General features: G+C 50.9%; 1 protein-coding gene across 1 annotated transcript; it reads left to right on the forward strand.

The window, feature by feature from the left end:
* The first annotated feature begins 13,427 nt into the window (after nt 1–13,427).
* On the forward strand, nt 13,428–48,429 carry QSOX1 (quiescin sulfhydryl oxidase 1). Its single transcript, XM_040446484.1, has 12 exons — nt 13,428–14,010; nt 20,723–20,823; nt 28,971–29,016; nt 29,575–29,677; nt 32,188–32,278; nt 34,290–34,435; nt 36,040–36,174; nt 38,225–38,354; nt 39,930–40,052; nt 40,850–40,997; nt 44,454–44,633; nt 46,549–48,429. Exons 1-12 carry the CDS (start codon nt 13,443–13,445, stop codon nt 47,286–47,288), a joined length of 2,511 nt encoding a protein of 836 aa, XP_040302418.1. The 5' UTR covers nt 13,428–13,442; the 3' UTR covers nt 47,289–48,429.
* Nucleotides 48,430–70,389: the final 21,960 nt, after the last annotated feature.

The following is a 70,389-nucleotide window of genomic DNA, read 5'->3' on the forward strand; positions in this document are numbered from 1 at the left end:
TCAGGTCTTGATTTCAAGGTCGTGAGTTCAAGCCCCACATTGGGCTCTGCACTAGATGTGAAGCCTACTTAAAAAAATAATAATAAAATGAAATAAAAAAATAAAAATAAATTAAAAAATAAAATTAAGAAGACTCATTGACAGCAGAGCTCCACTCTAAGAAATTATAAAATTCTTCATGCTAAAGGAAAACAATACCAGATTGACATTCAGATCTTCTAGAAGGAATGAGGTGCTTTGGAAGTGTAACTATCTAGACAAATAGAAAAGTCTATTTTTTCCTCTTAATTTCTTTAACATATGTATGACTATTTGAAGCATAGAAATATTTTCTTGGGGGTTTTATAATATAAGTAGATATAATTAATACCCATGACAATACAACAAGAAGCAGGAGATAGCACACGTTTCCTGTAAAGGGCAAGAGAGTAAATATCATGGATTTGAGGGCCATAGGATCTCTGTCACAAGTACTCAACTCTGCACTGTAGTGTGAAAGCAGCTGCAGATAAACATAAGCGAATGGGTGTGGCTATGTTCCCATAAAACTTTATGTACAAAATAGGCAGCAGGCTGGATCTGGCTCACTAACTACAGGTTTGTCAACTCCTGTGAAGGAAAATGACAGTAGGATGGTAAAAAGACTTATGCAGTGGCAAAGTTTCTGCATTTAAATGAAGTGGTACAATATTAATCCTAAGTGAACAGTGAAAAGTCAAGTGTTTCTCAACAGTGGCAATTCTGACCTTTCTGGACAAGCGCCCAACTCTTGACCTCAGTTTAGGTCTTGATCTCAGGGTCATGAGTTCAAGCCCTACGTTGGCCTCCCTGCTGCGCATGGAGCCTACTTAAAAAAATAAAGACTACAAAAAAATAATAAAAGGAAGATGAAAGACCTGTACCACCAAAACTGTAAAATATTGATGAAAGAAACTGAAGAAGACACAAATGGAAAGATATTCCATGCTCATCACTGAAAGAACCAATATTGTTAAAATGTCCACACAACCCAAAGCAAAATATAGAATTAATGCAATCCCTATCAAAATATCAACATTTTGGGGGTACCTGAGTGGCTCAGTTGGATAAGTGTCTGACTCTTGGTTTTGATTCAGGTCATGATCTTACGGTTTTGAGTTTGAGCTCCTTATCGGGTTCTGTGCTGGCAGCACAGAGCTTGCTGGGGATTCTCTCTCTCCCTTTCTCTTTGCCCCTCCCCCCGTCTCTATCTCTGTCTGTCTCTCTCTCAAAATAAATAAATAAACTTAAAAAAAGAAAAGATATTAAAAATATATCAACATTTCTCACAGAATGAGACCAAATAATACTAAAATTTTTATGTAGCCACAAAAGACCACAAGTAGCAAAAGCAATCTTGAGAAAGAACAAAGCCGGAGGCATCACAATTCCAGATTTCAAGATATACTACAAAAATGTAGTAATCAAAGCAGTATGCTATTGGCACAGAAAATCGACACGTAGGTCAACAGAATAGGATAGAGAGCCCAGAAATAAACCCATGCATGTATGGTCAATTAATCTATGACAAAGGAGGCAAGAATATACAATAAGGAAAACACAGTCTGTTCAACAAACAGTGTTGGGAAAACTGGACAGCTACGTGCAAAAGAATGAAACTTCAGTACTTTCTCGCACCATATACAAAAATAAAACAGAGTAAGGACCTAAATGTGAGACCTGAAACCATAAAACTCCTAAAAGGCATAAATTTCCTTGAGATCAGCCACAGAAACATTGTCCTAGATATGTTTCCTCAGGCAAGGGAAACAAAAACAAAATTAAACTGTTGGGACTACACCAAAATAAAAAGCCTTTGTACAGTGAAGGAAACCATCGACAAACAACAAGGCAACCTACTAAATGGGAGAAGATATTTGCAAATGATATATCCGATAAGGGGTTAATAACCAAAATACATAAAGAACTTCTACAACTCAACACCAAAAACCCAAACAACTCAGTTAGAAAATGGACAGGGACCCGAATAGACATTTTTTTCCAAAGAAGACATTTAAATGACCGACATACACATGAAAAGATGTTCAATATCACTCATCAGGGAAATGCAAATCAAAATCTCAAGAAGATATTACCTCACACCTGTCAGAATGGCTAAAATAAAAAAGACAAAAAATAACAAATGTTGGTGAGGATGTGGAGAAAAAGGAACCCCGTGCACTGTTGATGGGAATGTAAATTGGGGCCGCTGCTGTGGAAAACAATATGGAGGTTCCTTAAAAAAAATAAAAAATAGAATTACCATATGATCCAGTAATTCTGTTTCTGGGTATATACCCAAAGAAAACGAAAACACTAACTTGAAAAGGTATGTGCACCCCTATATTTACTGCAGCATTATTTACAGTAGCCAAGAGATGGCAGCAACCCAAGTGTCCACTGACTGATGAATGGATAAAGAAGATATGGTGTGCATACACAATGGAGTATTACTCAGCCCTAAAAAGAATGAGATCTTACTATTTGCAACAGTATGGATGGCCCTACAGGATATAATGCTAAGTGAAGAAACCAGAGAAAGACAAATACCGTATCATTTCACTCATATGTGGAATTTAAGAAATAAAACAAATGAACAAAGGGAAGAAAACCCCGAATCAACCAAAAAGCACTCTCAACTATAGAGAACAAACCGATAGTCACCAGAGGGGAGGTGGGGGGCGGGGAGGATGGGTGAAATAGGTGAAGGGGATCAAGAGAACACTTATCATGATGAGCTCTGAGTAACTACAGAATTGTTCGATCAAGTATTGTACAATTGAAACGAATAGAACACTGTGTGTTAACTATGCTGTATTTAAAATTAAAAAAGAAAACCGCATCAGTGAGCACAGGCTTGTGGCATGGTCAGTGAGGGGCAGAGCAGCAGGGGTGGGAGATGGGGTCTGAGCCGCAGGTAGCGCCTTTAGGCCGAGGTACAGATGTGGATTTCCTAAGTGGATGGGAAGTCACCGGAAGGTGTCAAGCAGGGAATGAGGCACTGTGGTCCAGAGGACAGTCTGGGAAGAAGTCTAAAACTGCCTCTCTGCCTCTGTCCAGGGTGTTTGCGGACAGCAAGGCCATCGTAAAGTAAGAATGCATAAAATAACATCCGGATGCTGATATGGTCACCTGAGAACATACGAACACTCCATATTTCATTTGGGCAATTCACACAACACGCTCTGAGAGCTTCCTGTGGGTGAGGCAAATTCTTGCAAGATATTCTTTCTTCTTTACATAAGTTTCTCCCCATTTCTGCACCCAAATGGCTTGAGCCAAGTTTATCTGGACGCCTGAAAATCCCTCGTACATTCATGACACATCTCGACATAGGTATTGTGACTTCCAGGTGTACTCAGACCTCAGCCTTCCCGACTATTTTTAAAAACAACGATTAGTTGAGCCCTACTGTCCCAGGCACTGTGTTAGACCCTCACATTCTCCCAGTGGATCCTTACACTTACACCTCCTCCTTGTGGTGGCCATCTGCACCTTCTGCCTTGGTCCGCACAGCCCCATCTGACCTCTTTCCCAGATGGCAGTAGTCCTTTTTCTCTGGAAAACTCCTTTCTTACTCCAGACATGTAGTTCTGGTTGGGGCTGCCAATACTGTGCTCACCCCACTACCTATAGGAATGGATACACTGCCTGGGATGAGCCAGTGGTGATACCCCATCTCCCTGATCACAGGGATTGATCAGGGAATGAACACATAACCCAAGCCTGGCCAGAGTTTTTCTCCAGTATTTCTCAAACTAGGGTCAGGAGAGAAGTTTGGTCTTTTCCTCCTGACCTCAAAGATGAAAGCATATGACTATGGTTCTAGACTTTTGGAAGCAGCCAGGCTTAGAGACTAAAGCCAATGTGGAGACTAGAAGTGCAGAGAGAAAGATGGAACCATGGTTTCTTCAAGGCCAGATAGGCCTTTGCCCTATTCTCGAATTGGTCCCTCCTGGCAATCGATTCCCCTTTCCTGCTTTAGCCAGTTCAGTTAAGGATTTCATCCAGTGTAACCAAGAGTCTTCTGAAGGTGTTCTTTGTTCAGACAAATCCCAGAATCTCAGGCAGCCCCTGCAGCTGACCAAGAGTCTCAGATCTTGTTCCTGTTGAGTTCTGACATGCTTTTGAAATTCTCTTGCTTCCTTTATAGCTATCTCCACCACAATGGCTAGAGCTCACAGCCCTGGCTTCAGCTCATAGCACTGCTAAGATAGGCTGGAATTTTCAAAGACTTGAGTAAAATTCTGAGAGGTCACAGCAAGCAAATGAATAACATGAGGTAATAAATGCACAAAACAGACATGATTACAGAGCAGTCTGCAGCTAGCTTGCTTCAGGGCCTGCAGACCTATTCTATTGCATGAGCTATATCGAGATTGCTTCATTCTAACCCTCATGATGTGGCAAAAGGTTTTAGCAATCTAGCCTGGGATCCCTGCTTCCTGGTCTGATTACACATAGAGCGTTGCTTAAAACATTAGCTAATTTACAAAATTAAAATGTGGCAAACCAAATTGACTTATAGATGGGATGCAATCCCAATAAAAATCCCAGCAGGTTTTTTAAAATTTTAGAATTGACAAGCTGATCCTAAAATTCCTATAGAAATGTAAAGAACTAGAATACCCAAAATAATTTTGGAAAAAAAAAGAGACACAAAATCAGAGGACTTCTCCCAATTAAAGAATTCCTCAAAAAGTTAAGCATATGTAAACAAATGTAAAAGCTAAAACTATAAAACTTCTAGAAGAAATCCAGAAGAAAACATAAGAAAATCTTTGTGACTCTGAGGTAGGCAAAGACTTCTTAGGACATAAAAAGTACAAGCCTTAAGAGAAAAAAAAAAAACACGATAAATTAGACTTCATGAAAATGAAAAACTTCTCAAGAGACACCATCAAGAAAATGAATAGGTGAGCTTTTGGCTGAGAGAAAATGTGTGTAAAACATATATCTGCAAGGATTTGCATCTAGCAAATATATATATCTATATATATCTATATATATCTATATATATCTATATATATATATATATCTATATCTATCTATCTATATATATATATACAGAACACTTACGACTCAGTAATAAGTCAACTCAATCTTCAAAAAGGTCCACAACACTTCAATAGTTCATACACACAAAAAGATTTAAGAAGAACCACGAAAAGATGTCCAACCATTAGTTACCAGAGAAATGCAAACTAAAACAAAATGGGATGCCACTACCCACCTACCAGAATAGCTACCATCAAAAAAATACGGATACCACCAAATATTGGCAAGGATGTGGTGCAAGCTGGACTCTCATACGTTGTTGGTGGGAATGTAAAATGGCACAACCACTTTGAGAAAAGGTCCGGAAACTCCCAATACTACATACAGTAATCCGGCCCTCACTTCTGCAGGGGATTTGTTCCAAGATCCTCAGTGGATGCCAAAACCACTGTACTCTGTATATGCTATGTTTTTCCTATGCATACACACCTATGATAAAGTTTAATTTAGAAATCAGGCACAGTAAGAGATGAACAACAATAATGTTAAACAGAACAATTATAAGACTATACTATAATAAAAGTTAGGTCTCTCTCTCTTCAAATCTCTTACTGCGCTGTACTACTCACCCTTCTTCCTGTGATGATATGAGGTGATAAAACGCCTACGTGATGAGCTGAAGGGAGGGGAATGACCTGGGCCTTGTGATGTAGCGTTAGGCTACCACTGACCTTCTGACCATCAGTCAGAAGGAGGATCGTCTGTTTCTGGTTCCTCTTGATTGCAGGTAACTGAAACCATGGAGAGGAAAGCTGCGGATGGGGGCTGGTGGGACTACTGTGTAGACCAATCCGAGGACACAGAAATTCCTCTCCCCGTGTGGAGGTTTCTTGGGCTAAGAGGCTGAGTCTCCTCTGAGATCCGCCAGCCGTGGGAGGGCATCTTCTCATCCATCTGGTCAGCTTACTAGAGAGGGCCTGTAGTTGGGAGACAGTTTTAATTCGAAGGTGAAGTACAAGGAATAATTTGTGGGCGTCTGAGCCACATTCTGCAATCAGCTTTATCCGTAAGAAAGCAGAGAAATTTGAATCTCTGCTTGTTCCTTACTCAAGAGGGGACCCAGCAGCATTACTCACGGACACAGACCCTCAGCCCCCACCCCACACCCCTTTGCTTGGCAGCGTGCTCGGCCCACAGTAAGCTCGCAATGATTGCCAACAGAGACATTATTACTATTAGCTTTCTGCTGAGATCTGTGCATCTTATGCCCTTCTGTGCAGCTCACCAGGGCTGCTTTCTCCAAGCCCCAAATTCCAGATGGGAAAATGTCTTTCTGCAGGGGGGTAATTGGCACCAGAAATGCCCTCACTCTGCTGGCGAGACCAGGCCTCTATGCCCAAGTGTGGCCTTACCTTTACACATTCAACAGCAAGTCGATCACATAAATTCTTTTTGTGGTTTTTTATGGGCCACCCAAATTCCCAAATTATTTTAGGGACCAAAATAGGGTGCCAACGGGGCACCTGGGTGGCTCGGCTGGTTGGGTGTCTGACTTCAGCTCAGGTCATGATCTCCCCATTTCATGGGTTCGAGCCCCACGTCAGGGTCTGTGCTGACAACTCGGAGCCTGGAGCCTGCTTCAGATTCTGTGTCTCCCTCTCTCTCTCTCTCTCTCTCTCTCTCTCTGCCTCTACCACGCTGGTGCCCTGTCTCTCTCAAAAGTAAAAAAAAAAAAAACAAAAAAACCCAAAACAAACCAAAACATTAAAAAAATTAAAAACAACAACAAAAAAAAACCAGGGTGCCAACTTTAAATTTTTCCATTAAGGATACATTTTTTTATTTTTTTTTTTAGTTATCCATCCGCTATCATCATTTCATTTTATTTAAAAAAATTTTTAATGTTTTTATTTATTTTTGAAAGAGACAGAGCACAAGTGGGGGTGGGGGTGGACAGAGAGAGAGCGAGACACAGAATCCCAAGCAGGCTCCAGGTTCTAAGCTGTCAGCACAGAGCCCAATTGGGGCTTGAACTCATGAACCATGAGATCATGACCTGAGCCGAAGTCAGACACTTAATCCACTGAGCCCGCCAGGCACCCCTCATCATTTCATTAAAAAAAAATAAATTGTATCTTTTCGAGCAGTTTTAGGTTCACAGAAGAATTCAGCAGAACTTCCAGCGAGTTCTCACATACCCCCTGTCACCGTGCATACCTCCCCCACCCCCACCAACATCCTGCTCCCGAGTGACACATGTGTTAAGACCTATGAAACTCCTAGGCACATCATTATCACCCTAAGTCTACGGATTGCTAGGGTTTTCTCTTGGTGTTGGGCATTCTGTGGTTTTTGACAAATGTAAAAGGACATGTATCTACCACTACAATATCTCACAGAATAGTTTTACTGCCCTAACAATACTCTGTGCTTGTCCATTCATCCCTTATTCATTTCATTAAAAAAAAAAAAAGCATTTAGGAAATTGAAAATTGGATAGGTATTTCAAAATAGAAATTTTTACCCCCTTGGACTGGTGAAACTAGTCTGAGGTGCGGTGGAACCACAGCTGAATAAGAAAATCACAACAGTTGGGGGCGCCAGGGGGGCTCAGTCGGTTAAGTGTCTCTCGATTTCAGATCAGGTCACGGTTTGTGAGATTGAGCCCTGCATCAGGCTCTGTGCTGGGTGTGGAGCCTGCTTGGGATTCTTTCTCCATCTCTGTCTCTAAAAAAAGAAAAGGAAAGGAAAAGGAAAGAAAAAATACAATCACCACAGCATTCATAGACAAGAACTCCAAAACTCGAGTAGCCTCTGTATCCATTTTACAGATGAGGAAACTGAAGCTCAGAGAGGTGGAGGCAGTTGCCAAGGACTAAAAGCTAAGTATCTTCACTCCAAAGACCAGGTGCTCATCTGCCATACCCAGCGTCTTCTAAAAGAGCTTCCAAACTAGTAGCTTTGAGGTAGAAGGAAGGTGTCCCCACAGCCTCAGGTGACTGCTGTCTTCCAACCTGTGCCTGCTCTTCCCACCCCTCCCTCCATGTGCACATACGTATTTGTCCTCTCTTCAGGCAAATTCTGTGAAGCCTTTTGTTATAAGCAAAGTTTAATTCTGCCCCTTCTCAGGACTAGTGTTATACTTTGTAGTTATTTGTATTTATCTATTATACGAGAACTACAGGACTCACCCTTAAGTCACAGCAGAAGATATTTTAAATTAGGACACCTACTCCAGAAACCTAAATTTCCCCCCAAATAAATCCCACAGTATCAACAAGTTGGCAAAGTCTCCAGAAGCCTTGGAGGGGGAAGACTGGGCACTCAGGGTGTGGTCTTCTTGCTTTTGACCTCAGGCCTCATTTGACAACTTGCAGGTCCCCAAAATGTTTCATTCCTGACATTAGTCAGAGAGCCCAAACAAGGTCTTGAGTGTATAGACTTTTATCTTCATTCTACTTTAAATAGTTTCCTTCTGGGGGTGGGGGGGTGGGGGAGGGAAGGGCAGTGTGTGTGGAAAGGGTGGGGGTGCCTGTGCCTTCTGAATTGCCACCAAGTGACCTAGGGACTGGGGAAGCTCTACACGAACACTGGGTTTGGCCCCAGATATCCCATTCATACACGTCCCCGTCTCAATACTCCCACAGTCATGTTGGACAGCCCAACAAAAATGGAGTCTGCCATTACCAGGCTGTTGAGGAAGGTCATCAAAAAGACATGACTGTCGACCGCCCCATGAGCTGGCCCCCGGGCACTCAGAGGTTCCTCATCCCCTCCCCTGTCCTTGGAATGTGGGCTCTCCTTCCTTTCCCGCTCCGAAGTGCTCCTCCAAGGACACAGTCTTGAGATAGCGATGTGGTGTGAAGAACACCAAAATGGTTTATGTGACTGAACCAGTTAGAGGCCTCTTAAGATTTGGCAGGCGAGCGCAGGAATCCATTAGTCGTGCTGCCGCCCAAGACAAGCCTCACATGTAAGTTCCCTTTACTTAATAGAAATGCCAGCTGTCAACCTGGAGTGGCCTACCTCTTGCTTCGGTCTCTCCCTGCCCTCCAAGTACAGGGTTTCAGATTACTCCAGGGAAACTCCCAGGAGGGTTATGAACCCATACTTGCCGTGTGGTCTCAAGCGAATCCCTTCACTTTTCTGAGCCTCTGTCTTCTCTACAGATGAGAATAAGGCAGCCAGACCAAGTGTGAACAGTGTGAATGAGGAGCCCAGAAGGAACTGCTTAGCAGCCCTCTTCCAATGGCTCTCTCTCTCCAGTGGTCAGATGGATGTCTGGCCCTCCCCTCCCGCCCAAAAGACTCACAGAAGGATGGTCAGGGATGTTTGTGTTTTCTATTCTCATTTCTAAGGCCTCAAAGACCCGCGTTTAGGGACCCTGTTCTAGGGTATTCTCTACTAGTAGTATTTACTCTCCACCCTCTTCCAACCTGCCTTTTGTCTTGGAAATCAACCTCTACAGACGATAGCCAGGGCCACCCCCCTCCCCCCCTTCTAGCTTTGATTGGGTTTGGCCAATGGGAGGCACTGTTAGAGGACTAGAAGAGAAAGAGGTAGTAGAGGTGAGACTCTCCCCCACACTTCCCTGTGTTCCTGGCAGTGGTGGCATTTTGCAATTACAGCTGTGGTTGGGTGGCCCCTCTTCCTTGACCCCAGCTCCCACAGGTTTTCCTCACAAAGTTCCTTCACCTTACCTCCCCCAGTGGAGGGGCACTAAAAAGATTTCTTGCTGTTGTTAGTCACGAAGGACCTCACAGCTCGTCAGTTCCCTTCACCCACCTCTGTAGACAGTCCTTCCATTAATGAACCCTTCGAATGTGCTTTCTCTTTCCTGCCGTACCTACCTGACACAGAATCTTATACCTCTCTCTCCGCTTTCAGAATTGGTATTCTAACCAGCCCTGGCTATTGAAAAGTTCATCTGTAAGACCAAGAGGCGAGTCTTGAAGGGACAAAGCAAAGGTCCCTGCTAGGCAGTTGCCTTCTAGCTAGCTGCACACACCCTTTCTCATGCTTGGTGCAAATGAGTGAGTGGGAAGTCATCTAATGGTCTGCTACCGGGTGACATGTTTTACCGAACACAATCCTGTTGCTCACCATAATTATCTGTATTTGTATGTAAGCTGCATTCCTCTGACCATCTGTCTTATTTTGGTTGACAGACTCCCAAATTCCCTCTCTTTTATTCATGCATAATACATGAATGATTCACAAGTGGGAAAGTCAACAGGGCTCCTTCTACCTCAGTCTCCTCATCTGTATAAATGGGATAATAATACTATCAACCTCATAGAATTGGTGTGAGGATTAAATGAGTAACGTCCTTAAGTGTTTAGAACAGCAGGTGCAAAGTATTATCTAATACTATTATTATACTCTCTCATCTGGTTCCTTTGGCTCACTTTCCTACAGCTTGTATGTAGGAAGGGGAGCAGGGGACCTGGGTAGGAATTCCTAAGTCCCCCCACTTTCAGTGTTTTCCTCCTCTTTCCCCTCCCCCCTCCATACCCCACTCCTGAGTAGATCTCCTTCTTTGCCATCTTTTTATCCCAGGAAGCTTCTGGAAGGGCAGCCAGGACAAGTTGATTCTTATGTTTTCTGCTTTCAATTCTAGACCAGTGGTTTTCAGAGGGTGGTCCGGAGAGCCCCAGGGCTCCCAAGAAGCCCCACAGACCACAGAAAGTGGTTATCACTCTAGGTCACACCCTTTAGCTTGCTTTTTTGTCTGTTCAAGTTTCCTTTCAAGATTCTGTTTGAACACAGGCTTCCAAGACGTGAAAAAGTTGGAAATCCCTATTCTGAGATATTGAAGCCCTAGATATGACAGCTCTCACTCCTAACTTCTTTGACCCCATTGCCAAGCAACTTTCTCTACTTCATTCAAATAGTTTGGGTTCTTTTCCATTTCTGATGCTCTGAAACGGATACGTGAACAAGCAAATCTTTGTGTATTCATCTGCGGTGTCTCTCACAGGTGCTCAGCATGTTCAGCAGACATTGTCTCCTTAATTCTCAGGCCTCTGGGGGAAGATAACTACAGCACTGTTTAACAATAGACACACTTAAAGGCACTTGACTTTTACTGGCACCCAATCCAACCACTGGAATACTTCCAACCCCAGGAATCAAAAGACTATTAGGACTCTATCCTGATGACCCTGGGTCACAACTGGTCCTAATGGCTGCTCGGAGTGAGGGAAGTGGGGTAGCAAAAGCTGTTCAGGGACCGGCAGGCAGGGAGGAGCGCTTAGCATCTGGAATTGGCTGTGGGAGTTTGGGGAGGTACTAACACTCCAAGCGGTCAACATATAATTTCTTTATGCAGTTCAAGACTCTGGGCATTGAGACTATGACTACAGGAAAGGAGCAAACACCCTAACATCCAGATCTCTGCCTGGAATGCTCTTATCCCAGATTGCCACAAGGTCCCTCTCATACTTCATTTGGCTCAAATGTTACCTCATTAAGGCTGTCTTAAGACTGGGGCAGGAGGTGCCTGGGTGGCTCAGTTAAGCTTCCAACTTCAGCTCAGCTCATGATCTCACAGCTCGTGAGTTCAAGCCCTGCATAGGGCTCTCTACTGTCAGCGTGGAGCTGGCTTTGGATCCTCTGTCTCCCCCTCTCTCTGCCCCACTCTCACTGTCAAAAATAAGTAAACATAAAAAAAAAAAAAAAAAAAAAAGACTGGGACAAGAAAAGCCCCTACCTAGGTTCTGAGCTTTCTGGCCCACTTCTTTTTCTTTCTTTCTTTTTAAATGTTTATTTATTTTTCAGAGAGAGAGAGACAGAGACAGAGACAGAGCAAAAGCAGGGGAGGGGCAGAGAAAGAGACAGAAACACAGAATCTGAAGCAGGCTCCAGGCTCTGAGCTGTCAGCACAGAGCCTGATGCAGGGCTCAAACCCACAAGCCAGGAGATCATGACATGAGCTGAAGTCTGACACTCAACCAACTGAGCCACCCAGGCACCCCTCCCTGGCCTCTTCTAACCACACGCCTTTCCACAGAGCAAGAAGTCCATGCGCCTTGGGGATGTGCCCACCCAAAGCTTCTGCTCGTCACTCCTTCTTAGACAATATTGTGCGTACCTGAGACCCTAGAATTCTCTGTCCCAATAGCACAAGGCCAGCTTCTAGAGACTGTGTTGGCTTTCCGTCCTTTGGAGGAGCCAAGGAACAGCTATTTGTAGGAGGTGTGGATGTGCAGACCCAGATATGATAGTGTGGGTACATGGCCCCTTGAAGTATGGGACAGAGCTGGAGTGCAAAGGGTAGGAGGAGGAAGAGTAGGAGGAAGATTGAGGTCCAGGGACCGGTTACCACCTAAGGCACCCCATTCTAGTGCACATCTTGGAGGAGTCCAAGAATTCTAAACTTAAATTTGGCCTTCCAGATTATGATGAAGGTATACTTGTCACAATGAAAGGATATGAATTTTACATACCAGTTTAACTTGGTTTGTATGTTTTCAGTACATACACATACGGTATGTGGGCCTCCATTTGTGCCGTTGACCATGGCCCTGTAAATATTAGGGGTAGGCCCATCCCCGACCATGCTGTCTAAAATAAAATAGCACTTCCTCTGTCACTCTATTTCTACCCTAGTTCTTCATAGCATTTGTCACCATCACATCTACATTTACTTGTGTATCATCTCTCTATCCCTATCCTCACTAGAATGTAAGCCCATGACTGCAGAATCTCAGTTTTGTTTACTGTCTTATTCTTAGTACCTAGAGCAGTGTCTGGCACAAAGAAACCACTCAATAAATGTTAAATGAATAATGAGTCCAGTCCCAGATGGCTCACAGATGAGTGAGCTAGCCCACAAACACAAAGGAAAAAGATGATGTGTGACAACCCTCCCAGGAGCTCTCTCTCCCTGTAAAATAACTCAGTCTAGGGGCTACAAATGCGACCAGGGAAATAAATTAACCATTAACACCTTAGTACACACAGACACAAAATTAGTTAGAGCGTTACTTTTGAGAGGGACACTTGAGTACAGAGGGCTTCTAGTAGGCTGGGGAATTAGATGTGGGGGTCCACTGGAGGAATCCCCTCATGACCTTACCAGGGTGGCCAGACCTGTGTGCTGAGGATACACTGATTCCACCGCAATGGCCACGCCAACCCAGCCCAGCTTAGTGTGGAGACGGGGGCTTCTCATCCATGACTAGAAAGCCCTCAAATACGGTTTCCCTTGGATGGTCACAGACCTCAGGGGTGTGGGCACATCTCATCCTTGTGGGGTCATGATGATCACAGACTCAGAGACCTCCCTCTTCTCTCTCACCTGTTTCTAACTCATGTCTTATTGCGTGGAGGGATCCCCAGAACTTTTTTGGTACAGCGTAAATCGATCCAATCTATGCCAATTTACTCCTTTTCCGTTAGATACGAGGCTCGTGAGAAGCCAAATGACCTCCTCGAGTCCCCAACAGCGACCGGAACACCGGTCGGGGCCTCTGCAGGGCAAACGCCCCTCTCATGGAGGGCTGGAGTCGGGGGCTCCAGGGCCGCGGTTGCGCTCCCCGCCCCCTGCCGCCGAACACTCTAGCGCTGACTCCGAGGCCTCGGCGGACCACGGGGCGGGGAAAGAGGCGGGGCCGGGCCGAGGGGGCGGAGCCCCGTGGCTCCTCCCCCCGACGGACGCCGGAGGAGCGGCGGAGCGGCCGGGCGCCGACTCGTCCGAAACTGGTGCGCAGTGGTGGGCGCCGCCTCGGAGGATGGGCTGGTGCGGCCGCCGCTCAGGGCCGCCGCCGTCGCTGGTACTGCTGCTGCTTCTGGCGGTGGCCGGCGCCGGCGCGGCCCCGCGCTCCGCGCTCTACTCGTCCTCCGACCCGCTGACGCTGCTGCAGGCGGATACGGTACGCGGCGCCGTGCTGGGCTCCCGCAGCGCCTGGGCCGTGGAGTTCTTCGCCTCCTGGTGCGGCCACTGCATCGCCTTCGCCCCGACGTGGAAGGCGCTGGCCAACGACGTCAAAGGTGAGAGGCGGGCCGGAGGGCCTCTCGCGCCATCCCCCACCCCGGCCGACCCCCTCCACCTGTCGGGCCGAGAGCCTCTCCCACCGCCCCATCGCCTCGCCCACCTCTCTCTCTCGGCCGCTTTGCACTTCTCCCCGGTTTCCAGCCCTCGACTCCATTTTTGGCTCCCGCGCCTCCTCTCTCCCCTTGGCAGGTGTGCCGAGCTTCTCTCCCCTCCCGGCGGCCTGGGCCCTCGCACCTGCTCTGCTTTTCTGCCCGTCTTCTACCGGCTTACTGCCCCCATCCCTGCGCCGGGGTCCTTTGTTCCTCCGATTGCTAGGCTGACACCTTACCGCCTCTTCTACAGTCGCCTGTGGCAGTCCCCTTCCTCTCGCCCAGGGACCCGTCTCACCTTCCTACGGAGTTCTTCCGCTGCTGTGGGATCGGTACTAAGGACAAAAGGAACTGACATTCCGTCTTGCCGCCCCAACAACCCCTTGGCTAGTTGACCCAGCTGCTACTTAGACTTCTTTTTTTAGCTCTACTTTGGAGACAGCGTTTTCCTGCCTGGGTTCCAGGCCTCTCCTGACCTGCTGCCTCCAGTTAATTAGCTTCTGGGCCACATCCTTCTCTCTCTTCCCCTTGGCCATGAATCCTTCCACACCCTTTTGCTTTAACCAAAGGAACCCAGAGGCCCCACTGAAGACAGCCTCTCCGTATGTGTTTGGCCCTTGCTCCACGTTCTTGTTCTCTGGCCTGACCATATTTCCTTGATTCTAAGAGTCCCTCAATTGTGATACACACCATTCATTTACTGACAGCCTGAGGGGTAGAGAGATAACAAGACCACTAAATGTATAACAGATTTAAAGGCGTGCTCTGTTGCAGAAATGGCAAATTTTTTAAAAACTTAAGACTAGAACTGAAAAAATATGGTCATAATAGTAATTAATATGTACTGAGTGCTTACTGTATGTCTGACACCTCCCTGGGTAAGTACATAACATGCACTATCTCGATTTCCTTTCCACAGTTTAAAGATCTCTGTGGGTTCACACGTCTGCCTCACCCAGGTAGTAGGTGTTTGGTGGGTGGGGTGGTAGTGATTGGCTTCTGATTTGCTGCCTCCGAATGGAGCTACTTCCTGATTGTGGTGCTAGGGCCCTCGCAGGGCCCCGGACTGGAAATGGTCACTGACTGAGGGCATCTTGGGGAATAGGCCTCTTTCTAGAAAGAGAACTGGAACTGTTGTTTCCTCGTTGTGCTGTTGGTATTTCTTGATAAACTCAGCCATTCGTGGCGGAACAGTGCATTTGTAGGTGTTGGTTTTCAAACCGAGGCCACCACTCACCTTGAGCAGCTTGTGTAGTGGCGACTGAAGTGGCGAGCTGGAAAGATGCATACACCTGTTAGCCATATGGTCCCAGAATGTTATTTTTGACAAAACCGATAAACTGTTTTACCTCCAGTGTACATGTGGACGCGTGTCTGCATGCCTCTCTGGTCCCATCACCGGAATGAGCCATTTCTCAGCAGCTCTTCACACCGTTTTGGTGATGTCAACACATCTGGTCAGGGCAGAAGGGAGGAAGAAGAAGGTTGAACATGCAGCCGGAACACCTCAGGGGACATTGAGGGCCTGAAAATCATAAAAATCCCCAGATCAGTTTCCATCTTGAGGCCGTGAGAGGTCTTTAATGGCTGCAGATGAACCCAACCTAGAAGATTCTTCTATCTTAACGTTGGAGGGAAGGGTTAGCTTCCAGCTGACTCATATGTTTGGCCTCTTGCGACCCAGGGTTTTCCAATGAATTGCATAGTCAGACACTGACCCAGCTTACTCCTGGATGAGGGTTGCCACTTCCAAAAGGGGTCTTTCCCTAGTGCACAGAGGGACAGCCTCCCCCTAAAAAACACCAATCATAACTTAATCTGAGGAAGGAAAATGAAAGCCTTGAAGTCTGAGGAGATGAATCAGTCAGTGGGAAGTGGGAAATTGAGGTGGGAACCAGAGGTCTCTCATGAGCCACGGGGATGGGTCAGCCCCCTTAACAAGATCCTGTGGGAGGATAGCAGTGGCCGAATCTGGTGTCAGCCTGCAGTGATAGAGAATGCCCCTACTCCAGTCCAAGGGGGAGGCGCTGCTGGGAAGCCAGGGCTATTCTCACATCACCTCTGTATTCCCGAGGTTCCTTGAGAAAATGGTTGTGGGCCAGCAGAAGACTCAGACACCATCATGGGCCTGTGGGAGTGTGGCCCCTGCCTTCTGCCAATGGGATGAGTATCTGGGGTAGAAGCAGTGAGAGTGTGGAAGGCCATGGGGGGAGAGAAAAAATTTGCAACCCGGCCCAGCTGGCCTCAGGCATTTCATCTGACTGGCTCGGGCTCATTTGTTCAGTGACTTGTAGGATAGGTTCTCTGGGGCAGTCATTGCCACGGACTAGCACACTGGCTTCGAAAGATCTGGCTCATCCCTTTCTATTCAGGAGCAGCTCTTATTGTGTCACCATATGTTTGGGAAATTGATTGCATTCATTTTAAGTCTTCATTACTCTTCACTGGCTAATCAATGAGTAAATATTTGTTGAGTGACCTCTGTGTGCAAAGCATTGTTTACATTGCAGTTTGGGTTTGGGAAGTGAGCTACACACAGCAGGAGAATTGGCCACAGTAAGAAGCTGTGTTTGAAAAGGGACAAAGGAGTGGCTCAGCCATTTCTTGTAGGAATTGAGGGAAGGGGGAAGTCACAGGAGGCTAATCTGGTCACCAAAGGCCATCGTTTAAGCAGTTTACATACTTGCCTTATGCCAGGCACTTTGCTAAGGGCCACTATTACATATAATCTTTATGAGAAAATATTGGAGCAGTCGATTGTATTTTGTTTTTAACAGATTGAGTAACTTGCCCAAGATAGTACAGATGCTGGAGGAGGTTCGTGAGCCCATATCTCTCTCTCTCTCGAGCCCAGGCAGGTGGAGAAGTGGGTGAAGGAGGGAGGGTACAGGTGGGAAAATGGCCTCTGCAAAGCCATGGAGATGACATTTATAAGGCATGGATGTTTGAGTGACGCTGAACAGCATTGGTTTGCCTCTTTTTTTTTTTTTCTCCCCATGGTGTAGACCACCTCTCTTACTTGTACCCCTGTGATGCCTTAGTGCAGAGTCTGGCACAGGGTAGGAGCCTGCTGAACACTCATCCAGGCTGATGGCATGAGCCTCATAGGATTCCAAGTGAGAATGTTGTGATTGGGCCTTCTGCTGGTGCTGTGGCTCTTCTGGACTTAGACCTGGAGTGTCAGCCAGGTGTGAGCGCTAGGGAAGGCATTTGGTCTATCCCATGACCTCACTGCCCAGAAGTCTGCAACAAGGAGGCAGGGGTGTGGTGGAGACAGCATGGCACTGGCTAACTCCTTGTCAGGAGGACTCCTGGAGAGTTGGATAGGGGTCCAGTTCTGACCACTCGACTTGACTGGCTCTTGGTGGTTTGGGTGGGTCTGGCCTCTGCCTTAATAGTGGCTTGCTTAACACGCAAAGGACTAACGGCCATTTTTCTTGGCGAGAGTTTGCCATTAAGCGCTTGAACAGCTATTGGAGCTGGAAAGGAGAGGAGAGACCATGCTACCTGGCCCCCATTTGACCCGGGAGGCCCAGAAAGAAAACATGTGCGGCTCTTGGTGCTTTGGCCACTTACAGCCACAATCAAGACATGTGGCTCTGGGTCCATGCCCCTTCCTGGACTGGTGAGTGGGGGTGGGGATACTGCCTAGCACTCCAGAAGGAGCCCATGACCCCCCTTACTATGGGTGTCTCTTCACTCACCACCTCAGAGACCATAGCTGTCCTAGTTATGCTTGTGTCCCCATCCTTCCCTTCTACATTTGCTCATTTACTCTGTTAATAGAGAAATTACTTCGCCAGGGCAGTAATTGCACTAGGAAACTTTTTTCTCCCCAGGAGCGGGGCTGGTCTGATAACTGCTAATGTTAGGTGTTAGGCCTGCAGATTGCAGTGTTTAAGTCACCTGACACTTTAAAAAGCCTCCCTCGCCCAGTTCTCTTCCTCTTTGACAGGAGTGCACTTTACTTAAATGCAGCTTTGCATTACCAGTGGAGCACCCAGATAACAGCACCCTGTTCCTTGGACTGTTACTAGAATGATGAGTGTATCAAACCAGATCTTTATATGTCATTATGGCTCATTAAGGTATTGACATTGATATTCCTGAGAGACCTTCCTTAGCTGACACTCTCGGCACCTGACTGGCCTCAGCCTACCCCTCCACTTCCCCCTGTGGCTGAAGAGGTGCGGGTTCCATTTCATGGGGGAAAGAGAATCAAGGTATAAGAGAAGGAGTCAAAGGCCTGCTCAGGAGCAAGGGGCTGAGAACTCCCAGGCATCACCTTTCCCCCCCTGTCTCCACTACTAACACCCCCCTCCACCCCACTCCCTGGGTTTTCTGGTTGCCAAGCCAACAGAGCAGCTCTCTGTTCTGTTTTGGGCCCTCTTGAGACCAGAAGAGAAGCTCAAATCCTGGGTTCAGATCCCAGATCTACCATTGATTCATGTGTGCCTTGGGCACAGTTCTCTGATCTTTGTCTCACAGTGGTAGTTGCACATTAACTAGATAAATTAGGCACACAATGATCTCTTCATAAACTCTGTACATGTGATATCATCATCTAAGAGGAGAGTCTATGAAAGCGACTGAATGTTTGAGTTAAAGAATTTATGCTATTTGAAGACAGCATTGTGTTTACGTTCTCTCAAGGTTGTGATCAGAGCCAAGAGCAAAACCAGAAGGGTGATATCCTCACCCTGGTGAGGTGGAAAGGGAAGGGAAGTGGGTTTGAGTTGGGTAGCCTTTGGACAACTTGGAGGCCTCAGTTGCTTGCCTCATTTGTAAAGTGGGGGGAGTGATGCTCCCCTCCAGTGGCCGTGGTGGAGACAGGGTGTGTCGTAGGCACTCACTGAGCACCAGCTTTCTGTTCTCTCCCCTCCCTGTGCCTTCAGTCTTCGGGTCCCAGGGGCAGTGGACACTGACTCTGGTCCAATGGATGGTGGCCTGTACTTTTGGAGAAGAGGGGAGCCGTTGAGGCCTTCAGTGCTTGGTCACCCTACCGGGTGACTTTGTGAGACCCCCGCCAGGGGCCCTCACCGGTGGAAGGACACGGAAGTGCTTCTCTTTCATGTTCTTGTCTAATTGGCCTACTCCTTTGGGAGTAGCCAAGTCTCCCCACACAAGGTGAGCAGAGCCTGAGATGCAGAACAGAAGGCGCCAAGCCTTGAGTGTGCCAGACGGCCGCAGGAGGCGACCTTGTGCTTCCCACTCTCCCTGGGACTCCCTTGGGCAAGGAAGGAGCCATAGGAGGGAGGCCTGAGGTGCTCTCGTCTGTGCTCCAGGACAAAACCCTGTACCTGGGCAGCTCTGCTCTCCTTCACAGGTGGCTGGCTTTAAGCTCACCCCCTGCCTGGGCCTGCTAGACTGAGGCAGAGAGCAGAGAGCAGAGAGCAGTGATTCCGGCCCTGGAGCCGCTGAGAGCCAGGGCTGATCCTGCAATGCCGTGTAGTGCTGTCAGTGCTCACTGAGGACAGTGGGGAAGCTGGGCAGTGAGGTTGCACACATGAAGAAGCACTTGGGGCGGACAGGCTTGTGACTGTCACAGAGACACGAGCAGGGCCCTGAGCTTATTGCTCACCCAGGCCCCTGGCAGCTGACTGATAGGCTTCCACTCAATTTCTGCCCTTCTGGCGAAGCCTGCGCTTGGTCCCCGGGGCTGGTCTCCCGTGTGTCCAAATCCCGTTAGGGCTCTGCGCCATGTGGCAGGCACCAGTCCATCGCCACCTCACGGCTGTGTGGCCTCACGTGTGTGTGTATCTTGCCCTCCAGCCGAAGCAGCCTCAGTGTAACGTGGAACCTTAGCAGGGGGACCCGACCTGGAACCAGAGCTCGGGGGGCCTGCCTGGTAGAGGAGTTTGTTTGCTGTTTCACAGACCCTGGGCTATGGCCCAGAATGGGGCCATTATTTTCTCTGCCGGTGAGTTTGAGCGGAGGGGGGACTTGCAGCCTGGGGCCTGTTGAAAGAGCAGGGTGCCCAGGCAGCTTGGGAGCTGTTAACCTTTCCAAACTCTGGCCTCAGGCTTCTTTTCCTGCGGTTGCTGGACTCCAGGTGCCTTTCCTTCCCTCCCCTGGGTTTCCTGCCTCCCTGTCCAGCGGGGGAGCTGGTCCTCACCACCCCGTGTGCCGCCCATGCAAGCCAAGCTGGGCCGACAGCCAGGACCTCTGGCCGCAGAAGCCTTCACTCAGCGTCCACTGGGGAATTCTAAAGCTCCTGAGGCATGTTCTTCGCCCTTCTGGAATGGATGCTCTCTAGAGGGCAGCAGGGACAGAGGCAGTGCCAGGGCTTGGTCCCAGGGCGTTCAAGATCATCTCACATTTTTTGTCATCCCCCCGCAGCCTCTGTGCCCCTCCCCCACCGCAGAAAACGGAGGAACACAGATACCATTACAGGACAGTGTTGCCTGTGCTGTTTAACCATGTCCTAAGCACGGGCCAAGTGCAGGATAACCAGACTATTTCAGAGACCCCTCCTGGGGAAGGGGTGACCTTTTCTCAGGAGAGCCTTAGGGGCAGGTACTCTGGGCGTTGGTGAGGGTGGAATGTTGCACTTTGGGGGTAAGCCGGCGGAGGTCCTGGTCCCTCTTACTTCACCTGATTTCTTTGCTTCCCCTTGCAGACTGGAGGCCAGCGCTGAATCTCGCCGCGCTGGACTGTGCTGAGGAGACCAACAGCGAAGTCTGCAGAGACTTCAACATCCCTGGCTTCCCGACCGTGAGGGTGCGTGACAGGGAGGGGAGAGAGGGCATGGCACTGGCAGTGCATGTTGCCCACTGCTGCCCCGTGCTGCCCTGGCATCTGAGCTCCTTGGTGGCCTCTGATGCCTCTGGCCTCGATCCGCTTAAGTCATGGCCTCTGGAGCACTGTTCCTGTGCTTGATGAGACACCTGTCGTAGAGGCGGAAAGGGATGTGAATCGGGAGGTTCGTTTCGTCTGGCCAGTTCTTCCCTTTATAAGGAGGGGAGGGGCCGATTTCAGCTGCTCTGATTTGAGGCTGTGAGGTAGTTATCGCCTAGGCTGGTGAGAACCCTCAGCCCCAGGGATCCTCTTTCCAATTCCTCTCCCTCCCGACCTCCCAGTCTTAGAGGTCTGATCCAACACTGTAAAACCCGATTCAGGCTCTGACCCACCCATGGGCAGGATCAGACTCAGGGGGCCTGATGATCCTCTAGAAAATACCAGCAAGCTTCATCCTCATCAGGCAAGTGCCTTGAGACAAGTAGCTCAGAAGTGACCTGCCCGGGTAGCCTCACCCCCTGGTCAAATGCTGATGCCTCAGGCAGCAGGGGTCCCCATCATGGGAGCCATCACACCCAGCACATGAGGGCTCTGTCACCCCAGCTCTGGCTGAAAGTAGTGTGAGCTCTCCAGTGAGGCCTTGCCTGGCAACCTGCCCACTGTGGGGCAGCAGCAGCAGCTTAATTAACATCTGAACAACTTCCAAGGCTCTCAAGTAGGAGGTTCTGGAAAGCCCAGAACAGCAAGGTTGTGCCGTTATACTTAGTGCCCAGGGCTCAGCCCCAGCTGTAATCCAATTAGTTTGCTTCCAATTTAAAGAATCAGAATCTCTCTCCCTACCTCCAGCTATAAATAGTAAGCCTCCTTCTACCAGAATGGCATCTAGAAAAGCATTTCTTCTATAACCACTAAGAATAATCAGGAAAGGCCTCTGAAGGTTAAAATGCTAAGCATTGTCCTTAGAACAAGATATCTGAACACAAGGGCCTCAAGTTGCAGGCCGACCCACCAGCCATATCTCAGCCTAATGATTCCAAGAGAATTTGTCTGGAAAACAAGGCTCCGGACTCCAGCAAGAATGTCCAGCTCGACCTCCATGTGACTTTTCTGTTCCTCACACCCATTGGAATCCTGCTAGGTTCAGGGTTTCCACAGCCCCAGCGAGCTCCCTCCTACACTCTTGTTACCACTTGGGGTCAGGCCTAAACCCCAGGTGTAGCTGAGGCTAGGCCTGTCTGGGGAACAGCGTGGTGAGCCAACACCTCCTGCCATATCATTTAGAGGTGGCAGTAAAGAGATTGCCTATCAGTCATCCCTTTCAAGTTAAAGACCTCCCTGGCAGGGCCACTGCTTTATCCTTGTCCTGAAATATGTAACTGAAAATACTCAGAATTACTGTACAGGGATCTCTGTTCCTTTCGCTGAGCCAGGGTAAGCAGCCCAGTGTGGAAAGCTGTGGGAAGACCACCGTGGCTGGAAGAGTCCTCATTCACAGGCTGACACTTCTGTCAGTGAATACTGGCCACAGGGGTCCAGCCCCCGCTCAGCCCCTGGGAAGGGGATTGGCATCGGTGCCAGGGCCGCATCAGGACGTCCTGGCAGGGTTCTGTGGGACCTGGCACCTGGGGCTTTGTGTTTCTGCCCGGGAGAGGCTGGGGCTCAGTGGGTGTGAGGGAGGCGGCTCAGGCAGTCGGGAGGTCCCCCATAGCTCCCAGCGCCTGGCCTGCCTGTGTCACGCAGCACACGCAGCCCAAATACCTCAAGAGATTAATCATCTCCTGCACCGCCCAGCTGGCTGTGGGAGGGGAGCTGGGAGAGAAGGCCCCACGCTGGTCGTCTTGACCTTTCCCAGCCTTCACACGGGCAGTGCCTGGCTGGGCCTGGCAGTTCAGTTTCAGCAGGGAGAGACACTCAGTGTCCTGTCGTCAGGACTCTGGCCCTGGGGCGGGGGGCAGGTGGTTCTAGCTTCCGATGGGTCTCTGCTCTAAGGCACTGGCTTTCAAACCTTTTTACTGTAACCTACAGTAAGATATATACATTTTCCAGTGACATCCAGAAGTTGATTTGTATGTGATCACTAAACCAAAAGTTTCATGGAACAGTATTTATTCTTCCTAAATGCAGTGCATGCTACTATTTTTGTTCCATTTATTATTTTTTTTAACTCCTAGCTGCGATTTGCTAAACTGATGTTCCATCTTACTACTACGCTGCTTCAAAATTTTGGAAAATTCGAGATCTCCAGAAATTCTAGCCCATTCAGAGCCCACCAGACATCGTGTCTGGACTCCCTAGAGAGCAGAGCAGAGGCTAGAGGTCAGCCTGGCTGCCAGCAGGCCAGAGAGATAGCCCTGATGCCCTGTCTGCTGCCCCCCCTGGGGCTGGACCTGTCCACACTCCTGCCTCTAGAGCCTGTGAGAACTCCTGTCACACAGGGCAAGGGAGAGTGTTGCTGGTGTGATGGAGGCAGACCCACACAAGAGTCTGGCCACCCCCAGTTACATGCATCATTGTCCCTTTCTTCTGCCTCCTACCCCTTTTGTCACCATTAGCAAACAGCTTCCACTAGCCCAGCCTGTGTAGCAAACATCTGGCCCTGCAGGGCCAGCTGGCTGTGTCAGGTGCCCGTCAGACTGGAGCTGGAGCCCAGCTGGAAGAAAACAAAGGTGTGGGGGAGGGAGGGACTAGTTGGCAACAGGTTCTGGCTGGCACTTGGAGACCTAGAGGCTGGATCTAGTGGGGAGGGGCTCTGCCACGGGCCACGGTAGTGCTGGCAGGGGATATTCCATCAGGACCCCTTGTAGCCAGAGGCCCAGCTGGGGCAAGATTACAGAGAGCATCAGCATTGGGGTGGAAGAGGACGGAAGTCTCCCCTTTGCAAGATTCTGAGGAGATACTTCACGTGGGTTCAGATCCTGGTTCCACTGCTTACTATCTATGACTCAGAAAGTTGTTTAACCGTGCCTCAGCAACAGGCCTCATTTTCCTTGTCTGTAAAAACTGGGATGCTAATATCTCCACCTAATAGGACTGTGGCCGAGTGTGAAGTGAGGTCTTACACGTGAGAGTGCCACAGCATTGTGGAGTATCACGTGGAGTTCAGTAAATGTTACTTGGCTTCCTTCCCATTGTCCGGCCTCCTTCCTAAATCATCCCGTGGAGCTCACGATGGCTCCTCTGTGGGCGCTGCATTTAAGGCAGTCCTTCCATCAGCAGCCCTTGAGTGAATGTTTGCCGGGCGCACTGCGCTGTGCTCACCATCGTGGGGGAGACACAGAGAGCTCAGCAGCTAGGTAGTGGGCAGTGAACGCCAGAGGAATCGCCTGGGCTCCCTGAGCCCTCTCCCTAACACATCAGAGAGGTTTCACGGAAGAAGGGGACTTCCACTTGGTATTGAAGGACGTGTGGGCTTTGGCTGGGAGAAGAGGAATGTGGGCAGAGGAGGAGGTAAGAGCAGAGGCCCTGTGTGGGCAGAACCGTGTGACATGTTGAGAAGACTGGTCTGGCTGGAGCAGAGGCTCCTGGGCAGGGCTGAGGCACGGTGGTGGGGCCCAGGAATGGCAGGTCCCTGAGTTCAAGGCTGGGAGTGTGGACAGCCTGTAGGGGCACAGAGGCTGGGCTGTTACCTTATGTGGCACTTGCAAGAGGGTGGGGTGTCAGGGAGGGGGACTCCTGGCTCTCTCAGGAAGAAGGATATGAGCCCCCAGTCAGCAGTCACCTGCTCTCTTGTGGCCCCCTCCACAGTCAGGCCCCAACATAGCAATGGTTAGGCATATGGATCCTCCTGGGATCACCGTAAGGTATTTGGAGACCGGGTCATTTTCCTTGAAACTTGCCTTAAAAGCTTGGATCCAATGTTATCGATGGTCACCACTGGAAAGTGTGCTTTCCATTCGGCCTTATTTGACCCCTAGAAAGGCAGTTACTCTTGATATTGGTGTTGCTTCTTCACAGATTGGTAAAGACCCACCTGCTGCCCCTTGGTCTCCTGCCTTTGGGGAGATGTGGAGGTCTTCCAGGGGCGCAGAGTTGGGGAAGGGTCCTGCGTGAAGTGGCGGGAGGAAAGGGACCGGGTGCCGACTGCTCCTGGAAAAAAGAAAACTCACTGCTGACATCTTAATTACCTGTTTCCAAGAGTTGTGGTGGTTTCCCTTGGGGAGGGCACACGCCTCCTCCAACAGCTGACTTAAGAAGGATGCATTTTAATAGGAGGACAAAAATGTGCCCTGACTAGATTTTAATATGATTTTCACATGAGCATCTAAGATGATCAAAGGGCAGAGGTTCTCTGCTCAGCTGAACAGATGCCTTCTGGGAACTTCCATGTTCTCACCGTGGGGCTTGCAGAGGTGCCAGAGTACAGTCCTCTACAGTCCAGAGAAAGTTCAGTTTCAGGCCTGTCATAGCTGAAGTGTAGGGAAAGGGGACAGCGGGGGTAAGTTGGGGTCAGGTCCTAGAAGGCCTCGGACCCAGTGAGTTTAGCCATTATTCGTTGGTAGTGGGGAGTCAGGGGAGAGATTTGCGGGAGAATGACATGATCAGACCGGAACTGTGCCACTAAGCACAGGGGGGGCAACGAGGAACAGAGTTGGAGAATGCAAAAATTGAGTGGATGAAAATGTCTGAGCTCACAGAGGGACAGGTGACAACTGTTGCATTAGGCCAGGAAATAGGTGGTAAGCCCTGGTCTGGACAAGGGCAACTGGCCCAGACGACTGGTGAAGAATCACAAAGGTCACATTCATGGAACTTGTCCACTGACTGGCTGATGGGGTTAGGGGGAGGACGAGGTGCTGGTCTGGATAATGGGGGGAGAAGGATGAGCATGGGGTGAAATAAGCAAAATAAATGGAGAAACAAGTTGGGGGAGGGGTGACTTAGAGAGTTGGGGGAGGGGTAGCACCTGGGTGGAGGGCACCAGGAGGAAACGGAAGTCTAGGACAGGTGAGGACCTGGACAGAGGGTTCAGATTGCAAATCATTTAGACCAAGTAGATGACATTGGCAAGGGAGGCAAACAGTAGGCTTATTCACTCATTCATTTGCTCCTTTGTCCAAAAGCATGGATTAGCCTCCTTGTTTTTGATGATGCCTCCCAGGGCTTTTTATAAAAAAAATTTTTTTTTTTTAATGTTTGTTTATTTTTGAGGGACAGGGTGTGAGCAGGCAAGGGGCAGAGAGAGAGGGAGACACAGAATACGAAGCAGGCTCCAGGCTCTGCGCTGTCAGCACAGAGCCCGATGCGGGGCTCGAACTCACAAACCATGAGATCGTGACCTGAGCTGAAGTCAGACGCTTAACAGACTGAGCCACCCAGGTGCCCCTTTCCCAGGGCTTTTTAAACAGAAGAGTGTCAAGAGCTGATGCATGGCTGGAGACTGGGTACAGGAGATGGTGGGGGCAGGGGACACGAGACAGGAGTCCAGGGCGGGGCTAGGACCAGGGTGAAGGGAAGGCTGTGAAAGTGGCGAAGAAGGCCTGGTCGGTGTCAGGCAAACCAAGGGAGATGGCAATGTGAAGGCCAACGAGGAGAATGTCAGGAATATATGGTACAAAAAAGTGGCAAAACCTGGCCATGGGGGCAAAGCAGACACTGCAGAGGAAGCAAGGAGGCGCTGGAGACATCATTGGATTGGCCAAAGGGGTCAGCTGAGCAGTGGGGGCATAGGCCACAGGCCACAGCATGGGAGTGAAGTGAGGGGGCAGCCGGAGAGGGAGAGCGGACCCTGCTCTGGGAAAGTTGGCAGTGCTAGGAAAACGGGAAATGCAGTAACTGGAGGAGGAAGGAGGGTGTCTCTCTATTCTCATCCCACTTCCCTTCCTGCCCTTTTTTAAAAGAAAAATTAGGAGGATTGGAGTCTATTTGTAGGCTTAGGGAAATTGCTGGCAGAAAATGGAAAGAGTTGATCGGAAAAAGTTCCTAAGAGCATGAAGTTGGGAGCTGGAGCCCCAGTGGTGACATTGTTCTGGAAGGTAGATGGGAGGCATCTCTGAGGACAGAAGGGAAGGCTGTGTAGTAGCACAGGGGCACGTGGAGGGACGTGGGAGGTCTTCCTGGGGGTGTGTCTTGGGTCCCTGCATTCCCCTGGGTCAGTCTTGCTGGGGCTCCCGTCTCACTCCCTGCTGCCCATGGCCGGGGCCTTTAGAAGGCTCCGCTGGGGTCCAGGGAGGGTGCCTTTTGATGGAGGTAACATGCCAGCCCCTTTTAATAAAGCACCTGCTCAGACCTGGGTGACCTGGTGGTTGATGAAGACAAGTTGCCACGCTACTTCTCATGACTGAAAATAACACCCGTAGCAGTGACGGTCCATAAATGCCTTAACATGCTTTCTCTACTCGATCCCATCGCAATTCAGGAACTTTGTGATTGTTCTTACAAGTGTTAGGATAACGTATAATTTCACTCAGAATTTGTTCAATAACTGCAAAGAACATTATTATACATATATGTGGCAGGGTGCCTGGGAGGCTCAGTCAGTTAAGCGTCCAACTTTGGCTCAGGTCATGATCTCACATTTCATGAGTTCAAGCCCCGCATCAGGCCCTGTGCTGACAGCTCAGAGCCTGGAGCCTGCTTCGGATTCTCTGTCTCCCTCTCTGTCTTCCTTTTCCCCACTCACAGTCTGTCTGTCTGTCTGTCTCTCTCTCTCTCAAAAATAAACATTTAAAAATGAAAAATAAAAATACATATATGTGGCGTGTATCTGTGGATGGTTTTCACCTAGAATAAAAGTTCATATTAATGGTCGAGAAAGAAAGAGGATAAAGCAGTTAGCAGGAGTTAGGAGCCAGGTGAGGTCAGAGGGAACAGGAGAAGGTTGTAGATGGGAAGAGGTGGGTGGCTTCTGTGCATCTTTGTTGTTCCTCATGTGGGAGGGTGGGCAGGTGGCCTGTTAGTTTTCCGCTTACAAATGGCTGGAATAAACAGATGCTAGCTGGTCAGTGTTTCCTAGTGTTTAAGAGGTGGAACAAGGGAAGGGGATGGTAATAATCATGCAGTTAACATTTATTTGTTCCTTACTGTATGCATCAGACACAAGCACTTAGATATGTTATCTTTGACTCCTCACAGCAAATCTTCAAGGTGGATGGTGTCATCTCATCTTAAAGATGACAAGGGAGAGGGGGGCTAATGGATTGCCCAAGGTCACACAGCAAGAGTAGTAGAATCGAGGTCTGGTAGACCGCGGGGCCCGTACTCAACCACCAGCTTGGAATAAGGTCGGATGGCCGTACTGTTGCAGGCAGAGGCCCAAAGGAAGCTACAGGTGGCCCCGGAGGACCTCAGGAAGAGGCTTCTTCCTGGCCAGCAGACTCTCTCACAGGCCTTTAGGTAGCTGTCTGTCTGTCAAGACAACTGAACTTTGTTCCCTCTTGAGCCTGGGAGAGCACAAGCCAGAGCCCTGCCAGCGGTCTTGCCGCTTACACAGAGGCCCACATCCTGAGGAATTGTCCTCTGTTCTCTCTGTCCTCTTGCCCAAGGAGGTCATTCTCGCTCCACACTGAGGCTGGAGTGTCATTCGCGTAAATGGGAAAAGAGGACGAAGTGGTGAATTAAATTGGCCTGTCTGTAACAAGACTTGTTTCTTCAGGGGCTTGGGCCCACCCTTCAACAGGACCTGAACTGGAGACCCCTCCCCTCGTGGAGTGTCTGCTGTGCCAGGCTGGGAGTTCTCAGTGGACAGACAGACACCAGCCTCTAAGGACAGACTGCCTCAGAGGGTCGCTTACATTTTCTGGGGGAAGTATGACGTGACTTTGTTTTCTCGGTTGGGTTTGCCTCATCCTTTCATCCATGCAGCGGATATTTTCCAGTCACAGTGTGCTGGGTGCCGGTGCTTAGGGAGACCGTCTGCCTCTAGTACTGTGCGTCCCTGGGTGCATCAGAGCTGTGGGGGTAGGGATTGGGTACGGAGACAGGGAAGACAGGAATCCGTGTCCAGCCCCAGGGGCAGAAACCGTCCTGTTCTCCTTTACAGATGAGGAAACTGAGGCTCACAGAAGTTAAGTAATTTTCCCAAATTAACCCCCTTGAGTAAGTAGAGGGTCTTAGACACGGATCCATCTGGCACCGCTGTTGTGGTCTTAGCTCCGTGTGTTACTGACTCTCGCCCGTGTGTTTGCTTCCAGTTCTTTAAGGCCTTCACCAAGAATGGCTCAGGAACAGCACTGCCAGGTAGGTGTCCTGGGTCCAGTTGTCCATGGTCTTTCTCTTTTTCTTTCTGCTGGGTTTCTACTGAGGTGAGGAGAGCCCGGCAGGGTCTCCGGGGTGAGGAGTTTCCCAGGTGAAAGTGGAGTTTGTGTTTTCTTGTGTGGCCTTCCCAGCCAGCCTGGAAGATGCCTTCAGGGAAAGGAGGCTGAAGAAACCCTTCTGGTTTGGCTCGTTCAGGGTCCTGGGAAGAGGGGAGGGTCACAGTGTATCCAGGCTAACTCTTCCTGTCAAAATGGGGTTGGCATCCAGAGGGACAGACCAGCTAGCCTCCGGGGAAAACCCTCATGGGTCCCAGGTCTGAAGGACTCTTTCCTGTCCCCTAAGAGATGGGTCTCCTTGCATAACTTAGGGCCACAGAAGAAGACCCCACCCCCACTGCTAAGGACTGAGCCATGCTCTGTTTCTCTCAGAACTAGCCTGTGCCCTGGGCCCTTTGTTTCAGTGAAGCCGACAAGGGTGCTGGGATTCATTCTCCTTCCCTCCTCATGCCCCCCCCACCCCAAAATGTCCGTCTTCATCCAGTGGCTGGTGCTGATGTGGAGACGCTGCGGAAGAGGCTCATCGACGCCCTCGAGTCCCATAGTGACACGTGGCCCCCTGCCTGCCCCCCACTGGAGCCTGCCAGGTATTCGGGGTGGAGCAGATTTGGTGCAGCGTGGGCCAGGATCACAGGCCTGGGAGCAAGAGGGTAGTGGGGACAGCTGGGCAGGGGAAATGAAGGCCTGTGTCTTTGGGGCAGACACCTCTGTAGGCTAGAGCCACTCTGGAGCAGCTGGTAGAAGGTACCCTGTTGCTGGAGTCCTCCCCGAGCAGCCCTGGCTTCGTGGGGCTGACAGGTGCAAAGGCCTGTCTTGCCGGGCAGAAAGGAAGGGATGGGCAGGGGTTCTCCAGGTCATACCTGCTGCTGCTTTTCATAACCTGTCCTTGTGATCTTTTCACATGATCTAACCTGGAGGGGGCACCGAGAGAGTGGGCGGGGGGAGGAAGAAGATAGGCTCAGAGGAAAAGGGAACCCTTCCTGTAAAAGGAAAGTGGTTGTCTTTCTGAGCACTGGGGGGTGGGGCGTGTGACTGTTGTGCCACAGAGCATCAGGCATGGTGGCTGGTGGCCCTTATCTGCCTGCCAGGCAGGCTTGCAGGATTGTCTGTTCTAGGAGAGGCAGGTACACAGTGTATTGCTTTAGCTCTCCCACAGAGGGTAAATTGAGGACACTGGGTCCCGCCCTCCCAGATAAGCTCTTGAGACCGGATAGTGCCCACCTCAGGGACTCCTGCCAAGAAGGAACAAATCCAAATACCAGCAGGCACTGCTGGAGGGAGCCCAGCCTTAGAGCACAATGAAGGTTCCAGGGGCTGAAAAGACTTCGTGAGACAGGCGCTGGTACTCCAGGCCCTCCACGTTGATTTAATGATGTTCTTCAAAGCCATAGCCCTGCCAAGAGATTGTGCTTCTAAGCGTCAGTCAACCCACGGTGACTTTTTATAATCTTCCCCAATTGTCCATCCTCCCGGAGGGCCCCACAGAGATCCTGAACCCAGCATTAGTCAGGTGTGGTTTGGGGCTGCACAGTGTGATTCCATCTCTCCAGGAAACAGCCAGCCAGCCAGCCTGTTCCTTACTTACATTTCCCAGTGACCGTGTCTGTCTGTCTTAGGCACACACATCCCTTATGGTGCATTTTCAGTCCCAAGGGATCTCAAAAGCAGCAAATCAGACACACCTGCCAACTCCCTCAAAGTGGCCCTTCTAAAGAGCTTTAGGAAGGAGGCAGAGGTGTGTGATGAAAGGTGAGCTGCCCCTTCCAGAAGTCTGAGTGGGAATGGATGGGCTGGGGGGTGTTGGCCGCCGTGTTACTCTTCTGCCAGCCGAAGGGAGGTCTGGCGAAGGGGTCTGAGAGGCTGTCAGAGTCCACAGCTCCTCTTTTCATTCCCCCGTCGGAGTACACTCTAGCCCCCACCTCTCTAGCACATCCTTTTGTATTGTCGCTGGGCTGGGCTCCAGCGTTGGCCCCATTTTGTGTGTTCCATTTGGATGTGATCATGCCACATGTGTCATTGGATCCAGTAGAGGGAAATAGGTCATCAGGTTAGGGATAAAAAGATGCAGTCTCCCAGTGCCCTCTGACGTGTTGGCCTCTTAAGCATGTGTGACAATGTGCCGTCTTTAATTGGAATGAGGAAACAGATCATTTTTGTGCAGTTATTTTCCACTGAAACTTTGAGTTTCTAAAACCGTTTGGAGCTTAATTCTCTGATTTGAGGTGATCATAACATTTACCTCCTTACTAATTTCTGCCTTTGTTCTGGGTCTCAGTCTCTTCAAATTAAAATAAGGAGGTTGGGTTAGATGGCTTCTAAGGTCTCCTGCACCCAGGACTTTGGTTCTTTAATTCCCTTGTCAGGCCTGCTCCAGGGGAGGGAAAGCGGGTCTCCCAGTTGGTAATGACTTGCCACCACCAAGACTAAGTCTCATATCTGAATGGTTCTAAACACTGGTCCTTAGGGGACAAATAAAAACCATATTCGCTAAGCCTGGGCCTTACCCAGAACATAAAGACGACTAGTGTCAAAGCATCCCTCCCCCACCACTTCCTGCTCCCGAGACCACCTCATAATCACCCCAGATTTTTAAGAGACAGCATCAAAAAACAAATCAAGGGGCACCTGGGTGGCTCAGTCGGTTCGGCACCCGACTCTTGATTGGAGCTCAGGTCACAATCTCATAGTTTGTGGGATCGAGCCCCACATCAGGCTCTGCACTGACAGTGTGGAGCCTGCTTCTCTCTCTCCCTCTCTCTCTCTGCCCCTCCCCTGCACACTCTCATGCTCTCTCTCTCTCTCTCTCTCTCTCTGTCTCTCAAAAATAAACATTTGAAAAAACAAGTCAATAAGGTGGGCACAATGGAGAGCCAGTGTGAGGTAGCAGAGGCAGCATGCTCTGAGACTGAGGGTTTGGCTTTACTCCCCCGGAGGGGAGGGCTGGCAGGGGGAGACCGCCATGGAGCCCCCTGTGGAAACAGAGGAGGAGTTTGTGTGGCTGTGCCTGCAGTGCTGTGCCTGCCGCGCCCGTGTCCCCAGCAGCTCCACTTTATTGTCACTGGCTGTGGATGGTCACTGCCAATGTTGTCTCTTGCAGGCTGGAGGAGATTGATGGCTTCTTTGCAAGAAACGACGAAGAATACCTGGCCCTGATCTTTGAAAAGGCAGGCTCCTATCTGGGTAGAGAGGTAAGCTGCCCCCAGGGTCCCTGCAACTCCTGAGGAGCCCAGTGAGTTCAAGGACAGAGCTGTCCCCCGGAATTCTAGGGTGTCGGTCACGTGCACTTCTTAGCTCAGCACTGGCCTGACCCCTGCTGGGGGACATGGGAAGTGTGGGAGCCGGGCCTTTCTATTTGAAAACCTTTATGTCTGTTTTCATGTCCCTCACTGAAACTGCACATATATCACCTGTTGTCCATTGAATGCCGGCACACATAGTCGCTAATCTTCAAAGTTAAGGTAGATAATCAGGTAACACGTTGAAGATCCCCTGGCCAGTGAATTGGTGGCGTACGGCTTTAAGCCAGGTCTGTGAGCCTGCCCGCCTCCAAGAACTGGAGTAGAAAACTTGAGTGGGGGGAGGGGACATCAAAGCTCATGCAGTGCCTCATTAGGAAGTGAGATCCCTTACCAGATGAGGCAGGTTGCAGAACAGGCAGGTTTGACTTCCCATTTCGTGATGATCTGTGATCACGTGAGTTAGCTTCCTGGAGCCCCATTTCCATCTATAAAGCAGTGATAATTACCTTTCCTCAGAGTATTGCTGGGACAGTCCAATGAGGCAGTTTGGGTAACGGACCTGGGTGGGTAGCTGGCACAGAATAGTGCCTTTTAAAGATCCATGCCCCTGGCCTGATGCAGAAAGCTCTGCATTCTGCCACTGGCACACAGACTCCTCTAGACCACTGGTGAGCTTTTCCCAGGTGCAGAGGTGGGATGATGGGCCAGGGCATGGGTGAAGGTGCAAGGCAGGCCAGGGATGTAGAAGAGGCATGAAAGTGGGAATGAAATTAAACACCACTGTTGACTCTGAATGGCTTTCCTCCCGAAACTCAGCAAGCACAGTCAACAGGGCTCTGGGGTGCCTCTAGGCCTCGGAGCCCCAAGAGGGGAAGCAGAGGGAGGTGTGGAGGGGGCACAGAGTTTTGCTGAAGGACTGCCTGACCCTTCTGGGGTCCCAGTCCAGGCCTGGGGTCATGCCTGTCATGAGGAAGTGACTGATAAGTGTTCATTGGAATCAGCTTTCTCCCTGCTGCCCACCCCCTAGCCCCCTGGGAAACCAGGGGCAGGGACCCCTGTGTACTGAGTGAGTCTGGGGCCGTGTCCACGCAGAGGTGCTCAGGGATGGTTAGTTTGAAAAGCAGGAAGGCACAGTGACCAAGAGCCCAGGCTCCGTAACCAAACTGAACTGGATTTGTTGCCCAATTCAGGCTCTTGCTAACTGTATGACCTAGACACTCGATTTCACTTCTAAGCCTCAGGTTTTTCATTTGCAATAGGCATTTATTTTTTTAATGAACACTTATGTACCTGCTATGCACTAGTTGCTGTTACGATTCCAATTTTGTTAATAATCCAATTGTTACTCCAGTTTTGCAAGTAAGGAAATTGAGTTGGGGGGAGGTTTAGGCCAGTGGGGCCAGGATGCACACCCAGGTAGCCATAGTATACTATGCCTACTGGCTTGGCCTCCTAACAATAGTTCCTGTTTCATAGTATTATTTTGAAGATTAAATGAAGCAATATATATATACAGCACATAATACCTACTCTGTAAACATTAGCTAACATTATTTTTCCCTTATTTCTTTCTAAAATTAAAATCCTATCTGTGTTTTCTGATTCGAAATATAGATAGAAAGCCTTATAAATGTGAGAATAAAAATGAAACCACATTTTATCATGCCTTCTATAGATTGCTTTCATTGGAAAGAAAATGATATTCAATTGGACTGCTCTAGGAAATTCAAGGTGTGTGGTGTGCACAGTTCCAATGCCCCTTCTCCTGGGCAGTGCTTGATTCTTGTCCCCTGTGGCATAGATGCGGTTGGTGGCATGAGACTCACTCAGCACCCTGGTCCACTCTCTGAAAGGTTTAGAGTCTGGGTGGAGCGTGGCTGCCACCAGGCACCTGCCCAGGGCTCCTTCTGCCCAGTGACTGGACCCCGCCCCCAACACGTCTATCTGTCTGTCTCTGCAGGTGACTCTGGACCTGTCCCAGCACCATGGCATCGCGGTGCGCAGGGTCCTGAACACGGAGGGTGATGTGGTGAGCAAGTTTGGGGTCACCGACTTCCCGTCTTGCTACTTGCTGTTTCGGAATGGCTCTGCCTCCCGGGTCCGCGTGTGAGTGCAGTGCCTCTCTGTCTCCTCCCTCCTCTCCCTGTGCTCGTTTCTTCCTGCCCGGAGGGGCTGCTGGCCTCTTACTGGGGCGGACAAGTTCTTTCTCCTGCCCTTCTTCTGAGGAGCTCCCTCCAAGACAGGCAGGGAGCGCCCTGTGCAGGAGAAGCAGCCGTCTGCCTGCGGGGGTGGGCAGTGCCGGGAACATGGCCCCCGGCCCCCAGCTCGGCAGTCCTGCCTCAGGCTCCTGGCGCCCTCGCCCTCCGTGCTTCCGCACCGCCGCCACCGCAGCCCTGGCCCCACTCCTCATTCTCCTCTGTCCACAGACTCGTTGGCAGGCTGCGGGCCTGGCAAGCTCTCAGATATGCCTGACCCTCCCTCCCTTTAGTTTTCTAATTGCAGAAAAGTTCATTAGGAGCTAGACAATAGCCGGTTCCAAAATGCCAAGAGAAAACAATCAGGCCAGCCGTGGCCCTCTGTCAGGCTCCTGCTGCTGAATGGCCCGTTAAATGGCGCCAGATGGTGCCTCGATGCCCTCCCTGGGTAGATGATTGATGTAGCCTGGCTCTGCAGGCAGGAACTCGAGGGCCAGGGAGCTCGAGACTTGCCCGAGGTACCCAGCGAGCTGCTCTGCGGGCCCATTAGTGCCATCCCGCCTGGAGGCTGGGCAAGGCGGCCACGCGCCCTTGCCGGCCCCAGTCGCTAGATAGCACCGGGCCAGGCCTTGTCAGAGAGTTCTCCTGGGGGAGGGAAGCCTGATGTCTGTAGGGGGACAGGAGGGACAGAAAGTGCCAGTCCTGGTGGGGAGAGGAGGCATTGTTTCCCTACTTGGAGCTGGTGGAGGGGAAAATTGTTTGTGACGACTCTGCTCCGGAGCCATCTGTTCATCGATAAACATCGGGCCCGGACGGCAGAGTGGGAAGCAGGGCTTCCTGATGCCAGCTCCCCTGGGGTGTCCCGTCATGCTGTGGCTGGTCTTCACACCCTCCCTCCAGGTGGCCGTGACCGGGAGGTGTCGCCTGCCCTCAAGGACTCTGTCGGAAGAGGGAAAGAAGTCAAAAGGATTGTAGAAGGATTTGAGGATTGTAGCATTTTTGTTGTTGTCGTTACTACCTGTTTTTGGAAAGCCGTGTATCACACTGCGGTGACTTTCTTGGGGACTCATGTCCCCTCTGGTATCTCAGAGCCAGCTTGTGAGCAGACAGCTTCCTCGGTCTCTGGGGAGGGGAGTCAGACCCAGCCGTCCTGTCCACGGCGGAATTAGCAGCAGCCCCCGCGGACCCCACCTGCTCCTCCGCGCGCTCCATCCCACAGCCTCTCCGGGCCAGGTTGAGACCTTCTCGGGCCCCACTGCTTTTCCAGATGGGGTTTTGACATCAGACTGGTGTCCACGAAACTTTCCATTGCATGAGCAGTGGATAGAAAGGCCGAAGTGAGGCATGGGTGCCTTGATTTTGAGCTCGCGGAGGGTAAGACCCAACCAGATTCAAATATTTCTTAATAAACATTTCTGTCAAGTGAGCCACCTACCTCCTCTCCAGGCAGGAGTTTGCCCTGGGGTCTGCTTCTCCACACTCACTGCCTCTCCTCTGTGCTTTCTTCCCTCGCAGACTTAAGGAATCCAGGTCCTTCTATACCGCGTACCTACAGAAGTTCTCCAGGACCACCAGGGAGGCTGTCCCGACCACGGTTGCGCCAACCACAGCTCACACAGCAGCTCCCACTGTGTGGAAGGTCGCAGATCGGTAAGGCCACGCCTACTTCCCTGAACCCTTCCCTCACCCCAGCCTTACCTCTGATCACAGACCCCCTGCCTCCTACCACATTCCGTTCCTTGTCTTGAGCTTAGCACGTGCCTTTCCAGTCCCAGACCCCCGAGGGCTGACCTTGGCCTTTGGGCACCGCCCCCCACTCCGGCCATGCAGGAGAGTCTCAGATGTGTGGGAGCAGCAGCAGTGAACTGGTGACCAGCCCTGCGTCTGCTGACTGTGGCGGCTGCCAAACAGCATTTACTTGTATCCTTCATGATAGAATGAATACTTTTCTATGCCCACATTCCTTGAGCTTAATGCTATTCAAGAACAAGTAGAATCAGCTTAGAAGGATAATCTGTGGCCTTCCAGCCAGCTTCCTACCCAAGCAACTATTTCTTCAGCAGGTACTTTTGAGTACCTGCTACAGGCTAGGCACTGTACCACAGGTATGCCCAGATGTGCAACTCCTTCCCACAGAGAGTTTACTTTCCATTCTAGGAGGACACTGACCTCTTTTGAATGCCTCTGGTGCTGGGGAGCTCACTACCTTTTGAGGTAGCCTATATCTTTGTGCACAGTTGTAACCATGAGGAAGTTGCTCTTGGAGTAGAATTCCTGCTTGTTGGGCAAATGAGGCTATAAACCTCTTGCACGGGCACCCAGCAGTTTACCAGGTGGAAATGGCTGACCAGGGAGCCCAGAGCTGCATCAGGAAGGTGGTTTGCACCTACAGTACAGGGGACTGTACGAGACAACTGGGGGAAAGGTCATCTGATTTCCAGAGGATTTTGCATCCCAGCATGAGGGACTTTAAGGGTTGAAAGCACTAATGGAGAGATTTTTAGTAAATCAGGTAAGAAGGAAAGAGAGACTGAGAGGTGGGAATGAATGGTCGTTATGGTCATTCAAATTATGGTGATTCAATTCATTCAGATTATAATAGCTGACACGTACTGGCCTGGTGTGCCAAACTGCTGGGCACCTTCCAATACATTATCTCCCTTCAGTCACGGGCCACTTCTTGAGGCAGACCATGGGAATGGTGAGGTACTGAGGCCCAGGAGCACAGAGAGGGACTCTGCCACGAGCGTGAAGCACAGGTGGTCACAGGCTCACCCCAGTTAGCTGACCTTGCTGGTTCCCTGCAACCTGAGGTGGTAGGTGCGGCAGGAGCCATCAGTCCATTTTACAGGTGAGGTCACTGAGGCCCCAGAGAGGTAGATTGTAGTTGCCCCACCTCTCAGAGCTAGCTCACTGTAGATCTGAGGCCAGAACCCAGGCCTCAGGAAGCAGGGGTAGAGAAGCGGCCAACACACAAGGAGCCCTTTGCTTCAGAACCCCAAGCCCAGGCCCCAAGTGAGCATGATGGGCGCAGGGGGGAATGGTCAGCATGGAGCCTGAAGCCCTTCCGCTGGGGCTGGAGTCAGCCCAAGAGGTGTGAGAGGGAGCCCCACCTGCTACCAAGGTCTGGCAGCTACGAGGATATCAGCCCCAAAATAAAAACACACACCGCTTCTCCTCCTATCCCCTGAGTCCCCGCTGTGCCCTGACTTGGTGGGCAGCCAAACCCTTGGTCTTTCCGAGAGGACCCAGCTTTTTATTGGTCTGTCTGTCCCTTGGGGGTCTTTGTTCAGAACAGAGAATGAAGCTCAGCCTTCCACCAGCAGCCTGACTAAAGCACCTTTAAGGAGTCATGGGTGAGACTGGCTCTGAGCCGGCAGAGGGGGATCCCCTACTCTGTGCCAGGAGTTGCTGAGGGGTTTACCTTTGTGCTTTTGTTTCATCCTCTTAGCAACCTACCCGTGAGCAATTTATTATTCACTTGTGATACTAAATGAGGAATTGAGGCTCAGAGAAGTTAAGTCATATACTCAGGGTCACAGAGCTGGTCAGTGGCAGAGCCTGGTGCTAACTTACAAGACTCTGTGACCATCAGAGATGGCCCTCCCCTTCTCTCTCTTTAGCCCTGGGCACTCGTCCCCAGCCGCTGCCCTATGGCTAACACCTCTCTCTCTCTCTCTGCCTCCTCCTGGGTCCTTAGCTCCAAGATCTACATGGCTGACCTGGAATCTGCACTGCACTACATCCTGCGGGTAGAAGTGGGCAAGTTCTCTGTTCTGGAAGGGCAGCGCCTGGTGGCCCTGAAAAAGTTCATGGCAGTGCTGGCCCAGGTGAGTAGGGCCCCAGTCTCCCTTGTCTCTCTTCCCTCTGTAGCTGGCTCCCCCTTCCTCCCTGCATCCTTCTGTCTGGTTCCAGATCCACTCCAGTGCTGCCCTACTTAAAATCCGAGGCTCTGGGCTGCTGAGGACTGCTGAGTCAGATGCGGGCTCTGGTCTCCTGCTGAGCCTGACTGCTGACTCAGCTACCCTCAGCTCCTGAGTGCCAGGTCTGCTTCTTCTTGGTGCAGGTCTGTGGGCAGCTGGGGCTGCCGCTGGGGGTGATCTGTGCCTCCCCATCGGGAACTGCTTGCCAGCCCCACCTCCCCAGTCCCCACCTCACCCAGTCCTGGCCTCAGGCCCACCTGGCTCAGTCTTGTGCTTGTGTGGTGCTGTCACAGCCTGAAGCCAGAGCCTTGGGTCCCTCCCCAACGACGTCCCTGCTCCTTCCTGTAAGCAGCTGGTGGGACTGGCCACTGGGTGGCGTGCGGTCACCAGCGTTTCCTGCTCCAGCCAGAGGGTGACTCCCTGAAGTCCAGAGCCTTTAATTCATCCTTCCTCCTGACACCAGGGTCTTAGAAGGAGGAAGGGTCCAAGTCAGGATGAAGGGCAAAGGTCAGGGAAAAATGCTGGCTTAAAGCTGAAAAATCATGTTGGGAGCCCAGAGGCCCGAGTGAGCTGACCAAGAGGGAGTGGGTCAAAGACAAGATTCTTGTGGCCACTTCTCCCTCAGGGGCCGTGTTCAGCCCTGGAGGGTCGATGGGAATATGTAATGGCTTTCTCCCAGGACTGAGTCCTCTGGCGGGTTTTTCTGTGTAGCGAGCCTTCTTTTTTCTTTCTCCTCCGAACTTTCCTCAGTGTCATTGTCCTCTTGACCAGTGTCTCGGTGGTTTTATCTGACCTGCTCTGCTGGCATTCCCCTCTTCTGCCCCCCTCCCCTGGTGTGTGTGTGCACGCGCACATGCACACACACATCTGTCCTCCTCCCTAGAGTCCTGTGGCTTTAAAGTGCTGATACTAATGAGATTTCAGCTGACTTATTGTCAGAGTAGCTTTTCATGCTCCTCAGAGACTCTTGGGAGTTACCATCAAGGTCTGGATCTTGGCTATGCGCCCCAGGGCCGCCTTGTCCCCATGGCATCCTACGGAATACAGATGGAAGGCTGTTCCCCAGCCTCGCCCAGCAGTCAGTAAGTCAGCAAGTCAGCTGGTCTCTCAGAAGATCACCTGCAAAGAGGACTGTGTGGCCCAGGTGCCCAGCAGCCCCGGGAAGCCACGCAGCTGCCCAGCCTTCCTCCCAGGGGCAGTGTGGGGTCAGGGTCAGCCTTGAGAGAGGGAGCCTCAAGGACCCAGCTTGACTTAGAGCCTCTGTTCTCTCCGCAGCCCCTCCCTCGCCTTACCAGGTGCCCCAGAGCAGAGGTTGTGAGGAACACACGTTTGCATCTTAGGCAGGATATTTTCCTGGTGGCTTGGGGGCATTTCAAGAAACTGCCTTGGCCCACTTCTGTTTAGCCCCCTATCCTCCCTGGGACTGCAGGGCTCTGGGGGAATTGCTGTTCACTCCCCAGCTTCCCCTTGTGCCCCCCACAGCACTTCCCTGGCCAGCCCTTAGTCCAGAACTTCCTGCATTCCATGAATGACTGGCTCAAGAGGCAGCAGAGAAAGAAAATTCCCTACGGTTTCTTTAAAGCTGCCCTGGACAACAGGAAGGAGGTGAGTCTGGGGACAACTGACGTCCTTCTTCATATCCTCAATAACTGTGGGAGTGGAAGGCTCACCCTGTAGCCTCCGACCTCCTTCACCAACTTGGACTGGGGCAGGAGTCCGGGATCCTGGTTGGATCCATTCGTAATGAATAAACTGCTACTTAGAGCTGTGTGCGTGCACCGTAGTTCATCTAATCTTCCCAGCTTTAGTGGAGGGTAGCTATTACCCCTGTTTAGCAGATGAAGGAACTGAGGGTGAGAGAGATTGTGTAACTTGTCTACGATCACATAGCCGGTAGGTGATTGGACTGGGATTCAAGTCCAATTGTGAGATACCAGCCGTGAGCGAGTTTGTAGCCACTGCTCCCTGTGGACCGCAGGCACATTGGGCCCCTCTGGCCCTCTCCAGGGGCACCTTTCTGGGCTCCTGTGCGTTCCGCTCTTTGCAAAGGTGGGCCACGGCAGCCAGCAGAGGCACACAGCCTTACAGATTTGTAGGATGCCAAGGCTCGAAGGGACCTCAGAGGCCAGACCCCTCATTTCTCATTTTACAGATGGGGAAGTTGAGGCTAGAATAAGGATGTAACTCAGTCTGTGTCATAGCTTTTCAGATCTGCTGCTCCTTTGATGGGTATCGCCAGTGGAAGGGAAAGGCCACCTTTGAGATGAGAGACTAAGAAAGGGACCTCGTTTGTCTTAGGGTTGTGTGCTGACCTTTGAGTCTCCTGGAAGCTTCTTTCCTCACCACCCGTCCCATTCCTTTTCTTCTCCATATATGCTCTCATGCACGTATGTGTTCCTTAGGGCGCTGTGATTGTCAAGAAGGTGAACTGGGTTGGCTGCCAGGGGAGTGAGCCACATTTCCGGGGCTTTCCGTGTTCCTTGTGGCTCCTCTTTCATTTCCTGACCGTGCAAGCAGCCCGGCACAATTTAGACCACTCGCATGAAGCAGGTGAGTCCGAGGCCTGTGCACCCCCAGTGCCTCAGCCCAACCCTGCCTTGCCCTCCTCACTCAGGCCCAGATGTAGAAGATTCTGCATTTGCAGCTGGCTGCATGCACTCAGCGTAGAACCAGAATGGGGAGGACCTGGAGAAGCCACCTGGTCGTGTCCCCTGCCCCAGGGTGGTGCCCGGCAAACAGCAGCATGAGGTTTCTTCCCGGCTTTCTTGGAACCACGACCTTGCTTTGTTTCCAGCCCTTCGTGAAAAATGTGTGGTTCTGTTTTTTTATACTCCTGTAAAGGAAAGAACTATGTCTGTTTTGGTCTACGTGGCCGATACTGTGTACTTTGAACAGTTCTAGTGTTTCCCCCTGAAAGGTCATTTTCTGAGGGAAGCTGGGGGAACACATTGCTCCTCTTGCCCTGTTCCCTCCCCAAACCGAGCAGCTGCCTCCATCACCCACTCTGCCTCGCAGCCACACCTGACAGCCAGGAGGGCAGGTATTCAGTTCAGTCCGTGTTTGCAGAGGGTTATATGGGGCCCTGGCTCAGCCCGGAGGCTGCAAAGGTGGGAAAGAAACAATCCCTGCCCTCCGTGGGGCAGGGGGGCGGAGCCGCCCTGCAAGGTGCCAAGGCCAAGAGCCAGGGATGAGGGTGCACAGGGAGGGGGAGGAAGTCCCCATGCTGTCAGGAGGGGCAAAAGGAGATAAGCTGAGAATGGATGGGTGAACAGGAGCCGAGCTAGGAAGGAAGAGCACCCCAACGGCTGAGCAGAGGCAGAGGGATTCGAGGAGCGGCCAGGGTGCAGCCAGCCGGCCAGCCAGCCGGTCTCTACAGAGCACCTTCAAAGCGTTGGGCCCTGTGTCGGGAGGGGTACCGTGGTGCATTGGGCAGGAAGTCCTTGCCTCAGAGGGCCGATGTTCCGGGGGAAGGAGATGGACAGGGACCATACAAATAGATCATCTCAGGTGTGATGATGAATGCTCTGAAGAAGACCGAGCTAGGTGGTGTGGAAGAGGGCGAGGGAGGGGTGCCATGTTTACACAGGGTGGCTGGGGACGGCTTCTCCAAGGAGCCGGCCCTGCACGGGGCCCTGACTAGTGAGAGGGAGGCAGCTGGGGGAATGTGGGAAGAGAGGTTTCCAGGCTGTGCCCGTTTGACTGCCATAACAAAGTGCTACATGTTGAGGGGCTCGCACAACAGAAACTTACTTGCTCACGGTTGTGGAGTCTGGAAGTCCAGGATCAAAGTGTCAGCAGGGTTGGTGTCTGCTGAGGCCTCTCCTTGGCTGGCAGAAGGCCCTCTTCTCGCTGTGTCTTCATGTGGTCTTCACCGTGTGCCACATCCCAGCTTCCTCTTCTTGTAGGGACACCAGTCATAATGGCTGAGGGCCCACCCTCGTGACCTTATTTTACTTTAATTATCTAATTTGAAGTCTGTGTCCAATACAGTCACATTCTGAAATACTGGAGGTTAGGACTTTGACATAAGAATTTGAGTGAACACAATACTGCCGATAACACGGGCCAAGGACTAGCAGGTGCAGAGGACACGTCTGGCATGTTGGCAGCAGCAAAAGAAGGCCAGGGGGAGAGGCTGGGATGGGGGAGGCAGTAGAGGAGGTGCACGTGTGGTGGTCTCGGCAAAGGAGGGGTTGGATTTCTGATTCAGCGTCAGGAGACCCTGCTGGAGAGTTTCATAGGGGAGCGTCCCCAACGACTGATGCTTTAGGGAGACTGCTGGGTGGAGGGTGGTCTGTAGCGGGGCAAGGTGGAGGCAGGGCCACCCCAGGAAGTTGCGAAGCTAGTCCCGAGAGGCGGTGGTGGCCTAGACCAGAGTGGTAGGTAGCATGTGGAAGAAGTGGTCAGATTTAGGAGTATTTTGAAGGTAGTGCTGATGGGAGCCCGGGGCGGACTGGATGGAGAGTATATGCAGGAGCCAGGACCCAGGGTAGACCCCAGAGTTGCTGGGCCTGAACTTCTGGTGGACGGTGGTTCTGTGAGCCGGGAAATGGGAAGGCTCAGTGGTCGGAGTGTGTAGATGGTGGGGGACTCCGTGGTCTGTGCCCGCTGGCTGTCTGAACAGAGATGTAGACAGTTGAGTCCAGGCTTCTGGGGAGAGGTCCATGGCAGAGGTACAGATCTCGTGGGCATGAGCATGGGGGTGATAGGTAAAGCCTCAGGACTGGACAAGCCCATTACGGGGCGGGCAGAGGACAGCACTGAGGCCTGTGCCCTGGGGTGTATGGCATCTGGGCCTCTGACGAGGAACAGGAGCCAGCAAAGGAGATGGAGAAGGAGCAGCCGCTGTGATTTCAAAATACCGTGTTTGAAGAAGAAGGGTGTACTCAGCCAAGCGGGGGGGTGGGGGGGTGCGGGGCTCTCTGGCAAGAGCTGTTGCAGTTGTGTCGTGGAGAGAAAGGCCTGGCTGGAATGGGCTGAGGGGAGAACAAGAGGCAAGAAACTGGAGATGATGGGGAAGTAACAGGGGTCAGAGAAGGATGTCTTTATTGCAGTCGTCTTTCCCAGTCAGAATGATCCCGCGTTAAGGGAGGAGTGGGTGCCGCAGTAACAAAGGAATATGTTTACAGGAGTGAGATCCTTGCCGAGGCCAGAAGGGGTAAGGCCCTGAGCACAGGGAGGGAGGAGGCGGTGCGCACAGTTGCGGGGCAGGCAGCAGCCGGGCTGGGGCAGGAGAGGGCAGCACCCAGGGGGCCAAGGACAAAGGCAAGGCGTGGCTTTCAGGGTGCTCAAGTTGCTAGGAATGATGGCTTGGGGGGTGGCCGAGGTGGGGGGGCCATGGGTCCTGTTTGAGGGGCTGGGAGTTTGCCGCAGGACAGAGAGAGTTTTGGAAGCAACCAGCAGCAAGGAGGGTCCTTCCGCCACCACCGGCCGGCCCTGACGTATGAGGTGTGGGGAAGACAAAGGGTTTAAGAGGGCGTGTTTCGGGGAGCCCTGCGTCAGCAGGAAGGTGAAGGGAGTTTTCAGAGGTGGGCACTGGCGCTAGTCCAGAGGGCCCAGTGGGAGGGAGTAGGGGGTGAGGGGAGATGGAGACAGAGCAGGGGATGTGCAGAGCCAGATCGCAGGGACCCCCGATGCAGTGGCTGAAGGAGTAGGGAGCCCAAAGTGGGTTGGTCACAAGGAGGGGTGCAGGGATGGGGTGTGGGCAGGCTGGCCCCTGCCTGCTTCTCCAGACACGTCTCAAAGAGCCTAAGTGTTCTGCTGACGAGTTTGGGCTTTATCCCAAGTGTCAGTGACAGGGACCTGGATTATCAGCAGAGAAAGGAAACTGGGATTTAGGAGTTTGGGAGGAGATGGGGTCAACTCTGAAGTGACCTCTGGAAGGTGGACAGGTGTGCAAGGAGACTCGGGGCCCATGGAGGGGACGGTGGTGGGGCTGGCGGGCGTAGGCAGCCAGAAAGGCCCCCCCACCCCCCGCGACCGCAACAGCGTCTCCTCTCCCCGCAGCCAAAGCCCAGGAGGTCCTCCAGGCCATCCGGGGCTACGTGCGCTTCTTCTTCGGCTGCCGAGATTGCGCCAGCCACTTTGAGCAGATGGCGGCGGCCTCCATGCACCGAGTGGAGAGTCTGAACAGCGCCGTGCTCTGGTTCTGGTCTAGCCACAACAAGGTCAACGCCCGCCTCGCCGGTAAGGAAGGGCCCTCTCCAAGCCTGGAGTCACCTACAGAGGGAGGTGGGGGAGTTTTAGGGGACTTGGACCAGAGGTGGGGACAGGACACTCATCCCCAAAGTAACACCCTGTGTTTCACAGTGCTTCACAGGGCACAGAGCCTTTCCACATGCTCCGCCTGCGCTGCTGATGGAGTCAGTGTCTTTAGACCCATTTTCCAGATGAGGAAGCTGAGGCTTTGACGCTCTAGGACTGTGGCCTTCCAGTGCCACTGCTCACTCTTTCTCCTGCACCAGGGCGCCTTCCTCAGAACTCTTGGGGTCCCTCTCCTGCCTTCCTTGTTCTGCTATCTGGCTCTTGGCCCCTTTCTTACTCACACCGACAGGGAGAGGAGAGCTGGGCTTTTCCACCCAAGGGGAGGGGTCTAGCAATGAAATGTGCCTGAAGACAAAGACCAAGTCCTCCCTAGAAAAAAACAGGGACTGATTCCCATAGGGGGAGGCCTTGTCTTCTGAGTTTCCCGATTTACAGTGTTTTCTGTTCCTGGTGCAGAGGAGTCGGATGGGTCCAACAGGCAAAAGCATTAAACTAAGGGGTGACCAGAAACTGTCGCTGTGGGGAGGGGCCATCTGTGGTCGGAGCCTGGGCTTATCTGTGGGGAGAGGGGAGTGGCTGACAGACCTCCTGGGGTGGGAGGTTTGGGGATGAGGCCTGGGGCTGCCGAGGTTAAAGGAAAAGGAAGGGAATGGAGCAGGTGGTGGTGCAGGCTGCTGGTCCCCTGGGGCCTCCTGGCCGACTTTGAAAAGAAGACCGGAGCCCGTCTCTCTTCTCCCTGCTTCCCTCTCTGCTGCCGTCCTGCCCCCACATGCTCCACGTGACCCTCCAGCCCCATGACCTGGGCGGGCTCCCTGCTCCCCTTGGGGCCCAGCTGCCACTGGAGGGTGGATCTGGGGCTTCTCCTGGCGCGGCCCGGCCTCGGAGCGGGGGTTGGGGGGGGGAGGTAGTGGGGTCCTTTTGGATTAAACTAGTATTGGTAACAAGCAGGTACAAATCGAGTGCTCGCTTTACAAGGCTGGTCACCACTGCTTCTCACTGGACCTTTGGAATCTGCTCCATGTCCCCTCCCCACAATAACTGTTCCAGCGGTTATATCACTTGCCGCTGCTTCGTTCTGGCCAGCACCTTTTGTTCCCCTATTAACCCCTTTAGGAGAGGTGCCTCCTCCAAGAGATCTGGGCTGGTGGGCACTCCCTGGGCGACCCTGGCCCTGTGGGGCTCAGCCTGGGGCTGTGCCCACCAAGCCAGCCATCAGAGTAACTCCCTGACCCTCCTGAGTGCCCTTTTCCCCATCCAGGCCCCCAGGCGCCCCCATACCCACCCCTTGGAGCCCACCAGAGAAGGAGATTCCACCAACTCCTGCCTACCCTGGAGGGCTGCCATGGCGTGAGGAACACCTGTGCGTTACCACATGCCCGAGCTCTTGTTTTAAAGAAACATTTTCCTTTGAACTACAGAAGTAATGTTTCTTCACTGTATAAAATTGGGAAATTTCAGAAAAATGCAGAGAAGAAAATTACTAGCAGACCAACCAAAGACTGCAAGACAGATAATATTGAGTCCTCTGACCCTTTTCCATGCCTGGTTGAGGGGTACAACCCAGCAGTGAAGTTGATGAAGGGGCTGCAGGGAGCGGCCGCTAGGAGGCTGTGGTGGCTGAGGAGGGGATTGGAGTCCTCCTCGCCCAGGGCAGCACCGTGCTGGGCTCCATGCCCCCCCCCCCCACCCCAGCCCCATGCTAGGTTTTTTCACCTGGCTTCTCATACCCATCATTCCCAAGGGCAGATGAGGAAGCTGGCATTCTGAATGAAGAATGAGGTCTGGGCTTCTAGGCAGGCCCAGGGGTCACAGCCAGCCTGTGTGTTTTCTTCGCCAGGTGCCCCCAGCGAGGACCCCCACTTTCCCAAGGTGCAGTGGCCGCCCCGCGAACTCTGTTCTGCCTGCCACAATGAGCTCCGGGGTTCGCCTGTGTGGGACCTGGACAACACCCTCAGATTCCTCAAGACCCACTTCTCGCCGAGCAATGTCGTCCTGGACCTTCCTTCAGCCGGGCCGGGCCCCCGGATGGTTGCCCAGAGGATGGCAGCCAGAAATTTTACTCTGGGCCCTGAGAAGGCTGGGGTCATGGTAGGCCCAGGAACCACGGTTCCCAAAGTTCCGGCAGAGACACTGAGGGTGAGTCACCCCCGGGATGTGCTCATTGGCCTCAGTATGACAGCTGAGCCAGACCAGGGACCTCCTGAGTACATAGCAGAGCTTCACAGGGATGCGTTGGAGCGGCCAAAAGGGCGGGAACACTTGACCAAACGAGACACAGGAACCGTGTTGCTGGCCGAGTTCCTCGCTGAGAAGAACCCCAGAGGCCCTGCGGAGCTGGGGCGAGTGGGTCGCAGCTCAAAGCAGCTGGCCGGCATTTCTGATGGGGAGCTGGAGGCTGGGCCCGTGCGGGGCCGGGACCAGTGGCTACAGGTGCTGGGAGGGGGCTTCTCCCACCTGGACATCAGCCTCTGTGTGGGGCTCTACTCCCTGTCTTTCATGAGCCTCCTGGCCGTGTACACCTACTTCCGGGCCAGGATGAGGGCACTGAAGGGCCACGCTGGCCACCCCACAGCCTGAACCGTTCACCTTGGGAGGGGGCGGGAAGGGGAGCTGCCGTTCATGGTGCTCTTCCAGCCCCCTGCTCCTCTCCCCTTTTCCCTTGCTCCTTGTCCAAAGAAATCCAGGGAAGCCAGTTGCTCCAATGAACCTCCTGGGGCCCTCTGGGAAGGAGAATTCCATAGCCATGAAAGCGCACCTAGGGCTCATGTCCATCTGACAGCACGGGGGAGGACAGCTGTGGGCAGGGGGGATGGGAGGCTCTGTCTCTGGCCTCTCAGGACCCACGTTGCTTTTTTTCACCTTGTTTGAAGTCCTGCTCATTCTCACTGAAACTTCCGTGTCTCCCACCTGGCCTTGGGCCTAAACTGGGGCAAGTGAGGCCACAGTTCCCCAGGTCCCCCATCCAGAGGAGCGTTCCCAGGGCTGGCGCACTAGAGCAGAACTCTTCACTGCACCCCAGGCCCCGTCCATCCCGCTCCCTTCTGGAGGCAAACAGGCCTCTGTGCCAGAGAAGGCAGGACTGCCTCTGGCCCTCTGTGGTCTGTCCATCCTCCAGCCCCTCAGTATCTATGGGGTGGGGTTTGCTTTGGGGGGGGGTGGGTCTGGAAGCTTCTGAATGTCCTGCTGGTCCCCCAGGTGAGGCTTGGGTGCGTGTTGGAGGGAGGAGAGCTTCTGGCTCCTTCCCCCACACCTCTGCTTCAGGAGGGGTGCAGGCCAGAGCTGGTGTGGACTTGGAAGGGTGATGGCCATGGGGCTGGGTGGTGAGCAGCTGGCTTGGTGGGACCTGATAAGGGCTGGTGTGGGATTTAAGGAGGGTGCTGGTGTCTTTAGTGCCTTGGCTCTGGGCTTAGCTGGAGGGTAGAGTGAAGCCACAGGGAAAAGATGGTTGCTTCCAATGTGCTTTGTCTCCTCCCCAGTGCACTCTACCCCTCCTAGAGCTGGGTCTTTTGTCTTTTGATTTTGGCCTTCAAAATAGATGCTAATGTTTGAATGTGGAGGGTGTTGCAGTGAGGAAGTGTCCTCTCTCTCAAGGGCCCACCTTCCATCGTGCAGAGGTTAAAAGGGTCAGAGGGGAGGGTGACTCTGTACACATGCTCAATTCCCACTCTACCCCACTGCTTGGGAGGGTTGTGGAATAAATTATTTTTGTTAAGGCAAAGCGTTGGTGTGTTCTTTAACTTGCTGTTTGGAGACCTAGTGTCCAGGTCTGGACAGAATACGCAGAATCCAGCCTCAGTGGGGATCCAGCCAGAAGTGACTGGCCCCTGGCTCACATAGCTACCACCCTGCAGGGGAGGAGGTGCCCCAGCACAGCCCCTGTCTCCGGGATGGACCCTCCTGTACTGCCCACGGAGCTCTCCGTTCCCTTCCGTCTCCACATGCACTGGAGACAGGCCTTGGTGGAGTTCTAATCCTGCCTCCTGTTCCCCCAGCCTCCCTGGAGCACTGACTCGTGTTCCAGTTTTGCTCCAGGCACCTTCCTCGCACCTGCCTGGCCTGGCCTCCTGCATCCCCGGCTCTCTCCCAAGGAAGGAGAGGGCTTGTTTGTGGGAGCGGCCTGCCTTGGCTGCTCGGCAGGGAGGAGTCAGCCAGATTAGAGAGCCTGTCCCTAATCCGGCCTGCCAGGTTTTACAAGGATCAGAACAGCTGATAATGAACCTCATTAAGGGGGAACAGGAGCCTCAATCCGATTTGGGGTTTTTCTCTTTGACATCTTCACTCTGCTCAGATGGCCTTGGCACTGGGTGAAGCAGGCGGGGTGCCGAGCGTGCTCCCTCTGCTGGGGCAGCTGGGATGGGGGCACAGGCAGGGGTCGACACCCCCTTCCCTGCACGTGTCAGCCCTGTGTTAGCTGGGTAGCTTCCAGCCTGGAGCCTCCCCGCAGCCTCCCTCTCTGTGTCCTGGCTCTACTCATCCGTCTGCCCCCTCCATTCTCCTAAGCTGGCTCCGGTCCTCTCCCCGAGCCCCACCAGGTCCTGGCTGGGAGGCTGACGGGCCAGCACACCGGGCAGTGTGACCCCGGCCTGCAAGAAGGTGAAAGAGGTCCCAGGGCCAGTGCCCACGGGACCAAGACCACCTGCCTTGCTCCTCTACTGCCTGGTACCTGGCACAGTGTCAAGTGCAGAGGATTTCCCTCGGCAAGCCTGCTTCACAGGACCTTCTTAGGGCCCACCAGGGCCTCTATAGTGGGTGTGGGCCTCCTCCGCACAGCCAACCCTTTCTTGCGCTGTCTCCGTGGCTCTGATTGATAAACAAGGGTGGGCCTCCCCCTTAACAGGGCTGCTGCCTTTCACCCTGATTTCCCCAGGGCGCTTTCAGCTTCATCGATAAACCAGCTTGCCCCCCAGCTCGTCCCCCCCCCCCCGCAGCGGGTCTGCCAGGCTGGGAGCCCCTGCTTCTGTGACTTGAACTCTGCTTGCCATTCTGGGTTGTTCTCCACTTCTTGGGAGAGCTCCCATGCAGGAGAGGGTCCTCGGGGGAGCCCTGCCAAAGCGAAGGCTCCTTGTTCTGGAGCCGGACAGAGAAACTCCCCTCTGCCTGGGATGCTACCTACTGAGCATTCAGGAACGATTTCTTAGAGACAAGCCGCCGAGCTGGCTTTTGAAAACTGAGTGGGTGTAGCAAGGAAAACGTGCAGGAAAAGGCATCCTAGGCCAAGGGGAAAGCACGTGCCAAGTCCAACAAAGAAAAAGAGTGAATACAAGAAATTCTCAGTAAAAAAACGTAGACATTTTTTCTGTTCAAAAAAATTATTTAAGGATTTGTTCAATGCTGCCCTGGGCTAAAGCTGAGGATACACAGAAGAAAGCCATGGTTCCCGCTACGGTGGAGCTTTCCACTCTAGGGGAAGAGACGGGAGAGGAAAATGTGCTCATGCTCTTAAGGAGGGGCCAGCAGGAGACGTTAGGGGAGGCTTCTCTGAGACCTGAAGGAAGAGAAGACAGGAAGTGGGCAGGGGTAGGGGGACCACAAGCCTGAGGGGCTGCTGCATTCAGAAGCCACCCCCAGGCTGGTGAGGTCCGAAGGGGTGGCCCCACCTCCAGCCTGGCTCCTTCCCCCCACAGCCTTGGCACTGGGTGGGTAGGTGGGTGCCCAGGAGCAGCACATCATTCCCTGGATGTGGGGGTGAGGCCTGGGGTCCAGGGTACCCACACAGCCTTGGCCCTGGAGGAAAGTCACCAGCAGTTGGAGGAGGAGGAGGAGGAGGAGATCTGTTTTATTCTCCTGGCTTGGCCGCTAACCAGCTGCATGTGACATTGGATGAGCCATTCACTTCTTGGGTCTCCGCTTCCTCACCTCTAGGATGAAGGCTTCAGACAGAGCCTCGTGGTCCCTAAGGTGCCTTTACCTTTCTTGCAGTGATCTCAGCTGTTTTCTTGTCAGCTCAGGGAGGGTTGCTCCTGCAAGGCCACTCAGGAAGGACTTGTGGCAGAAAGAAATAACAGCCTGTATGATTTGTGTCCTCTTGGAAGTCCAGGACAACTATGAGACGGGAAGGCTCACTCATGCTAGCCCTCAGCCTGCACCCCACCGGCGTCCTCTGCCCCCGCACTGCCTGGGTGCCCCCCCCCCCCCCCCGCCCAAGAAATTTAGAAATTTAAGAAATACTTAAATACCTTTTTGAATTTTTGCAACCAATGCAGTTCTTTTGAAAAGAAAGAACAACAAGGAAAATAAACAGGATTAAAGGATTTTAAAGTTCTGTTGTAAATAGGAAAAACGTTAATGCCCTGTTGAAAATAATGGGCCAAAGTATGAAGACCAAATGAGAGATGTCACTCTTTTTTATCCTATTGGCAAAATGGAAGAAAAAAAGGATAATGCCCAGTGTTAGCTAGAGGGAGGGAAAAGGACGTGTATCAGTTATCTATTGCTGCATAACAAGCCACCCCAAAGCTTAGCGGTTTGAAACAACAACATTTATTTTGCTCACAAATCTTCAATTTGAGCAGAGTTCAGGGGAAAACGGCTCATCTCTGCTCTGTGCAGTATATCTGGATGCAATTCGTCTGTCAAGCTCGTGCTGTGGGCAGGGAGCTTCAGTTCTCTTCATAGGCCTCTCCACGGGCTGCCTGGACTTCCTCACAGCCTGGTGGCTGTGCTCTGAGAGCAAGTATCCAAAGAGGACAAGGCAGAAGTGCATGGCATTTTCACATAAGAGCCCTCAGAAGTCAGCACTATTTTTGCTGTACTTTGTTGGTTGAGACAGATATAAAATCTCATCCGGGTTGCAGATACAAAGTCCTGCCCAGGTTCGAGGGGAGGAGTCCTAGACTCCACCTTCTGATAGGGCAGTGACAAGTTCTGGAAAACTATGTGAGATGGGAGAGGTTGTCAAAGCCAGCTTAAAAAAATACAGTCTGCCACAGAGCACCCTCCTGCACGCTTGTGGAGGTAAAAACTGACACCACCTTTGGGAAATGTGCAATTTGTAATACAATGTAACTGGTAATATGTTTTAAGAGCCTTAAGAGAATATGTAACCTTTGATCCAACAATTCTATTCCTGGAATTTGTCCTAAGGAAGTAATTGAAGATATTCACTAAGATTTGCTACATGATGAATATTTATAACATCAAAATAAATTTGATCTAAAGTCCATAATCAGAGGTGCTTAAGTTATGGTACATCATTACAATGGAATACAACATAACCACTAGAAACAATTTGAGTGCGTATTTTTTAAGCTGAAAATGTTTCCACACCATATTGTTAAATGAAAATATGAAGTTACAAAAGCAGTTCTACATAGTATGATCTTATTTTTGAAAAAGAGAATACATATATACATAGGGATACTGAAGGCATGGGTGAAAACCTGGAACATGTACATGAAATAGGTCAACAGTGGTTTACAGTCAGGGGTAGGATTATGGGTGTTTTTCTTTTTAGGTATCTGTATTTTCTCATTTTTATTAAATATTTACTACTTGTACAATTAAAAACCACTTTTAACGGGCCAAGAATATGAACTGTCGATTCATAAAAGAAGAAATACAAAGATCAATAGATACATGAAACAATATTCTTCAATAGTCAACAGAGTGAAAGAGTAATATTTTTTATACATCAAGTAACAATACAACTTGATGCTGGAAAAATGATCATATAAGTTGGTATAGTATTTCTGAAAAAGAATATAGCAATATGTACCAACTTTAAAGATGTTAAGAATCAAGGGTGCCTGGTGGCTCGGTCGGTTAAGTATCTGACTTCGACTCAGGTCATGATCGCACGGTTCATGAGTTTGAGCCCCGTGTCAGGCTCTGCACTGACAGTGTGGAGCCTGCTTGGGAGTCTCTCTCTCTCTCTCTCTCTCTCTCTCTTCCCTTCACCCACTCATGCTTTCTTTTTCAAAATAAATAAATAAACTTTAAAGAAACAGATGTTGGGGCGCCTGGGTGGCGCAGTCGGTTAAGCGTCCGACTTCAGCCAGGTCACGATCTCGCCGTCTGTGAGTTCGAGCCCCGCGTCGGGCTCTGGGCTGATGGCTCAGAGCCTGGAGCCTGTTTCCCATTCTGTGTCTCCCTCTCTCTCTGCCCCTCCCCCGTTCATGCTCTGTCTCTCTCTATCCCAAAAATAAATAAACGTTGAAAAAAAAAATTTAAAAAATAAAAAAAAGAAACAGATGTTAATAGTCAGAAATACTGACCCAAACTTGGAACAGCCTCCATGTTCACCATCAGAAAACCTTCCCTGGGGCCTGCTTCCCACAGGAAACAGTCCACTGGGCCCTCCTCTCAGACCCACAGTTTTTACCTCCCCCTTTTGCAATCCGAGTGCAGAGGCCAGGGGGCAGTTACGATTTATCATCACACTGGCACTGTTGATTTAGAAGAGGGAAATATTCCCCTGTACTCTTGTTTTTAATTACACAAATCGTGTTTTAGGAAAAAATGAAAGAGAACCATATGGGTGTGAAAGTGAAGCACATGCCTATATTTGGGCTGAGCACATCTGTGTCTGAGAACAGACCTAGCTCACATCCCTCCTTACCTGGCTGCCTGCCATATAGGCGTTTGAGTTTTGACCTGATTTAAAAGTTTTTATTTTTTTCAATGTTTATTTTTTTGAGAAAGAGAGAGAGAGAGAGAGAGAGAGAGAGAGAGCATGAGTGGGGGAGGGGCAGAGAGAGAGGGAGACACAGAATCCAAAGCAGGCTCCAGGCTCTGAGCTGTCAGCACAGAGCCCGACCCGGGGCTTGAACTGACGAACTGTGTGAGATCATGACCTGAGCTGAAGTCAGACACTTAACCAACTGAGCCACCCAGGCGCCCCAGTTTTGACCTGCTTTTAGACTCAGCCAAGAGATCACTCTCTCAAGAAGGTCCTCCAACGCCCTCAAGCCTGAGCTGGGCGTACGCTCCCCTGAGGGCACTTACCACAGGGCAGTGTGGTCACCTGGCTGTGGACGTCTGCTCTGAGAGGACAAAGACAATCTTCCCTTCTCCCTTTGCAGCCCCAGGACTTAGCATGGGGCCTGGCACCTCATAGGTGGTCAATCGATATCTTTTGAATAAACAGGGATATATTCCAGGATCTGCAACTCTCATAGCATGTTATGCCTTTTTATACACCTTCAGTGCTGCGCACAGGGAGTGCTTTGAACACTAAAGAGGCTTAATAATGGTAAAATGAGTGAATAACAAATTAGGGATCAGCTACCATTGTGGAAAAGGATGTTTCAGGGTGAGGGAGACGTGGGCTCAAATCCCGATGCTGCTCCCTCTTAGCCACATAACCTCGGGAACATGCTGCTCCGAGCCTGAGTTTCTTCATCCGCGAAGAAGGTCATCAGGGGTAAGGTGTGGCGAACAGTGCCCAGCACACCGTAGGAGTTCATCGCACATTCTCATCTTTAACACCATTTGCCTTCTCTCCTAATTGCGCTGGGCCGGGGATTGGGATTCGGGTGGTTTCGGAGCCTCAGGTAGCCAATACCTCTGGGAGTACTGTGAGCCATGCCCTGGCCCCTTGCCTGGCTGAGGGGACCAGGGCGCTTCTCCACAGAGGCCTGGCCTCATTCCTCAAAGGCAGAATCGCTGTCTCTCAACTCCTTTACTCATCCCAAAGTTCTTTCACATACTTGGTTCTTTAAAAAAAAAAAAAAGATTTAGTTTTGCTCGATGTTTTCAATAGGTAATACAGGAGTAAGTATTCTAAAAGTTCAAAAGGACACAGAGTGCCTGCCAGGCTCTCAGGCCCCCTCCCCGGAAGCTCGCGGTACTGCTGCTTTCACGCGTGTCCTTTCAGACCCGTTCTCTGCAAATACGAGACAGGCACACGCTACACGTACCACTCGGCACCCGGTTGTGTCACATTAATACTGCACGTTGAAGACCTTGCCGCATCACATACACAGACTGCCAACACTCGCAGCGTCCTGTCTCTGGGGTGCACCGATCTCTGGCCCCTTCCCAGTCTCCCTTCCGAGCTCCAGCTACGCCTTCAGGCTCCGCGGACTTGGACTTGTTTCCCCAGGCATCTCTGGCTCCTCCAACTCCCCAAATCCGAAACCGATGCTGACGGAGGCTTCCTCTCCAAGCCTGCTCCCTCTCTTGGCAGCCCGAGGGTTCCCCTTCACTCTCCCAGGCCTGGATGTCTCCTCTTGGCCGTCCTGTGCATGGGTTCTCTCCTCTTTCCTGTTGCCCGCCCCCCCCCCCACTCACAGTGTCTCAGAACCCCCCTCATCTACAAGGATAGAGGCCAAACCCCTTAGTCTAGCAGGCATCCCCTCCCCGTGAGCCCTCCCTCCCCCCCACCAAAGGGGCCTCACTTGTCTCCCCTGGAATCACAGCCGGTGGGGGACTACCTGGGCCACAGCAGTTCAACTTTTTCCAAACTCTGTTTTGTTTCAGCAGCAAAATAGGGTCAGGGACATCTAGGCACTTGGGACACAGGGATGAGTAAAAGAAGGGTCTCAGGTTACATCTTGTGGCGAGATGGTAGGAAGAGACAGACTATAATCAGGTAAAGAAATAAATGAATAAGGATCTCACATAGTGATAATGCTATGGAGAAAATAAACAGGACTTCCTTATGAAAGACATCAAGATCTCACTAAACAGAGATTCTGTGCTTATGCACGGGCAGATCAACACTGCAGAGAGAAAAGTTCTTTCCAAATTAACCTACAATTTAGTGTAACACCAATCAAAAGTCCACGTAGATTTTTTTTGGTAGAACTCAGCAACTTTATTCTAAAACGCATATAGGTGATTAAAGGTCTGTGGATTACTAAATCGTTCTGGGGGGAGGGGAAGAGTAAAGTAGGGGACTAGCTCGTTGTGAGAAATTTTTAAGAGTGATTTTCACCATAGAAACCAATAGATCCTAATAAAACGTTTAAAGGAAGACCCACGAATATATGGCCATGTGAGATATGACTAAGGTAGCATTATAAACCCATCAGACAGTCAAAGTTGACAGGAAACTGGCTCACTCAGTATGGAGAGAAGGAAAACTGGACCTCTGCCTTGTACCGAAGATGAGCTCTAGACGGATTTATTTTTTATTTAAATCGAAAGTAGTTGTTGGGGCGCCTGGGTGGCGCAGTCGGTTAAGCGTCCGACTTCAGCCAGGTCACGATCTCGCGGTCCGTGAGTTCGAGCCCCGCGTCGGGCTCTGGGCTGATGGCTCGGAGCCTGGAGCCTGTTTCTGATTCTGTGTCTCCCTCTCTCTCTGCCCCTCCCCCGTTCATGCTCTGTCTCTCTCTGTCCCCAAAAAATAAATAAACGTTAAAAAAAATTTTTTTTTAAATAAAAAAAATAAATCCAAAGTAGTTGCGTATTTTATTTATGTTTTTAGATGGATTTAAAACCTAAACATGATCGATTAAAAATTATAAAGCCAACAGAAAATAGGGGAGCATATCATTACAACATAGGGATAGAGAAGCACTTCTTAACCTAAAAAGCACAAACCACGAGGTGACGTGGAGACAGATTTCTTAGGTCACACTGAAGAGTTTCTGTTTGCCACAGGCAAGTGAACAGACAGCTTACAGGCCGGGAAAAGGTATCTGCGGCGTCTAAAACTGCCCTCGTCACCATCGAGTGTAGACCTGCCCATGACAACCCCGTAGGGGAGGTCTGGCTCTGGTGGGACTGTCTCTGCACTCGGATCAGGGAGGGGGCTGGCGCCGAGGTGGAAAACTCGATGGCATGGCAGGCGAATGACAGGCGTGCTGGCCGGCTGTCCAGGCCCTCTCCCGGCCGAGGATGAGGGGCTCCCTGAGACCAGATTCATTCATGGCCAGCCACAGGCCAGACCATGAGCACTGGCCCTGAAATGTGTGTGGTAAAATGGACAAATTACCCTGACGGGTTCCAATTTTCACTCTGCGGGAGCAATTCCCTGCAGGCCTATTCCAGAGTGGCAAGTGTGAAACGCAGCCTTCATGGTGGATTAGCGGCCTAAAGGAAGCCCGTCACCTCCAGGCCTGGGGGAGAGAGTGGGGCTAATTCTGTTTCTCCACGGCAGAATTCCTTTCTGTGTCCCGAGCAACATTTCCTGTCCTGTTTCTGTGACCGAAAGCCTGAATCAACAGGGTGTGCGTGTGGTTTGGGGGTCAGGGGACTTGCCACCACAGGCCACAGTCACAGACGCTTCAGACTGTGGAGCAGTGTCCCATAAAAGTACTGCTCCTGACACTGTCCCCTTTCTGGAAGGAAGCTTTGAGTGGGCTTCTTCTGAAGGACAGTAACTTCATAGCAAATATTGATTAAGGTGCCCTGCCCTTAAGGAGTGTGGAGTCCAGAAGGGGAGACCCACCAGGAAAGGGTTCCATGACGATTCAGCCCGGTAGATGCCCCACAGAAGGACTGGGGTGCTGTGGAGCCCCAGGACTCATCTCCTCTTCAGGAGGGAGGAGCGGGGGTCACTGGAAATTCACACAGGGAAAGGGGGAAGAAGAGAGAGGGAAGCACTAAGGATGAGACGGTGGGATGTGGCCTGAGCAGGGGACTTAAGGAACAGCCTGGAAGTCTGGAATGGATTCTGTAGGCTTTAGGGGCAGGTGGGGTGCTTCAGCAGAGAGGCACAGTCTTGGGTATTTTTTAGCAAGATGTCCCTGGTGTGAGAACCCAAGTCTGAGGTCCAAGTTCTCCCCAGCCAACAACATGTAAGACCTCAGTGCGGTTGCCTCGCTGTGCCTGTCGCCTCGCCAGCTGCCTCTCTGGTCCTCTCCGGGGTGGGCCCACCCCGGCCGGACAGATCTTGTGAGTCCCCAGGACTCAAGCTCTCAATCCACAGGCCTTCTTGTGTGCTCTTTCCCCACCTGAAATCTTTCCCCACCAAATGCCTGCCTGTGTTCAAAGGTCACCTCCTCCAAGAAGCCTTCCCTGACCCTCCTCGGGCCACAACCTGCAGCCAAGCCCTTCCTCCCCTTCGTGGGCCACGGTAAGCACCACCTTTTTCCTCCCATCCCATGGCTGAAGATGTGTGCTGACTGCTTGGCCTCCCCACCCCATCAGACTGGGAACTCTGGGAATGTGGAGTCTGTACTCCCTCCACCCCCGTGTCTCTGCTTGTCACCCTTGCTGTCAGTAAGTGACTGACCGGTGAAATCATGGCCTCCTCTCCCACCGGCGAGTAAAACACTTGCTGACTTTTTCTACCTTTCCTTTCCTCCTCTCTGTCTCAGGATGACTCAGCTCTCTCTGCCCCGGGTGCATTCAGCTACCTGGGGAGAGAAGAGATACTCAAAAGTATTTTATGTTTTTATTTTTTTAATGGTTACTTAATTATTTGAGGAGGGCAGAGAGAGAGAGAGAGAGAGAGAGAGAGAGAGAGAATCCCAAGCAAGCTCCATGCTGTCAGTGCAGAGCCCAACGTGGGGCTCAAACCCACGAACGTGATCATGACCTGAGCTAAGAGTCAGATGCTTAATTGACTGAGGCACCCAGGCGCCCCCAAAAGTATGTGTTTAATTTAGGTTTTCAATAGCACCATAAGATCTGTACATTGGTAGACCCTTTTTGGTGAGCTTTCTGGCATGTAATCTCTCCAGCTCAGTAGTTGAACACCTTACATGGATGGGGGAGCAGCCCCCCCGCCCCCCCAAATGCCACGCCCTCTTAAAGCTCAGTGACAGAACTGGCACAGTGTCACCTCCGCTGTATTCTAGTGCTTGAAGCAAGTCACAGTCACAGCCCAGATTCAAGGGGCGGGGACTCCACAAGGTTACAAATACTAGAGATATGGTTCATTAGGGGTCACCTGTGTGACTAGTGTAAACACCAAAGGTCTACTCCGTGCATGAGAATGTAGCGTGATGTGAATATTCTTCAAAGGTGTGATCACATAAATTGTAACTAAATCTCTGAGAGCGATTCATTTTTGTTTTCAGGAAAGAGTCAACCATCTAACATTCAGTGAAACGTCAGTGGGCCACTTTGAAAAGGCCACGATCTGATTGTGGAGGTCACCTCTTACTCTGATCATCGCAGGCTCAAGAAAATGGTGGAAAAGCAAGTAACTCCAGGTGGTAAAGTCATTTTGAAGTAAGAGCTAATTATAATGCATGTGTAACACACACACGTGCACCAGCAAAATCACACTTTCAGCCGAATTTATTCAAAGGCAGAGTTTGTGGGAATGGTAATAGTCCTGTGCAGAACTGCCTGGAAATGGCCTTGACTGCCGCTGAAAGGAGGAGGCCGGTGCCCCTGGCCATGTTCACACAGAGGCCTAGTGTCTGCCGGGCAGGGGTGCACAGACACGATTCTGCAGGGGCAGGGGCAGGGCAAGGCTAGGGCTAGAAGTCCTCTCAGACATTTCCAGAGGGAGGACCTGATTTGTGATGCCGGAGTTGCATGGGACTCAAGGCTGGAGGCGGGCTTGAGGAGGGGGCCAGCACCTGGAAAGGAGAGGAACAGCTTGCATCCTGGGCCTGGGGACTCCAGCTGAGCGTTCACGGGTGGGAGCCCCCAGCCTCACTCCAGTGACAGCAGCTGAAGCAGGATGCTGGTGTGGCTTTTCCTATGCTCTGTGTCCAGGTCACCGTCTCAGGCTTTCCTCTTCTTCTTTAGCTCGTCAAAGGGACCCTGGGCCCGTATAATAAAGTCTGCAGGGCACTGAGGGAGAGCGGGAAGTCCATAAAAAGCCAGGGCCCATTAGTGGTGAGAGGTAATCGGGGGCCTGACAGCCGTAACCGTGAGTATCCCGCCAGCGACTGCACCAATAACAGGTCCGACAGCCTAACCAGGCCTGACAGGGCCACCAGCAGTGGTGTGCGAGCAGCTGCTGAGAGCCTCCCCACTGCCCCAGGGAGCATATGCTCGGGCTTCTCTTGGTCAGTGGGTTCCTTGTACACTGCCCCCCCTCCCGCATCCATTCAGGTAACAGGTATTTACAAAGATGCTGTAATATGCTGGGTCCTGTACTTGGAGCTTGAAACATAATGGTGAGTAAGACACTTTCTTTACTGTCAGCAGAAGGCGTAAACACAGGGGCGGAGGGCTTTGTAACAACATTTATTACCATCTACGAAGCGCCTCTTAAGAGCCCAGCACTCTGGGCTCCGTTTTCCCGTGGTTAAATAACTTGCCCAAGACCTCCAGTGCTGAGGCCTCTTGTAATAAGATTGCCTTTGGAGAGTGAAGCTAACAAGAATCACTGCCCTTGAGTGCCTTCTCGGAGTCACCCGAGAGGCTCCCTGTAACTGTGTCCCTGGAACAAGGTGGGGGTACCCAAGTCCGGTCAAGGACAGGAATGTGTTATCAGGGATGTTCTTGTCATGAAGACCGCTAGAATCCCAAGGAGGGCCTGCCCCAGGCCCTTGTTAGTAAAGGGGATGAATGGGTAGAGGGTATTCTTAGGGATCAGGGGCCTTGTCAACGCCATTTGGGGTGTCTGAGGCCTGGAAGGCCAGACCCTGGGAGACAAGCAGCCTCCAGGCTGTCTGCAACACCAGCTGGTTCCCAATACTCACCAAGTGCCCTCAGATACTAAACCCTTGCCCTGACAATTGGGCAGAGGACAGAATTTGGGGTAGAGGCCCACCGGAGCCCATCACTGAGCAGAAGCAGCCCCACTGACAGGCTGGAGGGTACAGCAGAAGGCGCCTGGGCTTCTCTCTTTAGGCCACAACCAACCATACGATGAACCTGCCCACAGCCTCAAGAGTAGGAACATCCCTCTGCCCCCGCACGCCACGTACTTTCTTTCCCTCCCTCAGGGCCTTCCCTTTCTGAACGCCCTCTCTACTGCCCTCCCCCACAGAACACAAATCCCTTGCTATTTGGTCTGGTACAACCACCCCAGCAATATAAATACATGGTTTAATCCTTGGTTTAGAGGTTAAGCTCACTTGGGCTGGAATTCTGTGTCCCAGGACACTTGGGTGGGCCTTAGAAGAGCCCGAAAGAGGAGGCTCACATACATTAGAACGATACATACCACAGGTCAGAGACAATGCTTTATGCACCATTATGTGTTTTCAGAACTCTTTTTAAGTTGGATGTACTTACGTTTCTCCTTGTTCTGGAAGCCGTGCACTACTCTCTTCAGGATACTAGGTGACTCAGTCCGACTTCAGCCCACGTCATGAGCTCGTGGTTCGTGGGTTTGAGCCCCTCGTAGGGCTTTGCACTGACAGCATGGAGCCTGCTTCAGATTCTCTGCTCCCTCTCGCGTTCTCTCTCTCTCAAAAATACATAAACATTAAAAAAATCTTTAAAAAAAGAATACATTTCAGGTGCTTAATAAAGTTTTGTTAAGCAAATGAAATAATTTTATAGCCAGAAACTGAGGGAAGTCCAACAGGCCCTTGTACTGGTCAATATGAAGGAGAGGGAGGGACCATCTTCCTGGGCAGGTGGCCAGCAGGTGGCCAGGCTGGGGGAGTGTCCAGCCTGTTGAGACTGGCCTGTGAATCAGAGATCCAAGTACTGCTGGTGCGAGGAAATAGGGGACTCGTAAGCAGGTCTTCTCAGCGCCTCAGATCTAGTCCCTCCTGCCAAAGCCTAGATACAGCATAAAGTGTATGGACACAGAACCAATAGCTAATAATAAGCCCCAACATTTGTTGAACTCTTAGGATGTGCAAAACAGCCCCATAAGGTACATGTTATTACTATCATGCCCACTTTACAGATGAATTTATTATACCATTTACCATTCCATTATATTAATTCATTATTACATGTGACGTTCCTCAAATGTCAGCCACTTGTATTTCTCTGTACCTACTTCCAAATTCTGCTGAATTTGGCAACCCTGCCTCTTGCCCAATAAAAGCGAGGGCTTTTACTCTTGCCTGTTCAGTCACCCGGCCACCTTCTCTCTTCTCCCTTCTCCACCTACCCAGATCCTCCCTGCTTTCCAGCCAGCTGACCCTCCCAGTGCCCAGTGGTCTCTCGCTCCTCAGGGGAAGGGTTGTCTCTGTTCTCTCTGGTGTTGCCTGTCCTTGCTTCGGTGTATGTTCCAGGATGTTCTAGGCGAACACCGGGGTGCTCATTCCCTCCTGGCCACTTTCAAAGAGCTTGGGGGCTGTCAGTGGTGAGAGAAGGGTCCTCCCACGGTTGGCTGGGGGGCAGGAGAGGGGAGCAGGGGCAGCTGGGTCCCCAGAGGCCACAAGCCTGGCTCCCCCCGCAGAGGGACAGAGCTCACCAGGCTCTGGGGTGGAGGTGCTGGGCTGAGCTAATCACCTAAATGGACGCAGGCTGTTGAGAGACAGGCTCTATTCCCTAATAGAATTTGCCCTCAAGTGCAATTTAATTTTCTCTGAGGCGGTCTCCAGCCCCTCTGCTACCCTCCCCCAGACAGACCCTTATTTCCCCAGCTTCCTGGGGGGAGCAGAGCACGTTCTTGCAGAGAAAAGAGGAGAGGGGCCTCCTCCGGGCTCTGTCCAAATCCATCCACTCGGCCTCCTCCTTGGGAACAGCCCCTGCCCCACCTACCAAGCCCCTTCCCCAGCTCCCGCCCCCCGCGGGGCTGCTGCTCCCCTCCCAGACACTCTCTGACTTGCCTCTAGAGCTGCCCACGTTCAGCGACAACAGCTACTCCCAGCCTCCAAGTCCTCACCATGAAGGCAGATTCTTCCCCTGACCTCTGGTAAGTTCATATGCTTCGAGAATTCTCTTTGTCCTGCGTAGCGTCAGAGGCTTGGAGGGGAAATAGTCTGGACGGGGGTATGGGAGATATTGAAGCAGGGTGGTGTGGGCCACATGTACCCACACTCAGGATCCGGTGGAGGGGGCAGAAATCAGCTCAGCACCCTGCAGTTGGGGCAGAGCCCAGCTCCTGAGCATCCTAAGGTCACTGCTGGCTCACTAGAACCTTTCCTGGGGCTGGTTTTCCCTCCAGACACCCCATACTCCCAGCTCACAGCCTGTAGTGTCCTGAAACCTGACGCTGGTCATTGAGAGCAGGGAAGATGTGGGAATCTGGACTCTGAGTTGTCCTTTTGTCTCCCCTGCCAATGTCAGGCTGGAGGTGGGGGAGCCTCTTCAGAAGCCGTTTTCCATCCCTTTCTCTGAGAGCCCCTCGGGCCGTGACGGGGCTCAGGGAGGTCTGTGCAAGTTCATGCCTGGTCTGTGCCTGTGGTCATGGGCTTTCCCACCCCCACCTCCAAGCAGGGATGGGCAAAGACCACAAAGAGCACCCTGGGGGAGGGGAACAGAAGAAAGGGAAGGGGACCCTCAGGTTAGCTGAGGTGGCTTTCAGGGAAGGCAGGAAGCCTGTGTGGCAGAGTGGTCCTTGGATTCCAAGCAATCCCACGACTATCCTCTTTATCTGGCAAGCTCTGGTGAGGGAGGACCAGAATTCCTTTTTTTTGTTTGCCATCAGAGCCTTGAAAAGAGCAGAGGGTGGGGCTGAGGATGATGGAGAATGGATGGGTGGCAGGTCAGGGTCAACTGCAAGGGGGAGATGGTCATTCTTCAGGCACAGCCCCCTGCTCAGCCCCTGCCTGCTCTCTCGTGCAGCTGAGGTCCCTTCATCAGTGAGTGGGGCCCAGCTCTCGTGGGGCTACATTTGTGGGCATCCTCCCTGCGTATTCACCCAGCAAATGCTTAGCAGTCCCTTACTCAGTGCCAGAAACCGCGCTAGGGGCTAGGAGGAAGACCAACTGCTGCGCGCGCGCGCACACACACACACACACACACACGCGTACGTGCATGCGCGTGCGTGCAGCGCACCGAAGCCTAAATACCCTAGACTTCTATTGGCGCTGTCCAAAAGAAATATGATGCCAGCCACTTGTGTAAGTTTACATTTTCTGGTCGCCATGCCAATAAAAGAAAGCAGTGAAATTAATAATAGATTTTATTTAACCCCCTGTCTCCAAAATAGTATCATTTCAACATGTAATAAAAACTTAAAAAATATTAATGAGATGTTTTACATTCTTTTCTTTGTATTAAGTCTTCACACTCCAATATGTAATTTACCTTTAAAGCACATCTCATTTCTGGCCAGCCACATTTCGGGGCTCAGCAGCCATACGTGACTAGCCGCCATCGCACTGGAAGGTGGAAACCTAGAGCATTCCCACACAGTGCGGCCCCCAGGGCCAGCAGCATCAGCATCGTCTGGCAACTCGTTAGAAATGCAGAATCTCAGGTCCCAGACCTGCTGAATCAGAATCTGTGTTTCAACAAAACGCCCAGTGATTTATGTGCGTAGTAAATCTGAGGACCGGCGTGTGCAAGAACAGGGAGATAGAATGAGCATTTTGCCTTAGGAACTTTGTTCATATTGGATCTCATACAATCTCCCAACAACCCCTTCTCAGGAGAGTGATCTGAGTATTATCATCCCCAATTAACACAGGAAAACAGAGGCTCAGAGAATTTTCCTTCTCATAGCCATACAACTCGGATGTCGAGTAGATCCAGGATTTATGTTTTCCACAGAATGCTTCCTCAGGTGAGGTCTTGAAGAAATCCGTTGTCCCCCAAAGCTCTTAGTGCTTCTTCCTTGGCCATCAAAAGTGGCCGTAGTTACAGTGTCCCGGTCCCTTCCCTGCGGGCCTGTGTTTTTAAGCAGATAGGTGACCGAGGGCGAGCCCCTTTCCGGTAAGCCAGGGCTATGAGCAGGGGAGAAGGCCAGGCAGTGAGAGATATTAAAGGTGAAGCTGCACGTCCTTTCAGACTAAAGGCAGCTGTCATCAGTGGGGACCCTCTATATGCCAGGCCCTGTACTAACAGCTACAGCCCTCCTGTGACAATATTATCAGGCAGGTCTTTTACTACTCTTACTCTCCCATTATACAAATCAGTAAACTGAGGCTCAGGGCGAACAGCACTCCAGCAGCCATCGACAATGAAGGCTGCCTAGTTCCAGGGCCAGGAGTCTGGCCTTGCCTCACCATTTCTTCCCACGAACCTCCTGGGTCTGTCTCCTGTCACCTCTGCCCACATCTAACACATCTACACTTTTTGGTTGTAAGTCAGTTCCTGAGAGGAAATCGCTGAGTTAAGCTCGTCCAGTAAAAGTCTTTTGCCAAGATGATGACGGGGTTATTTTATAGATTAGCCTTGACACCTGCAGCTATTTTCAAATGGAACCAGGCTGGACTTCCCCTCCTTCCCCGCCTCCCCATTCACAGCCTCCTCTTTAGAAGCTGAGAAACAGATCCTGGGGGCCTAAAAGCCCTAATACAGTAGTGCAGACCGTTATCCCTTTCTATGCTTCAGTGTCCTCATCTGGAAGGCGGCCCTGATGTGATGGGCCCCACCTATCTTATGAGGCTTGGGTGAGAAAGGTATGTGATGGCCCTTAACAATCTGCAAAGCACCATGATAATGTCAGTTGCTAGGATCATTCTTGGGTTCAGGATGCCTCTGAGCCCTGGGGACTGAAGAGAGAGAATAGGGAGAAAGGAGGTCACTTGTGCAGCCTCTGGAGTCCAGGTTTTTAAAACAAACCCAGATATTAAGTCAACTTCAAAAGCAAACAAAAAAACAAAGAGCATAATTGCAGGTTGCACAGGCAGACTGGCTTCTGAAAAGATCTCAGTGTGCCGTGTAGAAGCCATCAGAAGGAGGAGCAGAGCCACCTGGTTAATACTGGAGGCCACCATTATTAACCATTTCTGTGTGTTGAGCACTGGGCTCTGGGGTTTATATGCATTCTCTCTAATCCAACAAGATCCTACAATGTAGGCAGGTTTTATCCCCATTTTGCAAATGAGGAAAATGGCACGTTTAAGTAACTCATCTAGGAAATAACTAGACAGGAAGATTTTCATAAGGTAGCTTAGATTTCACCCAAGGGGCAGCGTTGGCACCTGGAACTCAGCTTGTGACCATACTGTGGGTGCAGGTCTCCTCCACTCCCAAAGAGGGGGGCAAAGAATGGCCCCACCGCCACCCGCCACGGGTCTCTCTCTTCCCCAGCTAACATTTTTAGGAAGGAAGAGCTCCCAAGTTCTAGTCTTTGCTTGAAAATACTCAAGTAAGTTTCTTGCCCACTGGTTTCTCCCGTAAATATAAAACAAGGGGAAAAAAAGGAAAACAGGCAAAATATTACAGAAGGGATACAATAATGATGCCAGCCCACCTTTCTAGGGAAACGCTTCAGGTGACCGTCTGTAAGGAGAGTCCTGTCGTTACCCCACGGAGCCTGTGGGAAGGAACCTGCCAAAAGTTGCCCCACTTAGGCTGTATCCAAGCTGGAATTTCAATGCAGACACTGGGAGCCAGAGCCCAAAGGTTTGCCCACCCATCTCCAACTCCCTTCCAGCATAAGGAAGGCACGCGCACCTGGGGAATTTTGCTGACACTGTCTCACAGGAATGCCCAGAATTCTGGAGCAAAGTAAGCTATGGACTGTCTGCATTTGGCACTGCAGATCCTTGTCTTCCAGGGCCAAGTGAGGAGCTGGTGTACAGCAGATGCTCAATGAATGCAGGAATTAAGGAACGATCTAAGATACTCTAGGTTTTTGATGGGAAATAAAGAGAATAAACCCTGAAATTAGAACGAGACCAAATTCCCTGATTCATTCCCCAGCTGCTCATGCACACAGGCCATGGGGTATGATGGCTGCACGGATGGATCCCAGACGACTTGGCCTTGCCAGGCTCTGTGTGGATTCACCACTGGCTATGCCCAGGGACTTCCCAACAAGAGCTATATGATGTTGCTGGTGATGCTGGCAAACAGAGCCAGACCACCTGTGACCATATCCTGATTCCACTGCCTACTATCTGTGCCTACTATTGGCTACATCACTTGACCTCTTTATGCCCCAGTTTCCTCATCTATAAAATGGGGATAATAGTAATACCCACCTCAAAGGGTTTGTGAGGATTAAATGAGTTACCACATATAGAGCACTTAGAGCAGTGCTGGTGGTTTAAGTGTCAGCTATTGTCACCTTCCTTCTTCCTCTAAGGATCCCAGTGCTCTTTTTTTACTCTGTTTCTCTGCCACGTACTGCCTCAGAATCTTATCTTGAGAGCTAGATGCCCAAATACAGGACCATCTCTTTTCCATGTCCCTTCAAGGCCGGTGTCAAGGACACAGGGCAGGTTTAAATTGAGGAGCAACTGCCTTTTGATCAGCATCCTGGGGGTGGGGGGAGATCCCTGGAAGGTTCTGGGAAGAGAGGGAGACAAATGATAAAGTGGTGGGCTCACGAAAGGGGCCCTTGACAAATGACTGGAAGGACTGGGTGGACAGATGGGGAAGAGCAAAGGCCCCTGTCCTTTTATTGGAGAACTCCTTGTGGCTCCCTGAACAAGACAGTGGCTCCCCAGGGGCTGGGCTGAGGGTTGGTCTCCCTGGTTCTCTCTGTTGGGATGAGTAATATGGACCAGGGCAGAGGGTCTATATCAATCTAGCCCAGCAGAAAAATGAATGAAAATTGAATTCCCCAAGGAGAATCGGGGAGCTGTTATCCAGACAGAGATAAATCAAAGGATGCCACGGAGAAGGGGGAGAGCAGGTTTCCAATAGCAGGGGAATAATTAAGGAAACAGTTTCAAAATGCAAATGATGAAAGAGGGTTTGAGAGGCTGGAGGACAAGGAGGAGGTGACTGGCGATGGGGTGATGGGGAGCCGGGGTGGTGAGCGGAGAAAGGGGCTGAGGTTCAGAACTCCTGGCCTCAGAGGGTGAAGTCGCCTACTCCGGGAAGCTCCTAAAATGGAAGGGTTAGAAGACACAGGAGTTCTGTGTGCAGAGTGGAAAGAGCGCCAGAGCCGGAGTCAAAGGCTGGATTTCATCTCCAGTTGGCTCTGCAACTTATTAGCAGTGTGACCTTAGGCAAACCACTTAACCTCTCCGTTTCCTGATAATCATACCCAAACCCAGCATGATTATGAAGATCAAATGAGATAAAATATGTAGAGGAAGTTTGTAAATTGTAAAGTGCTAGACAAATGCAAGCTATAATCATTTTCCTAAATTGGGTTTCTGAAGACCGTTCCCTCAGAACCGGATCCGCTGACGTGTTGGGGTTGGTTCCTGGACACTCTTATTGACTGACTGCCCTGACAGAACTTAGACCTGGGCAAAGCCACGTCACCGATGGCCCATCCTCTGGTGCCCACCCTTCAACTGAGTTGTAGCCTAAAGCCACAGGTCTGAGGTCTGCTCTAAGGACTATTGCTCCTGGGGGATCACCAGCTAGCCCGGGGGGGGCCTTCACTGAGAACACCCCTGCTGAGTCAGCTCAGAGTTTAGGTCCACACAGATCCTCCAGGAAGTCTTCCTGTGGAATTCAGTGACTCCCTGCATTCTCTGGGGGGGGAGAGACGACCTTAGCCCCTGTTAGCCTCAGCTTTTTCATCCTCCAAATAGGTATAACAATACCATTTATTGAATTGGAATGAGGAATAGATGGAATTATGCAGGTAGAAGCACTTACCTGAGCGCCTGGCACAGTTTCAAACTGTCGATAAATGTTAGTTGTTATTATTACCACTGTGTGCTGTTATATTGTTGTTATTGCTATCAGCAGCAGTAGGCACTAAAAATTCTATTCAAGGAAAGCTTTTCATTGGGGTTTCATCATTTACAGATGGGAAAGCTGAGGCCCCAGGAAGGAAGTGAAATGCCTTGTCAGATGTATGGTGTTAATGGAAGAAGATGTTGAAAATGGGACCCAGCTCATACTTCTAGAAAAATCTCGAAGGTGGAAAGGGCATATATTGGCTGAGCTGCCTTGTTTGTATGAGCGGGGAGGCTTTGGGGTGCAGGGGAGCGGCTGCCCACAAGTTGAAGAACTGAGAACCAGCTGGACCTCCCAGGGCTCTTCTGCCACTGGATAAAGGTGAGAATGGCATCTGCTGAATCAGCACTGGACCAGGAGAGTCCCCACCACAGCAATGCTGTCCCTCACCCAGTGACAGGCTAGTGACATGCAATGAAAAGAAGGCAGGACTTGGGCAGGCTCATACCAGGGCAGCAGAGCTGCAGAAAGCATTTTATTTCATTTTATTTTATTTTATTTGCATGTTTAAAATATAATTTTTAATTATAAAAGTACCACATATGCTGTCTCTATAAATATAAATTTATATAAATATTTTAAATATAACACAATCAGTATAAATATAATATAAATGTAATTTATTTTCTGATAATAATGATAATTATAGATATCATATGTAAAACAAATATATATTTATATGTTATTAAATTATATATAAATATATTATATTAAATATATGATATATTAAATATAATATAAATATTTAACACAAATATAATATAAATATTTTATCTTTTACTAATATTACTGAAAAAATATAAACACTTTACAGAAAATCTGGGAAAGAGAAAAAAGAAAAAACTTCCATAATACATCTCCCTAACACACTTTTCTCCCACTATATTATTGAACAACATTTTGACATATTTCCTTCCAGTGTTTTCTCAATGCTTTAGAAAATAATTTTCTTAGCTTTTTCTGCTTTATACAATAATTGAGGAAACTTAGAAAAACTAAAAAAATACAAATATCCACTGTACAGATAAGCACTTTTATATTTTAACATAGACTTTCTATCGATGCTGCTAAAAAAAATCCCCTGAACTTCATATTGCTTCATATTTACTTTTTTTTTCTAATAAATCTCACTTTTCTACATTGTTAAATATTTTCTGTTGTATTTTCCAACAACAGTATAACATTCCATTTTATTTACTCTATTTAATAATCCCCTATTGTTGGATATATAGTTTATTCTCTTTTCAAAATATTACAAACATCCTTGTAATTAACTCTTTACAAACATTCTTGACTACTTTCTGTGGCTAAATTTCTATATGGATTGGGTCAAATCCATCACATTTGTAGGCTATAAAATATATTGCCAAAGTGCCCTCAGAAGACATTGGTGCTCAGTGCGCCCCCACCAGAAAACTGTTTCCTAATTTCCCCACCCTCTAGCCAACGATGTGTATTATCATCACTTTTATCTCTGACTAACATTTTGGAAGACTTCTAATAGTGCATCCTTCTTTTTAAACATTTGGTATGTCACAAGCATTCCCATGTTGCTAGATTTCATAATTAGTTTCAATAATTGTACAACATATTACCAAGCAAATTTAATCCACGTCACTAAACCATTTTTTCTTTTGTTGGAGAGGAGAGGTGTTTTTTTTTCCTCCAAACCATAATGTTGTAATAAGCATATTCATGTATGAAACCTTCCGCTCCACATTTTAGATTATTTCCATGGAGTAAACACTCACAAGTGGAATTCTATGAGCCACAGCGTGTGAAAAAAACTAGGGGGGTTGATGCTACTGCCGAATTGCTTTCCTAACGGATTTAAGAGTTTATTAGCACCCAGCAGTATTTGTGAGAATACCAGCTTCGAAGCACTTTCACCAGCACCCAAATTCTAGGATTCCTCCCACCCCAGCTGGTCGTTTAACACACAAACCTGAAGAATGTACTATGATATTTTGATTTGCATGTCTTTGATGGCTAACGAGGCTGGCATTTTCTCGTGTTTACTAGTTACATGTTGGTAAAAAAAAATTTTTTTTCCGTAAGCACTTAAAATGTCACCGGTTTTTTGCTTTTTTCTTGCACATTGACTCCAGTGTGCAAGAGGAGTCACCTCGCAGGTCAACAGGGCAAGAGATGATGCCAACCCAGTACCAGGACACATGAAAGTCACTGAGACTTCACTGAAGACAAATTCTAAGCG

The sequence above is a fragment of the Herpailurus yagouaroundi genome, unplaced genomic scaffold (assembly GCF_014898765.1).
Source record: "Herpailurus yagouaroundi ecotype Mexico unplaced genomic scaffold, PumYag 195, whole genome shotgun sequence".
NCBI lineage: Eukaryota > Metazoa > Chordata > Mammalia > Carnivora > Felidae > Herpailurus > Herpailurus yagouaroundi.

Excerpts from the sequence above, each read along its gene's own strand:
- QSOX1 (XM_040446484.1), top strand. The coding sequence starts at position 13,443 with ATGACCTCCTCGAGTCCCCAACAGCGACCGGAACACCGGTCGGGGCCT. Across the intron at positions 20,824-28,970 it reads CTGGCTTCCCGACCGTGAGG|TTCTTTAAGGCCTTCACCAA; the intron begins GTGCGTGACAGG and ends GTTTGCTTCCAG. Across the intron at positions 44,634-46,548 it reads GGTCAACGCCCGCCTCGCCG|GTGCCCCCAGCGAGGACCCC; the intron begins GTAAGGAAGGGC and ends TTTCTTCGCCAG.